Consider the following 70,166-nt stretch of genomic DNA (forward strand, 5'->3'; position numbering starts at 1 on the left):
TACAACTCTCTGTGAACTTATAACTGACTTTTGGAACCTAGAAATGGTACCTGCCTTCCCGAGTGGCTGTGTGCCCAAGTCTTCTGGGTAGCTGAGGCCCAACACAGTTGGCCTGGGGCTACCCACTCTGTGTTGACTGTGCCAATGCCTAATACAGCCCGTGAGAGGTGAGCCTTGTTGCTCAAGGGCACAGTGCCCATTTGCTTTGCGTGCAGGTTCCTTCTCTTCTTTTGGGCAGGAGTACTTCCTGGAGGAAGAGTGATTTGCTCTCAGTCAAGCACCAAGGAGAGCATCTTCCCAGCTGTCTGCACAGAGGCGGGGAAGCCGGGGTAGGGGGGGCTTGGATAACCTAACCTGAAGTCATCATGTGCCTTGAATGTCAGTCTTAAAAGTAATGAGCCATTGCAGGAAGAAGGAAAGAAGCCCCAGTCCCCGGTGGCAAGTTACAATAAAGGGGACAGTGAGGCCACATACCCACAGGAGAAGCTTGACACTCCCCAGGTAGCCTGATCTCTACCAGGGTGCTATGGACTGAATGGGTCCCCCTCAATTCATATGTTAAAGCTCTACCGCCAATAGGACGGTATTTGGAGGTGGGGCCTTTGGGAGGTGATTAGCTTTAGATGAGGTCGTGGGGGTGGTGCCCTTATAGTGGAATTAGTACCCTTAGAAGAAGAGACACAGAGAGCTTGCTCCCTCTCTCACCTTGTATGCACAAAGAGGCAGTCATATCAGCTCACAGCAAGATGGTGGCTACCTACAAGCCAATAGAAGAGGTCTCAGAATAAAACCTACCTTGCTATCACCTTGATCTTGGTCACCCTGACAGCCTCTAGAACTGTGAGAAATAAAAATCTGTTGTTGAAGCCACCCCCACCCCCCAGCTGTAGTATTTTGTTATGGCAGCCTAAGCTGAGCAAGACACGGGGGCTATTTGATTTCAGGTACCACCCTTCGCAGCCATTGGGAAGAAGCAGCTGCAGGCCCAGTCACTTGTCAGAGTGCCTCCTTGGTAGGTTCAGGTACAACTCCCATTGTGTCAGCATGTGCAGAGCATTTCCAAGAACCAGTTCTCTTGGGCTGCCCCACAGAGATGGAAGCAGAGGTCAGGGTCATTCTTGGTACCCTCTTTGACTTTGGATGGGTAGAGTTGGAAGTGGCTGGTGTTCTGGGATGTTGGCAGGGACTCTGTTGCCTCCTTGTCTCGGGAGGCCATGGGACCACCGTACCCCCTCCTGCCCAACACTACAGGAAGGACCACATATGTACACGACCACGCCACACTCATTAAAGAGAGTGATAAGAGATCACAAGGGAGCAAGAGGCACTGCTTTGCTGGCATGCAGAGTGGCCCAGGCTCGGGGTCAAGAACTACCTCTAGACCGTGGGGGGGCGGGGCGGGGCATTCGGGCAGGCAGGCTCCTTCCAGCTACTCAGCTGGTAGCATTCCAACCTTGGGGACAGCTCGGGGGCAGCTCACAGGCTGACTGTGCAGCATCAGTAGTCTCCATAGCCAGATCTGGTATTTCTAACAGAAGGATTTGGTCCTGCTCTGTTTTTCCCTTTACATGGAAAGGAGAGGTGGTCAGACAGGCCCTAGAGTAGCACACTCCCGAGACACGCAGCTGAGGCCACTTTCTACCGTGGACAAGTCACTGAAGCTCTCTGGCCTCTGTTTCTCCATCAGAAAAAAAGGAGAGAGGAGGAGACAGTGCCTTTCCTACGTAGCTCCCAGAGGAGATGATGATCAATGGCCTTGTAGAGCCTTCAGGAGAGGCACTATAAAAGCTGACTCGGCTGGATGCATTCAGTTGGGGTTATTGTTTGAATTCCATGTTTACGATTTGTCCGATCTGGCCCAGCTTACTCTGGCTTCACCACCCTCTGGATTTCAGACAAGGATCCTGAGCTGAGGCAGTCTGTGGTCCCCTCAGGCTCTGCCTCAATCATCAGCTTAACTCCTGGCTCAGCCCCCAAGCCAGGTTGCCAGAGGGTCAGAGGGGCCAGCTGCCCAGCTCTGCTTTTTTCCAAGGGTCCCCACAGGAGTAACTACAAGGCTGCCCCACCTCAGGATGGGGAAAGTTGAGGGCACAGGGGCTAAAAGCCCAGAACCAGTGCTCACATGCGGCAAGTCCCATCGTGAGTTTGGATACGACTGAAGTCAAAGCGTGGTGTGTTCTCTTAGTCAGTTCTGATCCCAGCCCCTGCTCCGAGGCATTCTTGGTACTCCTGGCCGAGACCTTAGACTTGGCTGCCTGGGCAGACCAGTGGCTTTAACTGGAATCAGTTGGTACTTTCTTTTCGCTTATCTTCCCAGGCACGAGCCCTCATTCCCCCAGCCCTAGAGTGTCTCCTGATGATTGTAGCCCGGGAGAAAGTTGTCCGCTCTCAGGCTCTGGGAGAGACAGGGCTGACCAGGCCAAGAGATGCCAGTGTCCTCAAGAGGGTCAGGGATGGCTTTAGCAACAAAGAAATGAGAAACTGGTGACACTTGCACGCACTCCAGATCGTGAACTGAGTGAGGGGTGGGTTCTGTCCCAGCCTTGCACAGGGCAGGAGAGAAGTCTGGGCATGACTTGTGTCAAGAAGACTGGTCATGGGACAAGCTTCCAAGGCCACAGTTCCACCTGGAAATAGCTGTGGCTGTCCCCATGGTCTGTGCTAAACCGCTCCAGGAGGTTCTGGGGACTCTGCAGCCCATACCGCAAATGGACACTACACGGGGAGCTACTCAGGACAAAGGTTTTCTGTCCATCACGCTCCCTCCTGGTCCCACGGGCCACACACACACAGTGCACAACTCACACAGCCACCTCGCCTTTACTCTCAGACTCTTTTCAGATGACAGAAGACTCTTCCAGCAGCCGGAGAGCATAGCAGATTCCCAGGAAGGGGACGCCCACTCCTAGCACCCCAGCCTCGGCCACCTGGCTCCCCTTCCTGGGTGGCCTCAGAGAGGCAGCAGCGTTCAGCCTCAGGCCCTGAGCACCGTGACCCACATAGGACTCGATGGCTGGGCACGTGGCTTGGGACACAAGGGCTGCTATCCCCAGAGTTTCCTGGCCTTGCTGCATGCATCTGCTGGACAGCCTTGCCCTCACCCCAGCTGCCTGCCCCGCACCAGCTTCGTCCTTGGGAGAGGGAGGGGCGGAGAGACAGAGTGCCCAGAGCATCACGATCTTGTGGGCACCGGGCTCCTACAGCAGAAGTGGGCCCAGACACAGTCCAGGACCCCAGACCTTAGCCTTCCTTCCCTCGACACTGGCACCAGCAGCCCCAAGATGCAAAGCGGGCAGCCCCTCGCAAGGAGGTCAGCAAGGTGGACCCTGACCCAGAACATCATCGCCTTACCGTTACCCCACAGGACCTCAAGGTGGCTTGGTGAGGATTTCTTTACCCCTCTAGCATGAAGCCAAATTGGCATCCCCTGTCTGGAAAATTATGGGAGCTGCATTTCTCCGGGGGTTGATAGGGTGGAGGAAGTTGGAGGAACACGACAGAGCTGCCCCTGCTGCCACACGTGGCAGACCTTCCAGACACAGCCGCCGTGACCCCCGCCCCCATCAGCTCACCCCCAGGTGGGCAGCACAGCCTCCTCACTGAGCAAGACTCAGTCAGGACGTAATAGAATATTCCAAGCACAGACTTTAACGGCTGAATATTCATGTGGGTTTTATGTCATCAAATACTTATAAATGTTCTTATTCCCAAACGGCTTTGATAATAAAGAAGGAAGAGTCATTAAAACCCCAGCCCTGATCCATGCTCTTCCTTGCCTGCATCGGCAGGACACAGCACAGCACCGGCCAAGGCCCTCCATGGTGTCTCGAGTGTCCCAAGTACTTTGAAGGCAATGAAAGTGAAGGCGGCCTCTGAACGTTCTGGGCTGTGAGTGTTGTCCACTTCCGCCAAAATCCCTGGGAAGGAAAGGTTGAGGGAGAAAGGTCGGGCAGAAGAGAAGGGGCTGAGGTGGGCCTGGGGGCTTAGAGCTGCCGCAAATTCCATCCCCATCTCTCAAAACGGGTCCCAACAAACATAACGAAGACTCCAGTTTGTAGCTAGGACCCAATTAAATGTTCCATAGGGCATGGGAAATCATTGGAGTGTTCTTCTGTTTTCACGGCTAAGCAAGACAATGTTGAATGGCTCTCCGTTGCTTATCAAATAAAACCCGAGTTCTCAGCCTGGCGTGGCCCAGCCTCACCCTTCCTCCACAACTGCACGGCCCTCTGCTCGTCACACACTGCCCCTGGCCTCGTGGAACCGCAGGGGTGGACACAAGCCAGGGCTTTCCTGCCCTCATGGATTCGTCTCTCTTCTCTACACCTGGAATGTCCTCCCCTCCCGTCTCTGCATTTCCGATCTTTGCCCATGAGGCAGAGCCTGGCCAGAAGGCTCTCTCTGCTCCCTGCCTGGGCTTCACCCGGAGCACGTGTGTCCCTGCTCAGCCCCTGCTGCACGTGTGCCATTGCCTCTTCTCGGCTGAGCTTCAGCGGGCAGAGAAGCTGGGGCCCCCAGAACACATTACCTGGCAGACCGAGCCTTCTCTCTACACACGTTCCAATGAGTATCTTCAACCAAGGTCCTTCCAGCTACCTGGAGAACGTTTCACAAAGAAAAACAGCTGCTTGAGGCAGGATCTTCAAGGGACAAGCCAAGCTGGTGAGGCCCTCGAGCCTTCTTGGGCAAACGCCCAGCAGGCCGTCCCTGGGGCCAAAAGGCAGCCCACCTTCTACTGAGCTCAGGTGTAAGTTTTCTTAAGCTCCTGAACATTAGCCTGCCATCTTGCCGCCCTTCCTCAGGCAGGGACTCAGAGATGAGGGCGGGCAGAACCTGCCATGGGGCCACAGTCTTGGCCCCTGAATCACCACTTTCCAATGGGACTCAGTGGAGGGTTTGGTGGATGAGAGAGCCGGGGGGAAGTCGTGAAGCACGAAGCATTGCCCTCGAGTTGGCACGTCCCTTTGTGGCCCAGGCGAGGCAGGAATACTGCAGGGAGGTGGGGGGGAGGAGCGCAGGGTGGGGTGGCAGTGACAACTAAATGCCAAGAAACTCCCGGAGCCGTGGATGTTTCCTGCCCAGATGGAGGCCCTGACCCCAAAGGTCAAAGGGTAATTAACCACACGGCCACCTTGTTGATGAAACAAAACCCACAACCCTGGAGAATCAAAACATGTCAAAGGCATGGAGGCAAAGGTCAACAGACAGGACAGACAAATTGTAGTATTTAGTACTGCACATGCAAGTGTTTGTGCAATCTATTTAGAGGTTAGCCTGCCAGCCTGGGGAGAGGGTAGGTGGGAGAGGGGCTGGAAGTTCAGCTGAACTGGGGTGTGATTTCATCTGACAACAGGGTGCAGGTCTCTGGGAAAGAGCTGGGCTCACGGGGAGATTTACACCCAGAACCTTGGAGCACGTGGTCCACCAGAAAAGCCAGACTTCATGCATAGAGGGGCGTCTATGGACAGCAGGGCTCCCGGGAAGGACAGCAGCCCCCTGGCAGCCACCCTTGAGACCCACCTCCACCTTGACTACTGCACTTCCCCCTCCCCAGCCCCTAGACCCCACTTGGGAAATGACCATGACTCCCAAACCCCAATACCCCACCCTGCTTTCCCCGCTGGCCACCGAACCCTTCGATCCAACTGCATACGGGACGTCTCCCTGTGGATGTCTCCTGGGCACCTCAAGGTCAATGCAGCCAAAAACCGGCTCTTCAGCATCTCCGGAAACCAGCTCCCCTCTCAGGGACAGGCACATTCATCCTCTCAGTTACCCATGCCAGGAGTCAGACATTGGTGCCACTAACACACAGTAGGGGGCAGGGAAAGTGTGAATGAATGAGGGAGTGAATGGATGAACAGATGACTGGATAGTTGACGTTGTCTTGTGTTCCCAACATGAGCTGGGCACACAGGAGGTATCAGGGAAGATGTGTTGAGCAATGGGCTTCTCCTCTCCTCCAGAAACTTCCCAGGCCCCTGCTTCAGCAAAACACGTTTCCAGGTTCTGGATACGTAGCTCTAGGGTCCTTCTAGGGTCCCTCTAGGTCAGGGCCAGCATGTGAGGCTATATCCCATGGTACTAGTCTCAGAGGGAAGGTGGGATGGCTCCACAGGGCCAACACATAGGTTGGGCTTCTTGGTACCAGTTTTCTGTACCTTAGGGTGCCCAAGAACACTTAGCGTGTAATTGCTCAGGGCTGGGGCATTCCCCAGAGCCCAGACATGGACCAGGAGCGCAGGACAGGAACGCACGAAGGAGGTTCCTTTATCTCTGTCTTAAGGCTCATGGTTTCTTCAGTTCCTGCCCCACACACTCCACCACCAGCCACCTGGTGGTGCCTACAGTAGACTCCAGCTTGGGTAGGCGGCATCATTTACCCCGGAGGCCTGAGGAGGCATAGAGCAGGCAGGAGGGCCTCTGGCCACACAGCCCCCAAACTTTAGGCGGGGCTTGGTCAGACTCATTTCTTGTCGTCTCTTGCCCCCTGGCGTATGGTCACAGTATTGCCGCTCCCCAGTGGGCTCCCTTGTGACCAATTCAATTAATATTTCCTGAGCACCTACATTGGGCCAGGCTCTACGCCGGACAGAATGCTATTCTCAAGATCTCAGTCCAGCCCTTGGTCAGCTCCCTGGCCAAGAGAACTGGTTCTTGGAAATGCTCTGCACGTGCTGACACAATGGGAGATGTACCTGAACGTACCAAGGAGGCACTCTGACGAGTGACTGGGCCTGCAGCTGCTTCTTCCCAACGGCTGCGAAGGGTGGTACCTGAACCCAACTATTTGTACTCTGTGCGCCTGCACTTAAGCATCTCTGTGTTGCTAGAGAGAATCACACAAGCTGGCAGATTGTACAGCCCTATAGATTTATGATCTCCAGCCTCACCCTGGCACACCTCACTGTGCAGAAGGACTTCTGTGTTTTGTGTTTTTCCAGTCCATTCTCAGAATGGTGATTTGCTCTCTCCTCCAAGTCCCCATGTCTTCCCACTTCCCTGCTGCTTGCCTTGTCCATATTCAATTTAGAAATGAGAACATATGGAATGGAAATTCCCTCACCATACCGTCACCAAGCATATTAACCTGCCTTCCTCTATAACCAACATTTCCTCCTCTCCTCAAGCTGAAACAGTGGACATCTCCCTTCTCTTTTCTAAGGCTGATGCCTTCTCTGTACTCTAGATCCCATCCCCTCCCACTTGCCACTCTGTCCAGCCTCACTGGATTCCCTCTCTCTACTTAACTAGTCCCCTCACCATGCAAACGTGCTGTCATCGTTCCCGTCTTAAGAAAAAAGAAAAATCATCTCTTGACTCCCACCTCCTTCCCCAGACAGTGCCACATTTTTTTCCTTCCTTTCAAGGCACTTGTCTGCAGGTACTGTCTTCAATTCCTCTCTCTTCCCAGTGTAGTCATCAACACACTTGAATTCAGCCTCAGCTGCCACCCCTCCACTGAAATTTCTCTTACCACGGTCGCCTATGAACTCCATGTTGCCAAGTTCACCCTTCATTTCTCTGCCCTAGTGTTACTCTGGCTCTCAGCAGTGTTGATTCACTGGACAACATTTCCTGTGAAGCACTCCCTTCTCTAAGATTCTAGGACACCTCACTTCTGTTTACCCCACCTACTACCTCACTGGCTGCTCCTTCTCACTCTCCTTTGCTGGTTCTTCCTCCCGACTCCTAAACTTGGGTCTTGGATTTTTCTCTACCTCCTTTCACACACTACGTGATCACATCCAGTCCCATAACTTTAAATCACACACACACACACACACACACACACACACACACACACACAAACAAACACACACACACACACACACACCACACCACACCACATTTCTTCACCGAACCAGACTCATATATGCAACTGCCCCATAGTCTTCCCTCTTTCAGTAGATGGAACCCTTCGTTTCCCCAGTTCTATAAGGCAGCAATCTGATGTTATGGGCTGAGCTGTGTCCTCCAAATATTCATATGTTGAAGCTCTGACCCCCAGGACCTCAGAATGTGACCTTATTTGGAAATAGGGTCATTGCAGATGTAATTAGTTAAGACTAGGTCATACTGGGGTAGGGTGGGTCCTTCATCCACTATGACTGTGTCCTTATACAAAGGGGAAATTAGAGCACAGACATACAGAGAGAGAACACCATGTGAAGATGAAGACAGAGATCAGGGTGATGCTTCTACAAGCCAAGGAACACTCAAGATGGCCAATAAACCATCAGAAGCTGGGAGAGAGGCCTGGAACACGTTCTCCCTCACGGCCCTTAGAAGGAACCAATCCTGCCCACACCTTGATCTTGGATTCCAGCTCCCAGAACTGGGAGACAATACATTTCTTATTTAAACCACTGTTATGTACCCCCCTCTAAATTCATATGTTGAAGCCCTAACCCCCAATGGGACTCTTTTTGGAGAGGAGGTCTTTAGGGAAGTAATTAAGGTTAAATGAGGTTGTAAGGGTGGGGAACTGATCCAATAAGACTGGTATCCTTAGAGGAAGAGGAAAGGACACCAGAGATTCCTCTCTCACTGCGCTCACACAGAGGAAAGGCCATGTGAGGACACAGCGAAAAGGTTACCATCTGCAAGTAAGGAAGAGGGCTCTCAGCAAGAATCAAATTTGCCAGCACCCTGATCTTGGACTTCCCAACCTCCAGAACCGTGAGAAAATAGATGTCTATTGTTTAAGCCCCGCAAGCCTGTGGTATTTCATAATGGCGGCCCCAGGTGACTAAGACAGTCACCCAGTTTATGGTACTAATGCTCTTGGGATCAGCCTTAACTACTTTCGTTTTCTAAACTCTCCATATCCACTCAATAGCCACGTCTTGTTGGCTCGACTGCCAAAATCCATCTGGAATCCATCTGCTGCTCTTCACCTGCCAACTTCCCACCACCGTCTCTCCCGTGTCTCACTGCGAGGACTTCCTCACTGGTCTCCTTACTTCCATTCTTGCTCCTTACCGTCCATTCGCTACACCACTTCCAGAGTGGTCTTTATAGAATGTAAAACTGATCACATCACTTGCTTGCTTCAAACCCTCCAATGCATTCCATTGTACTTAGAGAGATTGTGAGCCCCTTGCAAAGTCCTCTAGGGCCCCTGCCCTCTCTTTGAACTCCTCTCCTGTCTCTGCCCCACCCTTGCTTTCCAGGCCCCAACCACGCCAGCCTCCCTTATGGCCTTGAACATCAAGCACTCTTCTGCCTTGGGACTGTGTACTTGTTAGTGCTTCTGCCAGAAATGCTTATCAACTAATACCCCCTTACGTGGCTCACTCCACCTCTCCCTTTAGGTCTCAGTTTAAATATCTCCTCCTCAAAGCAGAAGTTGCTACTGTGAGTGGGATCTGTTTCCATTATATTTTCTAGCTGGTTATTGCTGATTAATAAAACAGTTGGGTTTTTTGGGTAAAACTGTCTTGTATCCATCCGCCTTGCTAAAAAGATTTCTTAGTTAATCATCATAGAATTTGCTATTAATGATACAACTTTGCCATGTATCATTTTCCATATGTATGCCTCTTGTTTCTTGTTCTAATGTTACTATATTATTTTAACTATAATCCTCTCCCCTCTCATAAATGCTCCTAACGACACTAATTATAGCCATGTGTACTTATATATTATTTTGTTGAATAAATAAGTGAATTAATGGACTTAAACATATTGAATAAATAACTATTTGCCTTCTGCCCCTGCTTCTGAACAGCAAGTATCATAGAGTGGGCTCAAGGCTGATTTCCCACTCTCTCCAGAGCCCAGGAAACAGGGTGGACAAGCATTAGATGTATATTGAAAAAAAAAGTGGAAGACGTGGAGACACTGTAATGGAAGCATGTAGTAGTTTGCTGAGTGGAGGTAAAGACGATGACAAGACCCTTTCTAGCTAGAAGGGGAGTCCAGGTGCAGGCCTCTACTGGATCTCAGCTCCAAATGAATGTCACCAGTTGGAGAAGGGGGGCTGGTGGACATTACAGGGAGAAGAAACCTCCACAGCAAAGGCCTGGGAAATTTATTTTTTTCCTGAAACTATAAAGCCATAAAAAAAAAAAACCTAAGAAAAAAATGTATGAAATATCTTTCTGATCCCTGGATGGATGAGGTTTTCTATGTTTAAAAGAAATGGAGGGCTTCCCTGGTGGCGCAGTGGTTGAGAATCTGCCTGCCAATGCAGGGGACACGGGTTCGAGCCCTGGTCTGGGAAGATCCCACATGCCGCGGAGCAACTGGGCCCGTGAGCCACAACTACTGAGCCTGCGCGTCTGGAGCCTGTGCTCCGCAACAAGAGAGGCCGCGATAGTGAGAGGCCCGCGCACCGCCATGAAGAGTGACCCCTGCTTGCCGCAACTAGAGAAAGCCCTTGCATGAAACGAAGACCCAACACAGCCAAAAATAAATAAATGAATAAAGTAGCTATTAATTAAAAAAAAAAAGAAATGGAAAGAATCACAAAGGAACAAGAAAAAGATATGCAACAAGAAAAGGCAAGCGAGAGTGTAAATATGTACAAAGGGCATATGTGCATCAACGAGAAAAAAAAGAAGATTGCAGCAAAAAAATGAGAACATACAGATAATTCATGGAAAAGAAAAGGAGAATGGTGAAAGAACGTGTGAAAAATTGAGCATGATAGAAATGTAAAATAAAACTATGAAATATTTTAATAAACTTTGCAAAGAAAATTAAACTACCATATTTTTTTTGCCGGCAAAAGCAAGGTGAAATGAATACTTTTACATACTGGGATTTGGACCAACCTTGTTGTATAGCAGCTCAGCTCTTCAGGATCAGACCCTGTAAAGGTTTATATTTTTAACCAATAATTTTACTGCTAGGGACCCATAATTCTACTTTTTTTTTTGGTCATGCCTCGCGGCTTGTGGGATCTCAGTTCCCCAAGCAGAGACTGAACCCGGGCCACAGCAGTGAAAGCCCGGAATCCTAACCTCTAGGCCACCAGGGAACTCCCCATAATTCTACTTTTAAGAAACAGATGCATATTCTCATTTACATGAGGACATGGTGACCAAGAGACCCTTAAAGGCAGAGGCTGGGTAGAATCTGCCTTTAATCCACACCTTCCCTGATTCACAAGAAGCACTCAGTGGTTATTTATTGAGCTAAATTAAGCTGAAAAATGAATAGAAGTCTAAAAAAATAGACTCCTCGTTCTGTGTTAGCTACCTCCTACTCATTTGAAAATTCACCGAAACTTAACTGCTAGAAGTGTCCCCCAACTAATTTGAGCATGGATGAATCAGAAAGACCAGCAGACTTGACACACCATTCCAAATACCAGATCCATAGGCGATGCTTGACAATCTAGGTCACTCACTTTTCTTCCTCCTCATGTAAAAAAAAAAAAAAAAGATGCATATCCATATTTTTAAAGAAAGATATTCATTTGCAGCATCATTTACAATAATGAAAACTAGAAACAACCTAAGCCTCCAATTCCCTGAGGAATGGTTAGGTACATTTTGAAATCTCCATGCAATGAAATTGTATTCGTTAAAAAATATGGCAAATCAACAAAAGTTATTTAATAAAATTCAACTTCTATTTCTGATTAAAATCACAAATACTAGTGAACTAGGACTAAAAGGATTCTTCCTCAACATGATATATTAAATGTATCTGAACCAATGGTAAATGAAACATTGGTATGCATAGTGAATCCCCAGAGGGGTTGCCATGAAGGCCAAGGGCAGGACATTGCAGTGGGATCAGAACAAGAAACAAATGGGAGGCATATTGGAAAGAAAGAGATACATTTATCATCATTTGCAAATTCTATGATCACCTACTTGGAAGACTACACCTGATTAAGAAACGTTTTTAGCCAGACAGATGGATACAAGAGAATTTTACAAAAATCAGCACCTTTCTCATAAACCAGTAATAACTAGCCAGAAAAAAGATTCCATTCACTATTGCAACAAATATATATACATTACGTATTATATAATATATGCTAATATATCATATGTTATGTAAAATGTATAATATATACAATAGACTAGATATAACATTATATAACATATGTTAACATATACGTTATGTATTTATACACACACACTCTACATAAAATATTAAAACATATGTAGGGCATATAAGAACAGAACTCGAAAACCTTACTGAGGAACGTGACATAAGATTTAGGAAAATAAAGAGAAATACCATGAGCTTGATTGAAAAGATTTATATTGTAAAGTTATCAGTTTTCTCCAAATTTAATGCATAAATTTAATGCAGTTACAACCATGATATCAATGCTACTATTTTTCTTTTGTAACTTTATGAAACTATTCCAGAGTTTTGATAGAAGAGTAAGTAAGCGATAATGAAATTATGGGGGGAGAGAAGTACATATGATTGGGCACAGAGGGTAAGAGGGTACTTGTCCCAGCCTATATTACAGGCGTGTTAGAGCTACACTGGTCTTAACAGTGTGTGGCTGACATAGGAGGAGATGGGCTAGACCAGAAACGGAGCCAAGGATATATAAGAAGGTCATGGCAGGACTGGCACCTCAATCAGTGTGGCTTCAGACTTGCTTTAGAGATGAATCTTCAGGGCGGCTCTCTGGTCAGTAGTGGCGGGTGATTCTTGAAGGCTGAGGGAATATTAACTGTCTATATCAAATATATGCTGGGGAGGGGAGGTTAATTAACATAGCTATTATAGGGGCTCAAGTCCCCTAAGCCACCCTTTCTCTCCAACCCGGATGGAGAAATGACGATGTTTTACAAACAGATTAAACAATTAGAAAAAATACAGCTAATCCCTAGCTTAAGTATTAAACCAAATTCAATTCTGGACAGATTAAAAACTGACATGTTAAGTAATGAAAACATAAAAATGGTGACATGAGTCATTTTTAAAAAAAATGTTGAGGGTGGAGAAGGCCTTTGCAAGCATGAAAGCAAAAGGAGAACATGGTCAAATGCCAAGGATGAGTGTACCAGTGAGGCCACAACAGCGTTGTTTACAATGGAAAGAGAGCAATGGGAACTGGAATCAGAAAGAAGTGGGAAATCAGGAAGCTTTGGTTCAGTCATACGCTTTGTCAATGCAAGGGATGCCCACAAAGTCATAAGATCTTGTCAAGGGGAAAAAGCAGTGGAAGAAAGCATACAGAGGGATAAATCCCAAATACTAAAATGATTCTCACCAGGCGGTGGGATTATGGGTGATTTTTAACTTTCTATTTTACATACGTATGTTTGCCTTAACGTTTTTATAATGTGCATACTATGACTTGTATAATCAGATAAAAACCAAAGTAAATTAACAAAAATCTTTACATTGCATAAACTAAATGATGTAAATTTGGATTTATAGAGTGAAAAACAGGATGGCAATATATACAAAGTTTAATAATGGCTTTCTCTGTGAGTGGTTCTTTCTAAAATTGCCACAATGGGAGCATATTATTTTTATAATCAGAACTGAGAAAAATATGTACATTTCCTGGGCTAGATGGTAGGAAACGAGATGAGAAAGGCAAGAAACCAGGGGTTGGGAAGGAACCCAGAGTGGGGAGAGGTGGCCTCATCTGAACTTATCTTCTCCCACTGCTCCACACTGAGCTCCTGTCACCTCCTCGTGGCCTCAGTTCCACGAGGATCAGGTGACCGGCAGCGCAAGACATGGAGTGCTGTGTCTGGAGGAGACAATTCCATACTGCAGCCAAGCGGTCGAATGGCTTGAAGCTGCGCCCTGAGGTGGGGAGGGGCATGGTGGAAGGTCCTATCCCTCATCACAACCTGGAAAGTGGATGAGAGACTCCTTTCATTTCCAGGAACCAACGGCCATGGGGACCCGGTGGGGAGGTGGTGCCGAGGTAGTTAATCAAATGTGATCAGCTAGATGAACTACATTTCCCGAGCGGCAGTCCAAAGTGGGCTAGCCTCTGGAAATCACAAAGCCTGCTTTAGGGCTTGCAGGCTTTTTTTTTTTTTTAAACCAAAACATTATTTAAAGAAAGGCCACCTCCCCATTATTCCTGATGACTCAGAGGACGATGGTGTGTGGGAAAACAGTGCTGTCAGCAAGTCTCAGTCAAAAAGTGATTCAGGAGAGTTGGCCTCAGAAGCAAGTTGACTTTAATTAATTAACTTTACTTAGATTTTCCTTTTTCTGTAAACACCAGAGAGATCTATGATAAAAATCAATGTCTGATGACGTCTAAAATAGCTCTTTCAGTAAGTACAAAATAAAAATTGTGTGTGCTAAGAAAGCATTGTATCGTGTCCTAATAGGCGGCATGGCTTAATTGCTAGTTCGTGCAATTGGTGTCATCTTAGATTTGATGGAATATGGTCTATATCGTGCTTATTTACTAATGCGCTGTCTGTCTTCCCTCGCTGTAACGTCTGTGAAGATGAGGCCTTTAGTTGACTTGGGTCACTGCTGTGCCCTCAGCCTCCAGAACATACCTGTGCGTAGTGAGTGCCCAATAAACGTTTTCTGTAAACTTTGAACAGAGAATTCCAGGCAGAGTGAACAAGAGGTGCAAACATCCTGAGGCAGGAACATGCTACTGGTGCTCCTAGAACAGCAAAGAGGCCACTGTGGCTTGAGCAGGGTGTGGTCTGACCACCACAGTTGTCATTCGACCTCTCAGATCCTTCATCGGCGTCCTCTTCCCTAAAGTGTCTACTGAAGACCAGAGGCTGGTGGCTCGTGGCACCTCTGATTCCTGGTGAACATTCCTGTCAAGGCAGTGGCTCCAGGAGGCTCATTCCCTTCTGAAAACATGATTCTGGTGCCCCAGCCCCAATCATCAGAGTCAGGGACAAGGAATGTATTTGGACTTGAATTTGGAGCCCTCAAGCGTGGTCGTCGCAACTTGTGTGATCATGGTATCCAGAGAGGAAAGGAGTGTGCTTGCCGGGGACCACGGTTGCAGCCATCATGCCCACAGTGTCCAGGAGAGGGCAGCAGGGGAAGTGAAGTGCACGGGGGCTGATCGCCTTGGGAGCTTATCTGCTTAAGCATCTTTTCCTGACTTAGGCTGTGTGCGTGTGTATGTTGGGACAAAAGGGGCGTGTGGGTGTGATGAGCTATATAATGGCCACCCAGCCCTGGCTTTGGTTCCTCAGCCCTAGACAACCTGGCTAGCCCAGGTAACCCTGCTCAGACCCCTCAGGAGCCCTGTCCCAGGTCTTGAGATGCTCTTGCTGGCTCCTAGGCTTTCTGAGGACCTCATGTGCTGGCTCACTTGACATCCCAAGTCTGAGGTGGGGCTGCTTCCCGTTACAGTCTATCCTCTGGGAGTCCTCTGCTGGGGGGGAGGGTGTGTGTGAGAAAGGGGGAGGGCACTTCCCGAGCCGAAAGTCAAGATCAGAGCAGTGTTTCTGGAAGTGTGGCTCACCCGGGCCCCACATGCACATCACAGAGCCACCAGCACGCTGGATATTGGGTAAGCACGCAGACCTCAGGCTCCCCGTCAGGCCTATTGTTTCTGTATGGGATACAGAGCAAGCCATGAGAATTGCCATGATTAAAAAGCATCCCAGAGGATTCTTGTGCATCATAGTCTTTGAGAAATACCGGTCTGGGGTTCTTCTACCCCTAGTCAGGGCAGATGGCCAAAGGGAAAATGATTGGTCAGTGAAAGGGAGGAAATTCCACTGCCAGGGCAGGGGTGCCAGGGACCTTTCAGCCACTGAGGGATCTTTTCTTCCTCTTTACAGAAGGACCGACCTCTAATCTCAGGCAGTTCCTCAGCTGTCCTCAAACCCCCAGGACCCTGGGCCCACAGACCCTGGCTCCCCAAGGAACACTCTGGGCCACATGGCAGGGGATTCTCAGATTTCCAGGCTGGATGAAAGAAATCAACCCAGAAGCATCCACTGTGCCAGACCATTTGCCCAAGACTAGTGTAATTTTGTAGTTAGCATTGACTGAGACCCCTTGAACCAGGTGCTGTGCTAAAGTCTTGGCTTGCCTTGTCTCGTTCAGTCTCCACACGGATTTTTGAAACTGAGATCTATTATTATTCCCATTTTTCATATGAGAAACCTGAGGCCTGGAGAGGTAAAGTCACTTGCCCAAGGCACCCAGTTAGCAAATAGAAAGGCTGACTTTGAACCTAGATGGTCTGACTCCAGAGCTTGTGCTCCTAGCCAGAAATGGTGGAAGACATGGGGATGCAGGAAGCGTAGAGATGTGGTGTGTGATCAAGGATGGGGTTGTGAGAAGATGCAAGATGAAGTGAGGGGCAGGAAGGGGTATTGAGGGGGATGTAAGTAGTGGAGAATAGGAGCTAGAGTAGGAGCTGGGAGAGGAGGAAGGGAGAGACAACAGATGGAGTCCAGTCTGAGTGGGAGGATGGGTAGTATTGGAGTGGGGCTCAGGAATAGATCATGAACCAGCTGACGGTTGAGGAATAGATGAGGGATGTCATTGGGGGCTGTTCTGAGGTCAAGGCCAGGAAGAAGGTGAAGGTCAGTGCTGGGGTTGGAGTGGGGAGACTCTGGGGGAGTGATTGAAGCTCTCTATTGCCACCATGAACTGGCCTGGGGTGAGAACCCCACCAGGCTGGGCTTAGAATCAGTATGAGGTAACAGTCGGTGTTCCTGTCCCCCTTCCCAGCTTTGCACCTCTACCAACTGCCTTGTTAGGTCTTCTCCATGTTTGCTAGTTTATTGTCTCTCTCCTCCAACCAGAAAGGAAGCAGGGCAGAAACTTGGTCCATTTGATTCACCTTTATGTCACCAGCAGGAGGCAGAGTGCCTGGAACATAACAGGTACTCAATAAATGCTCAGGGGCAAGGCTCAGGGAAGGGATGATGGATTAGCACATGGGGTGTGGCTCTCGCTAGGGTGTAGGCTCAGGAGAGGTGACCTCCAGGACAAGTGAGTTTGAAGGAGGGGGGAGGTTCTGGGAAGAGGTGAAGCTCACAGTGAGGTGCCCCTCAGGTTCACAAAGAGTCCAAGGAACAGAGTGAGGGGTCGGGGAGGAGGTAAGGCTTCAAAGGGTCTGGTACAAGAGCTGCTTAAATATGTGCCTTCTCGGTGACTTCAACATCCACGTAGGTGATTCAACTCCTTGGTCTCTCAGTCCATTGACCTATTCTCCACCAATGCTCTTTCCCTTCTCCCTACCCACCACAGCCACTTACTCCTCTGGTCATATCCTAATACCTTGCCTTATCTGTCACCACCCCCCCTCCATAATCACCATTACATCCTGCTTTCCGAAAGCCAGCTCATTCCTTTTAGTACTACAAGAACTCCAACAATCCTCCAACTCCAACCACCCCCAGGACCCTTCAACCAGTCCCACTGTGTTTTGCTTTTTTTCACTGTCTTTCACCAGACCTTGACTCTATCCTTACCTTCCCTCCTTACACAGCCCCAAATCCACAATCAATCATCATCATTTCTCTCTAGAATCCACATGAAACTCCTATGTCCCACTGCCATTTCTTTGTACTCAACTAGCAAAACTCAGCCCTGATAAAATCCAACTTTCCACCTACTCTGGGTCTGCATCCATGAGGTTGAACGTGGCTGGAGAAAACCATGCAGACATGCTGAGTAATTTCACTTTAAATTAATGGCCGTTAAACCTCAAGTGAGCCCTTAGCGCAGCCCAGCAATCACGTTATATTTCCATAGAACATCCAGCCTCTCTGTCTCCCAGAAGACCATTTCAAGCCTCCTCTCCTCAAACTGCTGACACCCCTCTCCCACCCTCACTCCCAGCTGGTAGCCTGGCTTCCTGTTTCACTGAGAAAATAGGAGCCATCAGAAGAGAGCTGCTCCGAGCTCCACCATCACCTCTCCCACCTACCTGCATCTGGGCATCTCTCTCCTGCATCATCAATTTTTCCCTCTCTACTGGTTCGTTAGCACACACACGTTACTATGGCATAGTCTCTCCCATATTAAAAAAACCACTTTCATCTTGTCCCCACGTATCCCTACAACCACCACTCTCCCACTTCTCTGCTCCCCTTTACAGCACAACTCTTCAAGAGAACTGCCAGTCGCTACTCACTGGCATTTCTCTTTTCCCATTACGGCTTGAAAACATTCTCATCTGCCTTTGTGCCCCCATGTCTCCCTGGAAATTGCTCTTAAACATCACCAATAACCTCCATATTGCTAAATACAATTCTTTGTCCTCCTCTTACTTGTCCAGACAATAGGACTTGAGGAATTGATGACTCTCTCCTTCTTGATACACCTTCTTCAGTTGGCTCCACATTCTTCTGGTTTGCCCCTACCTCACTGTTCACTCTTTCCCGGTCTCATTTGCTGGTTCCTTCTCAGCTACCACCCCTCTAAATGTTGGCCTGCCCAGGGTTTGGTTCTTGGGTTGCTTTTCTTTTTCTACACTCACTCGCTTGTTGATCTCATCCAGTCTCATGACTTTTAATACGGATTAGACTCTAATTATTCTCCTATTATATCTCCAGCCCTGACCTTGCCCTTGAACTCCAGAGTCCTCTGTCCAACCTACTCCACTGCTGTCTTCCTTAATTCAGTCCATGTACCTCCATCCTTCTCGTTCCTCTGACCAAAGTCCTGAGAGCTGTCCTTGACTCCTGTCTTTCTGTCATAGCCCAATACCAATCTGTCATCAAATTCTAGTGACTCTACCATCAAAATTGACCCAGAATCTGCCTCTCACCACCTCCACTGCATCACCATTGTCTCTCACCTGGATTATTTCAATAGTCCCTAAATAGTCTCCCTGCTTCCGTACTTGTCTGTTCACCTCACTCGAACAGTCGAAGTCATTACAAAGGCTTTTAAGGCCCTGCATGATAGTTCACCACCCCCATCGTGGCCTCTCTGGCTTCATCCCCTACCATCTTCCTCTCTCACTTGCCCCACTTCAGCACATTGGCCTCTTGGTTGACACTAGGACATGCAAAAGCCGTGGCATCAGGGCGGAGAGTGTTTACATGCAGTGGGCAGGGAAGACCTCACAGAGAAGATGGCCTTTGAGCCAAGACCCTTCTCTATTTCATTTTTATCATCACCCAACATCCTGTATCTTTGACTTCTTTGCTTTTTTGTCTAACCTCCATGAGGGTAGGAATTGTTTGTTTTGTCGGCTTCCGTAATCCCAGGTCCTAGAACAGTACCTGGCACATAGTAGCACTGTGTAAATACCTGATGTCTTAGTGTGCTGTGGCTGCCACAACGGAGTCCCACAGGCTGGGTGGCTTAAAGAAGAGACATTTATTTTCTCACAGATCTGAAGGCTGGAAGTCTGAGATCAAGGTGTCAGCAGGGTTGGTTTATTCAGAGGCCTCCCTTCTTGGCTTGTTGATGGCTGCCTTCTCCCTGTGTCCTCACGTGGTCTCCCTCTGTGTATGTCTGTGTCCTAGTCATCTCTTCTTATAAGGGCACCAGTCAGATTGGAGTAGGACCCACACTAATGACATCACTTTACCTTAATTACCTCCGTAAGGTTCCTGTCTCCAAATATGGTCACATTCTGAGGGGATTAGGACTTCAACATATGAATTTGGGGGGATGCAGTTCAGTCCAGGATACTTGCTTGATTTGTTGATCAGTGTACAGAGATGGATTGAGACTCCTCTGGAGTAAGGACAAGTGTTTAGACTCAGGAATGGGGCAAAGGTCAGTGAGGACATAAGAGGATGGGGGTCAACAGGGCTCATAGGAGGGTTCAGTCCTGGGCTGGATAACGGTGGGGTAGAGAGTGAGGTGCCAGGATTGAATGAGGCTGGAAGAGGGTACTTCTCTCAGTCAAAGGGAGAGGCCACGTGGAGGAAGTTGATGGAGTCAGTGCACTTGAGGGGTGAGGAAAGGAGAGACTGGCCAATGTTGGCAGAAAGGAGGAGGGGAGGAGTCAAAGAGTGGTGGGGTGGTTGAGACCCTGGGATGGGACCATCAAGGATGCTGGGAATGCCCTCGATGGGCAGGGTCAACTATATACTTTGAGGGGCCCAGTGAAAAATGAAAATGCAGGTCTCTTGCTCAAAAAAGTATTAATAATTTCAAGATGGTGACAGCAGAGCCTTGAACCAAGCATAGGGAACCCTTCTAGGCATCGAACCGTGTCCAACTCCATAGGTCCAACAGCCATGAAGCTGGTCCTGCCAGATGGGATCTGGATCGAAAACGGAGACAGGTTAGAAGTTCGGATCAGGTTGGGGTGGAAGGTCTATCCTCTTGCACTGTATTGGGAATTTTCATTGAAATATGATCTGCCTTTTGCCATCTTTTTGTCTTATTAGCAACTGTACCGTACACTTATTTTTGGAGCTAGGTCTTCCCACGATGTGCTCTACACATGTGAATTTGATGTGTGCCAAGGTGTGTTTGTTGAGATCACCAACGTAGTGAGTAAAGAGAGGCTGCACGTTGGATGTAATGAAGATGGAGGAGAGGGAGTGAAGGTTCACAGGAAGACCAGAACATCTCTCTAGGGTCCAGATTATGAAGATCTGAACTGTGCAAGTAGCCTGGGGGAGATTATAAAGGAATTGTGATTTGATTGGAAAAAGAAAACGCCTCGAAGTGCACCAAACTGCCCAGTGCCTGGCCAAGGTAGAGAAACCAGTGGCCAAGCCCTTCCCATCCTGGTGCAGAGGGGGCTGTTCAGACCACAATCTAAAAGCAGAGGCGGAGGCGGGAGGGGGGAAGCTTGCAGCCTTCCCCAGCCAGTCCTTGGGAGTGCCTGTAGCCATCTTGAGGGGTGGCAGAAAGCCCTCTAAGGGAGCCAAAATCTGGAGGAAGCCAAGACTCAGGCTCCCCACAGGGAGGATGCAGGGGCCAGAGCTGCTGGTGGTGTTGGGGACAATATCTTGGTGGTAAGTTGAAGGCTGACCCCCACTCCAGCTTCTCACAGCAGCCCAGCCTCTCCTGCCTCCGCTCTGCAAGCATCTACTAAGCCTGCTGTGGATGAGGCTCTCTGTTGGGTGCTAGGGACACTCGAAGAGGCAAGGTCCCTGGCCTCGAGGTAGAAGAGGCAAGTGTGCAACACAAGTGAGCAACCAAATGAACACAACGCAGCTGGATGCAGGCAAAACCCAGCATGTGTCACACTCATACTTAAGCACCAGGAACACTTGACATGACTATCCCATTTGCCCTCTTCCTCACCGTTTGAGGCAGGTACTATTATCATCACTCCTATTTGACAGATGAGGAAACTGAGATGCAGACAGGTTAAGTCACTTGCTGAGTATCAGAGAGCTGATCTGGGGTACCGCCAAGAGTCGAAGCAGGCAGTGTGCTGCAGAGGCACTGCTCTTGTTCCTTCCTGCCCTTGGCATCCACAGAAGCCTGCACGTTTACAGTCTCTGCAGACAGAGAGCTGAGAATAGAACATTCAACACAGGTGGGGGTGGAGAATCCCACAAGACCTCAAGAGTAGAGATGTCATCTGAGCTATTTGGGAAGAATGAATACAAATGCACAGAGGCTGACGGTGGGAGGAAAGGCATCCTGGGCAGAGAGGGAAGTAGAATTAGACTGGCTTTGCTGGAGCCAGAAGCTTAGCTGGGGATGCCAGAAGGCGGTGGAAACCATGGACCCTCACCTCACCCTGAAAGCTACATAAAGTCATCTGTGAACACAGTGGTTGTTAAGATCAGGATGGGACATGGTGGTGGACTAGGAGACCCAGGAAGTCAGTTCCTGAAGAGCCTCAGACCATTTCCCCCACCAATCAGGGCCCAGGATCTCGCCCTCTGATCTGAGGGTGCTTTGAAAAGATACATAGCCCTTTGGGCCCCAAAGGAGCTCCATTCTCAATCCTAGGTGAACTTGATTTTTTCTGTGGAAGCCCACCCCACAGGCCAGGGGGCCGGCCCTGCTGCCTTCTTCACTGGGGAGGGTTCAGATGGTCTGTGCTGGGCAAAGAAGGCTCCTGCCGCCTTGGAAGAGCAAGCAAGCCAGGGGAGGACTCTGCGAACAGGAGGCAGGGATGGAGAGGAAAGCACCACTGGGAGTGGGGAAAGGGGAGGAAGATGGGGAGCTGGGCCCTGGCCAAGGCTGCTTTCTGCCAGCCCAGAGCTGAACTGGAAGCCGCTGGGGTGATGGAAGCTTTGCCTCCCTATTTTCACCAAACCGAGGGTGGTGGGCAAGTTGGTATTTCTCTGCCTGGGATGGGGGGCAGAGGTAGTTCAGGTGACGCCTTCCAGGCTCATTCTGCCCCAAAACACCAAATTGGGGGGAGGGGCGCGTCAACTCCCGTGCTGGGCTGGGCTCCAGAAGCGCAGAACAAAAAGAGCCCCAAAAACCCAGCAGGCCGCACAGGGCCCCTCGTGGGAGGCTTTGGCAGACCCAGACCCTGAGCTCCCCTGGAACCGTCCTGCCTTCTCTTAGCAGCCCCCCTCTTCCCGCGGTCCTCCCAGGACTAGTGTGATCCCTCCGCTACCAGCGTCTCGTCCTGTCATGCTGAACCTCCCACAGCGCGGCCTCCTGAGGGCCCCACCCCCACCCAGCGCTCCCCTTGCAGGCCCAGAAGATTCCATCCTCTCCCATTTCTGCGCGTCAAGAGTTTCCCAAGCCCATTTCTTCCACTACTTCGCTGCAGCCCCGCGAGGGCGTCAGGATGCTCCCCATTTCCCAGATTTGACCAGAGAGAAGACTGCCGTCCTGGGGCAGGGTCGGGGGGAGGTAAGTGACGAAGCCAAGGTCACCCAGTCATTGGCTGAACGCGGCCTCGACCCGGCCCTTCTTCTGCAGGCCCGCTGGCACCCTGACGAGGAAGGCCCGGGCTGCGGGCCCCCGCCCCTCTTTTCTCGGCTGGTAGTCGGGGGCGGGCCCGCCGGAATGACAGGTGAGCCGGGGTGGGGGACAGTTGGGGGGTTGGGCTGCGCGGGGACGCCTGGCGCGCGGGCTTTGGGTGCGGATGCCCGAGCCCGCTGCGGCGCCGGGCTTCCGAGGGCCCGCGCCCGGGGGCACGACGGGGGCCGCGCCTTCGGCCGAGGGTCCCGGGATCGCCCCGGGCCCGCCGGCCAGGCCCCGCCCCCCGGCGGCAAGGGCGGGGGCAGGGGCGGCGCCGGCGGAGTGGGGCGCGGGCGCGCGGTGCTCGGTGCGCGCCACCGCCCCTCCGGCCCAGCTCGCCGGCCCGCCCTCCCTACCCCCTCGGCCCGCTCTCGTCGCCCCCAACTCCTTCTCCTCTCCTCGGCCCGGCGGCCCGGCGCGCGGTGCGGCGCGACGATCGCGGCCTGGCGACCGGGGCGCGGTGGTCGTGGCGCTCGAGGGTGGCGCGCAAGGCGCGGGGCGCGAGGCCAGACCTGGCGCGGCGGGGTTTGGGGGGCGGGCAGCGGCGGAGCCCCCAGAGGAGAGCAGGGCCAGGGGGGTACCGAGGTAATGGGTAGGGCCTGGGCGTCCGGCTGCGAGGGGCGGGAGCTCCAGGCGCACTTCGGCCCCGGCCGGGCCGAGCCACGGGGCGCCCGGGGCGGTGGGAGGGCAGCGGGGCGGGGAGGGAGGGTGGGAGGAGACGGCTGGGCCGGGCCGGGCCGGGGGGCTTGGCCGACGGGGAGCAGGTGGGCGGGGACAGGGGCCCTGCTGGAAGAGGCGCAGCAGCGAGGTGGCGGGCTGCGTGCGCAAACAGGGCTGCCGCCTCCTGGGCCCGGAGAACGGTGAGGCCGCTGGGGTTGGGCGCCCCAGCCCCGCGGGCCCGGTGCCGCGTCCAGGGCCACTGAGTTGGGCGCTGGGCCCTGTTGGGGGAGGATCTGGAGGCCCGGCCGGGCCAGGGCGCTGGGGGTTCACCAGCAGACCCAGTTGCTGGGCCAGAAGCAGGAGTTCTTGGGCAGGGCTCTGGTGGCGGGCACTGGTGGTGGGCACCGGTGGCGGGCGACGGTGGGCGAGGACGGGCACTTTCAGGGCTGGCATGAGTGGAAGGGGGACGAGGACGGCCCAGAGTTTGAGTTGGAGCGGAATTTGGGAGTTCCGTGTCATCGGGTGGGTTGATGAGTCATGAGATGTGGAGATCACAGAAGCCTTTCCTGGTGATCAGTTCTGAGTGAGGGAAATGCAAAGGGCTGGGATTTGGAGAAACGTTTTTGAGGCCACGTCTTGGGACACTAGATGCTCAGATGGCTGCCAGTGCCCATGCGAGGGACTTCGGGAGTGACGTCCCAGAGTGCTGGGACGGAGCAGCTGCAGCCTGGCGGGGGTGGGGGGCGGTTAAGGAAGGTCTTTGTGGTGGCCAGTCCCTGCCTTCCTTCCTTTCCAGGCCGTCAGGATTCAGCTGTGTTCCTGCGGGGAGTGGGTTAAAATTTCCTTCGGCCTCCACTCAGCCTTACAGTATCCACCAGGGGCAGGAGGGACATATACATGCGTGACTGCAGCAGTATTCTCTGTCGTGGAGCCCTCGCGCTTCCTCACTGTTGCCATAGTAACGGCCTATTGATGCTGTATTTATAGGGGAGGAAGCAGGCGCTAAATTTTGGGGGAAGGAGGGGGAGAAGGCCTCAGGGCAGCAGCAGTAGTGAGGGTGGCCACAGAATTGTTAATGGAGAGGGCCATGCCTGGGAGCTGTTTGGAGGAGTTCCTGGCATGTCTGAAGCTTAAACATGAACTAATGACTTATGCAGGTGTCAGGATAACACAGTCTGGCCTATGATACGTGTGGATGTGCATGCATCACAGTCGGGTGTGTTTGGGATAAGACATAGCTCTATGGAAGCTGTTACGTAATTTCTCCACAGGAAAAATTTAAATGCAGTTCTCATTGATAAGCAATGAAACATGTATTTTCCTGTCGTCACTTATTATTAAAGCCTTTGCTCATTGTTTTCAAACCACTTTTCTTCAATCAAAAACCTTGCTGTTAGGCATGCCACGCCCACACCTTAGACACGTGACTGGCACTGGCCTTAGGGGAACCTCAGAGATCTATAACAGAAGCAGGATTTTGAGAAAATATTACATCTTCTCTCTTATAAACAAACACTTGGGGTCAACTTTTCTCACAATGGCAGGCCCATCTGTTGACAAATTCCCATGCTGATAGTTTTGGGTGGGATTGTTGTAGGGTGCAAGAGAGAAAGGCGCCCTTAACACAGTGTTTCCATAGACGGATGTTACATTTGCTATTTTTCCTTGAGTTTTAATTTTATTTATGATTAATATTCTACCTGTTTGCCGAAAGGATTAGAGGGTATATTTTAAATATACATAAGATTGAAAACATAAGTAGAAAAGTGGGTACCATGTCACAGGGGAGAACGCATAAGTGTTTAACAGCTGGGCTTCCAGGGCGCCTGTCCTTCACGGTTAATGTTAGTACTGAACTTCCTGGCAGCCTAGGCAAAAAGGGTTACACCGTTCCTGTGTCTTACATCCAGTTAGTCATAAAACCAGAGCTTCTGCTTGGGAGGGGAGCAGTGGGGTGATTGCTCCCAGATGTGGACGGCTTGGCCAGTGCTCTGGAATATGTGCATGAGTGGGAGTGTACGTTGCGGGGGAGGGCAGTGTGCTGCGGCCATGGTTTACATACTGGCCGGATAATTCCTGAGCTTTCAGATGATAGTTCCCATTAGAGGCAACAGTCTTGTCTAGCTAGCGGCTCAGTTTTGAGCACGTCAGTTAACGTCTAGGTCCTCTGCTGCCGTGTTATTTAATGCAAAGGGAAGAGAGATTAGTCTGTTTCAGGAGATCCTTGCCACCCTGTCTGTGGAAGATGAACATGAGCTCGAACACGAGCAGGTCATCTGGGCTTGGGCCATGACTTTGGAGATGGCTCTTGTTGCCCCTTGTCTCTGAGGTCTTTTCCAGCTCAAAAGTGCAGAGATTCATCGAGGAGAGTGAGGAAGGCGGAACCTCAGCCTGTAGGAGTTTTTCTTTTTTGAAAGAAAACACTCAACCCTTAGGTCTAGACTCTCTGAGTGTATTCTTGGGAAAGGATGAGAGCGGCAGGGCTGTAAGTGGCTGCGCAGAGGATGATGTGCCCCATGGGGTGCTGCTTTGCCCTTTGACCCGGCCAGTGTGGGTGGGAGTCACATCCCAGGACCAAGAGGGTGCCCTGTAGGTTTTGGGGTGTGATTTCACCATGACTCTGCTTTTCTCCTTTGTCAGGGAAGTGAGACACTGGACCTGAGGGAGCGCCATGGCAGGTGAGTTCTTCCGGGCCCAGGCTGAGGGGGAGAAGAGCCATGCCTAGGGGCTCATGGGAAAGGGGCAAGTCTGACTATCAAGTCCTTTCCAGCTTTCCTCTCCCTGGGGGTTTTCCTGTGGCCCCTGTCCAATTGGCTGGCTCACATCTTTACCCTCTCAACTCTTTGGCTCCCTTCTGGAGCACGTGCTCCCGTGGAGATGCGCAGCTCCCCAGGCCACTCTGAGAGAAACTAATGTGGCAGGCCATGGGGCCTGGGGAGGGGTGCCTGCCTGGGCACCAAGAGGGGCTGCTTGACATGAGGACTAGGAAGTCCCACCTCGAGGGGAATACCAGGAGCAGATGTCACCTCTTCTTTCATCCTCTAAAGTCTCAGCTCAGGCTTATGGGGGTGCCAATCGGCTCAGCTGGAGCTGGGGTTCCCCTTGAGAATAAGTAGATACGGCTCCCACTCCATGACATTTTTGACGGATGCATCTGTGCCCAGTCTCCAAAAGCCTAGATTCTCCATCTAGACCCCGCTACCCCTCTTCCCAGAGGCATTCTCCGGTTCACGTGCATCCAGTCTCCCGATCTACTGCAGCCTGGGTTTGTACCAGACTGTCTGGGGCAAGACTATCGATGCCAGGCCACCTGACGGCACAGGTGTCCATTCAGGTGGAGGGACACCACCCTGGCAGCGTCTTCTGGGGCTCTTTAGTGTTGGTTACAGCGTCAGCCTCAAAGGGAAATACATTCTTATGATAAGGGCCCTGATTTTCTCTTTTTGAGGTGAGGCAGAAGATACTGCATACTTTTTCACTAAAACACTCAAAATCTGTCATGTCCATGGTTCCCATGCCACATGCACTTCACTCTCAGAGAGCCCCATTTTCCTCCAGAGTCTCGTCGGGTCCATGACATTCTAGGCAGACACACCGTGGCATCACAGAAAGTCAGCCCTTCCATCCCTTCTACGTGTCTGGGGTGGTGTCCTGCCTGCTGGCTCTGTCTTGCTTCCCTCCATAGTTGTGCCTCTGTGCCTGGGCTGGGTCTGGTTGGCAGGAGCCTCTGGGCCCCTCCCCATTGCAGACCTTGGTGTGACTCTCTCCTCAGTGTTTCTGGAGGCCAAGAATGCCCATTCGGTCCTGAAACGGTTCCCTCGTGCCAATGAATTCCTGGAGGAGCTGCGCCAGGGGACCATCGAGCGGGAGTGCATGGAGGAGATCTGCAGCTACGAGGAGGTCAAGGAGGTGTTTGAGGACAAGGAGAAAACGGCATGTACCGCCCTGGGGCTGGGTGCTGGGAGCACAGCTGGCCTCGGGAATAAGCAGAGTGGGCCCTGGGGACCTCAGACGAATTGGAAGCAATGAAGGGAAGCCAGCCGAGTCCAGGCCAGGGCCACTGGGACCGCAGAAGAACAGATCACCTGTCCTTAGAGTCCCATCTGCCTGACTCTGGGGGCCTCCTGACTTGTGAGTGTTGTCCTTTGTCCTCGGGGCATTCCACGGCCTCTTTGATGGCGCTCAGAGGCTAGTCAGACAGGGCAGGGCGGGGGCAGCCGCAGACCCCGCTGAACGTAAAACCAGACCTGCTGAAGGGCTCTGAGCTCCATCTGGGATACGAGAGCTTCCGTGTAAGTGTCAGCCGCCTTCCTCCTCCTTTTGCAGATGGAGTTCTGGAAAGGGTACCCGAATGCAGTCTATTCAGTTCGAGACCCTGCGCAGAGCTCAGACGCCATGTACGTGGTGGTGCCCCTTCTGGGGGTGGCGTTGCTGATTGTCATCGCCTTGTTCATCATCTGGAGGTGCCAGCTGCAGAAGGCCACCCGTCATCACCCCTCATATGCTCAGAACCGGTACCTAGCGAGTCGCGCGGGGCACAGCCTGCCCCGGGTCATGGTGTACCGGGGCACCGTGCACAGCCAGGGGGAGACCTCTGGGCACCGGGAGACAGGGAGCCCCCCGCAGGTGGTGCTGGGGCCTAGTCGCGGGGGTAGAACCACGGTCCGCCTCGAGAGCGCCCTCTACCTTCCTGAGCTGTCTCTCTCCAGGCTGTCCAGTGCCACCCCTCCGCCGTCCTACGAGGAGGTGACAGGTCCCCAGGAGAGCAGCGGTGAGGAGGCGAGCGTCTCTTACAGCGACCCGCCCCCGAAGTATGAGGAGATAGTGGCCGCCAACCCCGACTCAGACAAGTAGCAGGACTCGGGTCCTGTCCAGTGTGAAAGCCTCGTTCAGGGGCCTCCTGTTTTCTTTTTAACTTTTTTAAGACTGTGCCACCACAAAACAGCCTTAGCCTCCTTGTTGCCAAATAATTTCCTATCCGTGGATTTGTAGGAAGTCTGTTGTCAGAGACAGGTGGAGGGGGTAGGGATCACGCATGCATCAACACCTCTGGGGAGAGCCACAGGCCAGAGAGCCTAGCTCTGCCGGAAGCCCTCACGCCCCTGCCATCCTGTCTTCCTGTCAGGGACTGGCTTCTCTTATGCCAAAGGAATCACCCCATTGAATTGATTGTGGCCAGAATGTCCATAGGCTCGGGCCCGGGGGCCACGCAGCTGGCCGAAGACCGGTTTGTCTGAAGCCTCGCCACAGAGATGAGGGAGAGAAGCCAGCCCTTCAGCGCCCTTTTCCCTCACTAGCCCTGTGCTTTCTGTCCTTGCTCACGTTTGACAAGGACAAGGACAGAACAGAAACGAAAAGAGTAATAACACAACGAACACAATAAAACAGAACGATATCACCTGGGCCACTCATAGGGGTTCAAGGGAAATCAGTCACGCAGATCATCTGTGACACTCCCCTCCCCCGACACTCACCCCACACTCCCGACCAGGTTCAAGGGAATGTCTGGAGTCACCTGGAAGGAGGACGGGGGTGTGTGAAGGATGAGGGGCGGGGCCTGGCCGACAGAGCTACCTCCTTCAGACTGGGGACGTTGCCATCTGGAGGGTAGCTCTGATCCTACTGTGCTTGGCCTCCCCCAGACCCTGGCTCTCCAGGCACGTGTACCTTTAGCTGTGCTAAAGCCGCTACCCATTGGCACGAGCCCTATCATAGCCTCGGGAAAACGGACGCTGCTGACCCTGCCTGTGGAGCCCATGGCCTTTGAACGGGCGGGGTCTGGGCTGGGGCAGAGAGCTGAAGTTTTCTGCTTGTGAGGTTGGCCCGTAGGATGATTAAACCCACGAACTGGGCTTCCTCAGCACTGTGCTCTCTGGCTGTGAACTTTTAGGCTACTGCCCTTTTCGTGAGTAGGTGTGTTGAGATGAACTTGAATTTCAGATGGCTGATTTCTTCTTAATGATGGTGCCCACCAGGGGAGAAGATCCAAAAGTGTCCCTTTTTAGAAATTTCTCTGTGGGGGAGATGGGGAAGCTCATGACCTGGGGTTGACGGCCCATCAGTGATTTGCTCTGTCATTAGCAGATGCTGGTCCACTGTTAGTAACCCCTTTCTGTGGCCCAGGAGCTGCCCACCTCTCCATTTCAGTGAGGCTTCGGGCTGCAGCGGGGCAGAGGTGACCCGCCCTTTAAATGTCAGCGACCGCGCAAAAGACACTGTCAATACTGCCTCCCCACCCCTCCATCTTCATCCTCCTGGCCTCAGCACCAAACCATTTTTCCTCTGTGGTGCTTTAAAAAATGTAGCAAATTTTTGTGGGGCCCCAAAGAGTGCACAGCCAGGGTCTATTGGCAACCACAGCAGTTTAAAACCCACTGAGAAGACAAGCTTCTCTCTGTCTAAACAGCTCTCCAAGGCAGGCCTCAGGCCTCGTTCTTTGAATGCGGCCCTGCCTAGAGGCCACAGATGACTTCTGGAGGCCCCTCCAGTCCTGGGCACTCACCCAGGAACATGCTTCAAACGAGGAGGCTTTGTGTTCTTACCCCAGCGAGGCCACCAGCTTGGACAGCACAACCCTGTGGCCGGGGTTTTCCATCCTTACCCCTACCTCACAGGTCTCCTGGAGGCTGGCTGAGCTAACGCCTGTGCAGTGCTTGAGACACCGGGAAGCCAGTGCAGTTTGCCCTTAGGAAGATTCTTCTAGAAATATGTAGGTTATAAGGGACCAGTTTTAGCGGAGGCCTTTGTAGGACTCTGAAGTCGAGTCTCAACCTGGGGAGTCAGTCTCCCGCGAGTTGGACCGTTCCGCACCCCTGCTCCCCTTCCCCGAGAGCTCCCTGATGCCAGAGGTGCTGACCAGGTGGCATTCCACCTTTCCTTCCTCCCTCTTTTCCTCCCTCTGGGCCTCCAGCACCGCACTCCTGCCCTTTTTCACAAAGGCATTTTGGGCCTAGAAAGCCCCTGCTTTGTCCATGAGGGATGCTGGGGTCCATCCTATTCAGCCATGTTGGAGGACCCGGGGCAGCCTGAGGCTCCGGGGCTGGTCCCTGCCATCCCAGCCTTTCCTCGGGGGCCGTGCCTGCGTGTGACCCTGGAGCACGGGAGAGAGCCAGCCGTGGGCCCCACTCACCAGAGCCAGAGGGAGGTTGCCCGGGACTGCCTGCTCCCTTTGGCCCCCGTCGAGCCCCTCTCTGCTGAGCTGCTTGCTGTTTGCAGCCGGCTGGAGGTGGGAGCGGGTGGGATGCAGGAGCCCGGCCCGTTGGAGGGCGGCCTGCATCCTGCAGGCGCCGAGCTCTCCGGTTCAGGTGCTTCGCAGCGTTCTTCCACGTGGGGTTGCCACCGTGGTCTCTGGGACGTTTTTCGCAGTATATCATAGAAAAAAAGATTGTACAGTACACCATGGTCATAACTCCTCGTGGTGCACATTTGGCTTTTACGAATGCCCTGTACATATCTTTTCAAACTCTGTCTTTGTATGGATGTTGATTTGATACAGCGCTTAATCTGCAGTAGCCACATTTTCATTGTTTTTGGACTTGTGTGTGTGTGTGTGTGTGTGTGTGTGTGTGTATACACGTGTGCACGTTGCCTTTTCTCACATGCTTATTTGAAACAATAGCCGGTGTGTGGCTATATTTGTACCAGGAGGGTTCCGGTCTGAAGGGAGGAATGTCACCTCCCAGGGCTAGGCAGCCTGAGGACAGGACCCTGAGTCAGGAAAGCCGAGATTAGCTGTTGGAGCGAGCCCGCCAGAGTTGCCGCCTTCCGCCCTCCTTCACAAAAGGTTTTGGATGAAGATGAAGCAACTCCATCCTGTGGGCCTCCCCACTGTGGGACCCCCCCCCCTCACATGCCCTTTTGGAGCAGTGCCCCCAGCCTTGGCTCCTGTTCCGTGGGTATCAGCAGCTGAAGGAAATCTGAGCACTCCTGGGCCTTTTTGGTTTTTATTTTTATTTCTGGTGGAAAGATGTGTGACTGTTGACTTTGGGAACGGCAGGGCTGGTTATTTAGATAATTTTCACTTAAAAAAAAATAGAAAAGGCTTTGACAAATTCCTTGGAATGTGACTGTCACATGTTTTCAACCAAAATCTTTCAAAGACTTTTTCAAACAAGCATCACAATCTTGCCCCTCCCCTGCTACTCCCCATCACTTGGGGGTTTACAAAACGAAAGCACAACAGGAAGTGGAGTGTGCAGGTGCCCAGCGTGTGCAGCCCTGCACAGCTGTGACGCGCCCTGGCTGACGGACACACAACACTGCGCCGTCTGACCCGGAGGCCAGGGCCCTCCTCTTCTACTTGCGAATCCCACTGCCACTAGTGTGAATTCCTTAGGGTGCTTCGGAAAATAAGAATCTGCCCAATTTGTTGGACTTTGTGTTTTCGGTAGCTTGAAGATGACGGATCCGGGTCAGGAAAGCATCTTTTTGCTAAGGAGTTGGAGCCAGATGGTTCTTCTCTGGCTGGAGGTTGATCTTTTCACAACCAAATGGCATCCCACAAGAAGAACTAAAAACTACGCTGCCTCTAGATTGTTCCTTTGTCCGAGAGAGAGAGAGAGAGAGAGAGAGAGAGAGAGAGAGAGAGGGAGAGGGAGAGAGAGAGAGAGAGATTATTAAGAGAAACTCTCTTACCTACACTCTCTGTTTCTAGGAGTGTGCGTGTGTGTGCTACGTGTCATGTGTGTGCCCTCACGTTCAAGGCCGAGATGGAGAGCTGGGCAGACAAGCTGCTGTCTAGGCCGCTTTTCAGCTTGACAAGAACGCAGCTGCATGTCAGGATTGCACTGATTCAGAAACAAGCACACCCTCCCCACCGAACGCTACTCATGCTAATCAGTATAATTAGCTAATTTAAAAGTACTTTAATCAGACTGCCTGCAACTATGGTAAAAGCCCATTAATTCGAAGCCCACTAATTCAAAACTTAGAGAAAATCACAACTTAAGATAATTCACGGTATCTGCGATTCTCACTCCGTAGAAATATTCAAGGTATTCTTCCCTTCAGTTAGTTTTCAGGGGCATATGTGTAAGAGGGATCTAGTTTAATATGAGTACCTTTTTCAAATAAAAGGCTCAAGATATTATGGATCCCTTCACCGTGCCTTCGGCAGCTCTCATTTTTCGGGCTCTTCGTGTACAGGATGATCTCTGGTTCTCTCTCTACCGTGGGAATGTTGGGTATGGCAGCTTTTCATTCTCCTCCTTTATTTGCTCTATGAATAAAATAGTTTGTGAACTAAACTGCAATTTAAAGTAATATAACTGTATATCTTGCTAAATCGTCTGTAAAGCAGATGTTTCGCTATCAGACTGGCCGCTCCCATCATTCGCCCCCAAATATTCAAACGCATCGAGCTTTTCCTTTCACAGGCTGTGGGCGGTGAGTCTTTCTGGAGCAAGAATTTTCCTGACAAAGATATCCTAACAGCGCAGCACACCCCCTCGGGCTCAGTGCCTCAACAGTTGTCCCACTGTACTGAGCTATGTGACCGTTGCCCGGTGCCTGCCCTTCGCCCGCCCCCAGCCCAAGTATTAACACAGATATTCGAGATTGGGACAAATCCCACAGCTGCTTATGCCTCCCAATCTGTCTCCCCTTACGGATGCCACTTTCCCAGGCCTGAACACACCTGCTCTTTCACTCTGTGGTCGTGAATTTGTGACAGTGGAAACCCTGATATGTGCAACTGAGCTTATAGACAAGATTACTGTGAAATGGATTAATTTTGGTACCACTTTAAACTGTGCTCGTAATTCATGTGTTGACCCATGTCAGCTGGGAAATCTGTACATTCAGTAATATGTCAGGATTTCACTGGAGCCTGGGGGCAACAAACAAACGTACTTCTGATTTCTTTCTCTCTCTCTCTCTTTTTGTAATTGTTGGGTTTAGCTGTTAAGTTTGTCTCTTTCTGTACCAGAAGATAATGAATAATAATAAAGAGCAAATGGTATTCATTTGTGTTCTGTCCTCACCCGTCTTGGATCCCTGCTGACTCTCAAACTTCCACGGGGCATGGATGGTTGTGGGCCAAACTTGTTTTTCCAAAAGTCAGGCTGTAGATAAGGAAACAGCCCAAACCAGTTTAGAAGCAGGAAGCAGAGATGTCCTGGGTCCTAAAGTTTGCCCCATACGTGTAAGATGATCTGCTGACCCATCCCGCTGGGATGAGGTTAGTAGGGTCTGTCACAAATCATGTTAACAAGTTCCCTGTCACCTGATCCCTGGTTACTAATAGAGGTGTCCTTTACTAGAAAAGATGTCCTGCTTGGTTTCAGCTCTGGGGGAGGGGTGGGAGGGAGAAACTTCTCTGTGCCCTACATAGGTGGGACATAATACTCAGGTTTTGCCCTGGCTCGGCTTCCTGGCTTCTGAGGATGGCAGGAGTCCAAGACTGTCCAGAGGGCAATGATGCCTTAGCCTCCCCTCGGAGGAAGTGTGGTCTTAGCCCCGAGCACTCCCAGCTGTTGGTGTGGAGTGAGGTATGGCCATGGGAAGTTGCTGGTGAAAGTTGTGCCCATCCCCAGTAATGAAAGTAATCCACCCTTTAATAGGAAAAGTCATGGCAGTGATGAGACGATGGCAGTGAAATTCAGGGCCTCTTTCAAGGATTGAATGTGGAGGCTCAATGCCAAGGATGACAGCCAGAGGCCTTAGGTTCCATTCTTATCCCAAGCTGGCTTATTGAGTGATGCCAAGCTTCTGGAGATGCCGGCAAGTCAAATGAAGACTCTTCAAGCAGACTCCAGCACACAGATGGGATCATGTTATGAACATAGGTTTTGAACTTCAGGCTCTTTTTGTTAGAAACTAGCACTCCAGGCAGCCACTTAGGGTCCCAGCCTAGTCCGTGCAAGGAAGCTAATACATGAGGTCTTGGGAAGGTGGGACCCCTCTTTTCACCCTTTCCCCAGACCCCATCCTGTACCACGGCCACACCCTTACAGCAGCTGGCTTGAGATCTCACAGAATGAAGGGACTGAAGGACAGTGGAGAGGAGCCACGAGCTGTGCTTGGAAATGATCAAAGCCAGCATTTATTGAGCACTTAGTGTACGCCAGGCCCTGTAGATGCATTAACTGAGATGATCCTCCCAATAAACCCGTGACATCTGAGGGAAGCAAGGCCCGAAAGGCATGCCATTTGACCAAGGCCTCCCAGGGAAGAAGTGCCGGCCTTATCATGTGAACCCCAGTCTGTCCAGATTGTCCCACCGCAGGCCACTCACATGGCATTGCTGGTCTCCTTTGGAGATCACTTTGCTTTTGTTTTCTTGTTGACTGTTCATCCTCCCAGCACACCCCCCGCCGCTTCCTGCCCAACTGTTAATTCCACAAGGGCAGGGACCATGTATAACTTTTTTTTTTCTCACCACTTCTTCCCCAGAACTCAGCACAGTGCCTGGCTCACACTCAGTGTTCAATTAAATAAAATGTGTTGACTGATTTTATTCTCCAGTCATAACCCAAGCTCCTTGTATTAGTTTGCTCGGGGTGCCATAACAAAGGCCTGCAGACTGGATGGCTTAAATGACAGAAATGTATTGTTTCCCATTTCTAGAGGCTGGAAGTCTGAGATCAAGGTGTCGGCAGTGTTGGTTTCTCCTGAGGCCTCTCTCCTTGGCTTGTAGACAGCCATCTTCTCCCTGTGTCTTCATGTGGTCTTCCCTGTGTACATGTCTCTATCTTAATCTCCTCTTCTTATAAGGACACCACTCATATTGGATCAGGGACCACCGTATTGACCTCATTTAACCTTAATTACCTCTTTAAAGATCCTACCTCTCAATATAATTGCGTTCTGAGGTACTGGAGGTCAGTACTTCAACGTATGAACTTGTGGAGGGGGGGACACAGTTCAGCCCATAACACTCTATTCATGGCAGGGGGAGTTTTTGTTGCCCCTTCTCCCAACCCTGAGCACATCATACACACTCTGGAAAAGCTTGTGGGTGGACATCATGACTTCTCTGAGATGCCGACAAAGACAGGGGCGCCTTGCCACTCTCAAACCGTGCGCCAGAGCAGATTCTTACTTGCCACAGATGGATGGGCCTGGGACAGCTGCTGAAGGTCCCCACAGGGCAGGTGGGGTTGGGAGAGGCAAAGTGGGCTTCAGAATGGTTTTCCCAGGGTCCCTCTGTGGAGAGTGATGGGAGAACCCAAAGCCTGAAGAACAGACAAAATATTTGTGCCCTCTCAAATTTTTTTAATAGACAAAACATGTTGTTTTCATGAATCACAAGCCTAGCAGCTCCAGTAACAGTGGCTTTCAACAATTTCTCTGAAGCGCTCAAACTGTGTGATGGATTCAGTTCCACCGGGCTTTATGTGCTATAAAAATAGAGGCTATAGAGGCTGGGTAACATTCATATCAGGCTGGTTACACTTAATCACAGAAGCACAGTGGGTTGGCTGGTTGATGCCAGCATCCCAGAGTCCTAGAGTCCTGGGGCTGACCGGGCATAGAGGGAGGGGTGCTGGCAGAGCACTGTGTCCCCCAACCTGGGGGTGTCCCTGCTTCCACCCAGGCCATGGGGCTCTGGAAGGGCCCTACCTGTTTGGAGCTCTGGGCCTAGCTTGGTCGGGGAGGCATGAGACAAGCCATAGCCACAGAGCATGTGGAACTTTCTGCTAGGCTGGAGCGGGGGGCTGCCAGAGAAAGCCTTCCTGAAGAAACCATAGCCAATCTAAAGCTTGAAGGATGAGTAGAAATCAGTCAGGCAAAAAGAACAGAAGACAATTAAACCAGGCAGAGGGAGAACATGTGAAGAGGCCTGGAGACCAGCAAGGCCATCATGTTTTTAAGGCAACAGAAGAAGCCAGGGTAGCAGAAGGGGAAAGACTTGTGCAAGATGAGACTGGAAAAGGTAGAGGGAAGTCAGTCCATGTAGGGCTCCCTAGGCCACACTCAGTATTGTAGTCTTTATTGGTAGTGGGAGCAAGAGGCCATGACCACGCCTATTATATTGGCAACAATCTCTCTGCCTGCTGTATGGAGAACGGGCTCAACAGGATCAAAGAGATAAGGTAGGAGGCTATGGCAGTCATCCAGGCAAGAGATGGTGATGGGATTGGCCAGGTTGGTGAGAGAGGAGACAGACAGAAGTAAACCACGGAGAAGATGTTTCCTCAAACACCGAATTACATGTTTAAGAGGTTGTATGAGGGTTCTCCAGACACAGAACCCATATAAGATATATTGATAGATATCGAGATATAAATATATATCTCTATAGATATCTATCTCTATATAGATATAGAGATAGAGATAGAAAGAGATTGATGTATTGTAAGGAATCGCCTCAGGCAATTGCAGTTATGGAGCCTCTGCTGGCTGGAGTCCCAGGAAAGCCAGTGGCGTGAGTTACAGTTCAAAGGCAGGGGAAGATCAATGTACCAGCTGAAGTAGTCAGAGACAGGGGCAGAGGAAGCAAATTTCCCCTTCTTCTGCCTTTTGGTTCTATTCATAGCCCTTAATGGATTGTATGATGCCCACTTACGTTGGGGAAGGCCATGTGCATTACTCAGTTCACCAATTCAGATGTTGATATCACCCAGAGCACCAGCACAGACACATCCAGAAATCATGTTTAGCTAAATATCGGGGCACCCTGTAGCCCAGTCAAGTTGACACAAAAAATTAACCATCACAGAAGGAACAGAACCATGCATAGTCACTGACTGGGTTGGGAGGGGGCTGGGAGGAGTCCCACATGACTCTCAGCTCTGGGGGCTCAGACAGTGAGTTAGATGGTGGGACCATTCTCCACGAAGGTAGGATAGGTTCACTTCCACTGGAGGAAGAGTAGGCTGCGGGGAGGACGTTGAGTGTGTGGTGTGGAGTGTGTCTGAGGGGAGCTAAGAGGGAGGACTAGGCTGAAGCAGCAGGTAGCAGAGTCATTTGTGTTACCACGGAGATGCTAAATGAAGTCTGGGTACGGGCCCAGCAGGCCACGACAGACGTCAGACAGGCAGGGGGAAACCACTGGAGAATAGAGTCCTGGAAAGCGGGGGAGGAGAGGGTTTCTAGCAGAAGAGACAGGACAATGATACGAAATGCATCCAGGAAATCAAGTAAGATGAGTGAGGTGGGTCCATTGGATCGGGATGCCAGGAGGTCATTGGTGACCTTGGCCTGGGGCACTTTCAGTTGAGTAGTGAGCCAGAGTCGAGTGAGGAGAGGAATATCTGGGAGGTAAAAGAGTGGAGACAGAGTCTGTGGTGGGGGCAACACTTTCCAGGAGTTGAGAAAGGACAGTAGCATGAGTGAGACCAAACACCATGGGAGGACAGTTGGGGTTTTTTATGTTTGTTTGTTAGTTTACCATTCAGGTCATTTTTATTCAACAATTGATGAGTTCCTACCACGAGTCAGGCAGTGCACTAAGTGCAGGGGCGACAGAGAGAGGTGAGCAAAGCCCACAAGGTCTCTGCCCTCATGGAACTGCTATCCTAGTGCTGAGAAAGATGTGGCAATGTTTCTGGGCTGAAGAGAGTCACCCTGGTGAGGGGAGTAGCCGAAGGCCCAGGAGGATGCAGAGATAGGTCACTGATAGAACTGAAGCCGGGGCCCAAGCTCGAGGGCCACCAGCTCTGCCAGCAGCGGACAGTTCATCCTTTGAAAAGAACAAGCAGTACGGTCTTGAGGACGGTGTGCAAATCCCGCAGCAGCAGCTTCAAGCTCGAACTCTGCTAGGAGCTGAGTGCCTCACATTCCGTGGCCCCTTCCCCACGGTATTCAGGTGGGATCACAAGCCACATTGCCTAGGGCCACACAGCCAGTAGATGAGGAGCCACGTGGGAGGGGTGGAGGAGAGCAGCCAAGAGTGAAGGGCAGGGCAGAGTGGGTCAGGGGCTAGAGGATGTTTGCTGGAACTCTCTTGAGCCATTTCCTCCCTCAGACCTCCTCCTGTTCCCACAAAGACCCTGGGTGGCCAGTCTGAAGACATGGGTTTGCATCTAAGCCCCGCCACGGAACTGCTAAGTGAACTGGTTCACATCCCGGCCCTCCATGGGCTCCAAATTGTCGATCTGTAAAATGCGGAGTACTGGGAAGAGGATCGGCTTCGTGGATGGGAGAGCTTGTCGTTAGTTTACCGGGACTGTTTCTCACTCACCCAGGGCCCTCCTCTCTGTGCCTTCCTCCAGATCAGAGGGGCTGCGGCTGCGTGTGCTTTTGAGCAGCTCAGCGTCTGCACCTGTACAACACTTTTCCCACCTCTTCGTTACTGTTGGACATTTTCCTTTGGCCCCCGACTCTCTTGAATTTTTTTTTTTTTTGACTCTCTTGAATTTTACATACACGTCACATTTCAGTCATTGCTTATGGAGACAATTGAAAGCAGATGCAGTGCTCTATGAGGAATCACCTGGCAGGCAAAGCCGAGGACTCTGCAAGGTCACCTTATCCAATCCCATTCCTGGGGAATCAGGAGAGAGGTCCTAAACTAGGTGGTTGCAGCTCCCCCTGCCTTGTCCAGGCAGCTGCTCGTCACAGGGGGAACCTTTAATAGCTGATCTGAAGGGACCCAGAGCATCTCAGCAGCACGGTTCTGCCGGTAGGCTTGCCAGCCAGATCTGGGGCTGTGTCAATGTCTTTAACTCACTTCTGCTGGAGCTGCTCCCTCCCAGACCGGACCAGGGTTCAGGAGGCGTGACCAGCATTTCCACTCAAAGCACGGAAGACTTTTCTATCAACCTGAGCCCCCTGGGAAGGCAAAGCTCTAGGGAGCACCCACCACACTCCCAGGGAAGCAGAATGTGGCGGGATTAAGGGCAGGACCGCCACAAAACAATCCCCTGCTACTGTCGCCACAGACCCATGGACTTCTGGCCCATCTGTTTCTATCTGCCCTGGAGAGCAGGAACTCCGCGAGGATGGGGACCTCGTCCCTAGCCCCAGCGCCTGGCACCCAGCAGTCTTGAGTCAAGGTGGTCATTCTGGATGAGAGAAGCCCACATGTGGAAAGCGAGGAGCTTCCTGTAGCCTCCTGCTGATGGCCCTGTCCTCAGGAGGGGTGGGTTCCAAGGGCTCCCCAGGTGGCCCTGCCGCTTATTTCCCTCTCTCTGCTCATGATGTGGCCCTCTTTCCCTGGGCCAGCTATAGTCCCTGGCGTTTGCTTTCTGTCCTTCCTGTCTTTTTAAGGAATGAAAGGACAGCTGCCAGGCTCTGTGAGTCCCCCTTCCCTTTCCCCTCTGTCTTGGGGAGGGCCCTGGGGCTCCAGGGATGACCTCAGTACCAGCTGCTTCCAGAAGCAGGAAGCAGAATTGTTTACAGGTTCCTAAGTTTCATTAGCAAGTAGAGAGGAAGCTCCCAGATGCTTGGAAGATCTGGGTTTGCAGCCAAACTCAGGCTCACTTACTGGGGCTTGAGACTAGCTGCCTGAGACTGTGCTGTGAACAGAGCTGGGGGGCAGCAGACCATCGCGCCCACTAGCTTTGAAAGGCCTCTTCCATAGAACCCCAACATAAGAAAGTGATAAAAACAGCACTGCACTGGGTGAAGAGAGGCTGGAATAGCCCTAACACACTTCCCTGAAACCATGAAACAGTTGGAAACTAGATTTTAGCCCAATCTTCCATGTGAGATGGGAAACAGCCTCAGAGCAGAGGAAGCAATTTGCCTAAGATGCCCCAGTGTCAGAGGTAGGAGACACTCCCAGGTGTACTGCCCCCGGGCCTGGGTTCCCTCTACCTCCCTCTTGTGCTTGCAAGGGAAGTGGGAGCAGGTAGCAGACATGGCTATGAGACCTCAAGCCGGTCAGGAGTCTGAGTAGAGTGTGTGGCTGGCTGAACAGCTGGGAGAGGCCAGTGGTTGGAAGGTATTGGTGGAGGCAAGTGGTCAGGCAGGCGGACAGACAGACAGACAGACACAAGACGAGGGCAGACAGGCAGACAGGCAGGCAACAGCCCGAGGTGAACACTTGCTCTGTGGGGAGGAGGGGGCTGGATGCCCTCTAGATTTCAGCACAAACTTGCATGCAATTAACTGGGTTTGTTTGGTCCCCAGTGAAGGCTCTAAGCTCACGATCACCTTTAGGGAAAAAGATGATATGTTTTCTTTGGAGACGCTTAGCTTGAAGGGAGGGAGAGCTTTCGCCTCCATCCCTTTCTGTTAATAAAACAGCTCTTATTTTAATAAAGATTCAAGCCCTCCAGCAGACAGTTCAGAGGAAAGAAATACAGAAGATCAATAAACATATGAAAAAATGCTCAGGTTTATTCATAATTAAAGCAATATAAATTAAAACAACAATGAGATAGAGATCATTTTTCACCCATCACAATGATGCCTTTTAGAAAGTTTCATAATACCTTCTATTGACAAGCCTGTGAAGAAACCAGCACTTTCTTCCCCTTGGTGAGGTCCCCCTTGGTGCAGCCTCTTAAGAGGGGACAATGTCAATATTGGTCAAAATTGTCAGCACACGTACTCTAGAACCCCACAATTCCACCTCTAGGCACCAGCTCTACAAAAACATGTAGACACATGTGCAAAGAGGCATGTCCAGGAATGTTCCCCGCTACATTGTTTATAAAAGCAAAAGGCTCTAGACACCCCAGATGTCCACGAGCATGTGAATAAACAGGGGTGCAGCCGTGCAGCAAAATACCGTACTGTGTTCAAATGACGTGAGGTAGATTTGTTCTGACAAGGGAGATCCCCAAGGCACATTGTTCACTTCAAAAAGTAAGTTTCAGAACAGCACGTACCTCAAATGTATGATCTCATTTATGTAAAACACTGCAAACATATACACACACACATCTAAGCCAGATGGTCTCTGCACCACTCCCCCCCACTCCCAGAGTCATCTGTCTAACCTCCATGTGGGGAAGACCTTCGGGCTCCCTGGCTCTCTTCTCTGGGAGCCTTCCACTGGGGTTTAGGTCTGTTCAGCCCACCACTCACACTTGGCCATGGACCATCCTCCTGGCCCCCGCAAGACTTGGAAGATCACTCTGCACCCACGGTGCTCTAGCTCTTCGAACCCCTGAGGTTGTCACACCAGACAGTGGGGGATTTGGGGAGTGTTTGGAGTAAGAGTTTGGGGCAATTTCAGAAAGAAATTATGGTGTTGGAGAGAAAAGTTTAGCATGCTAGAGAGACATGGCAAGGGGCAAGTTCAAAGTCACACAGCGAATTTAGTCTCCCACAGCCCAGCCATCCTTGGTGCCCAATTCAAGAGAGGCAGACAGGCTAAGGTGGTGAAGTACCAGGGTTTCTGGGTGGCATTGGGGGCCCTAGGGATTGGGAAGGAAGTGTCCCCACCCTCTCTGCTTGGCTTTAGGTGGTGGGGTCCTTTGCCACCAGGGGTCAGTTCTGCATACACCTGGACCCAGTGACCCAGGGCCCAGGAAGCCCCAACTGGTCAAGGCCAGTTGGTAGTCAGAGGGGAATCTGATCTGAGGTCAGTAGCGCAAGGTCATGCCCATATCTATCCAGCTGACTTGACTGCTCTCACAATCAGCCACCCTGTAGGGAGGGGACTATAAGTTCCATCCATCGTCCAATGGGGAGACTGAGGCCCAAAGACTTGTTCAAGGTCAAATCTTGAACTCATGTGGAGGATGGGCAGGGCATAGGGTTGTCAGCTAAAATACAGGGTACCCAGTTAAATGTGAATGTCGGATAAACCATGGATAAATTTTTAGTGTAGGTAAGTCCCAAATACTGCATACTTATACTAAAAAGTTATTTGCTGTTTATTTGAAATTGAAATTCAGTTGGCATCCTATATTTTTATCTGTTCAGTCTGGCAACCCTGGCCTGCCTGAGACCCACGGCTCCTGCTTCCCGGGCTCCTGAGTCCCACAGAGCACACTTCTCTGCTCCTGAGGTGGCCCTCCAGAAAGCTCGGATTTCATTGCAGCTGCTCTCCTGGAGCTGGAAAGGGCTTCTCCCAGGGTCCTCAGGAATGCAGGCAGGGCCTTTGTCAGCTCTGCTCCGGACAGCTTGTTCCCAGAGCTGGACAGGTGGGGCCAGGGAGGGGGTCGGGCAGCCCACATCGTGCCACCCTCTCTAAGCGAGCCCCGCCCCTCCCCTTCCTCTCCTTCGCCCCTTTCCTTCCTCCCTTCCTCTTCCCCTCCCCCCTTTCCTCCTCTCCCTCCCACCTGGTCCCAGCTGTGCTTGCTTTCTTTTGCAAATAGCCTCCTCTTCCCCAGGGGCGCTGGGGCTGTTCCCAAGAGCTGAGGGTTCACCTTTGGTGCGTGTATGAGTCGGGGTTGTCCAGAGAAATGGAACCAATAGGATGTATGTGTATGTATATAAATGTGCATATATATGTGCGTGTGTAGAGAAAAATTTATTTTAAGAAATTGGCTCATGCCACTGTGGGGCTAGCAAGGCCAAAATTTGCAGGGCAGTTCAGCAGGTTGGAATGTTAGGGAGGGGTTGATGCTGCAGTCTTGAGCAGAATTTGTTCTCTGGGAAACCTCAGTCTTTGCTCTTAATGCCTTCAACTGATTGGAAGAGGCCCACCCACATTATCAAGGATTCATAATGTCCTTTACTTAAAGTCCACCGATTGTAGATATTAACAACAGCTACAAAATGCCTTGATAACAACACCTAGACTAGTGCTTGATGGAATAACTGGGGGCCTTAGGCTAGCCAAGTGGACACATAAGCCTGACCCTCACAGAGGTTTAATCAGTAGGGAAGCTGAGGGAGAATTTGAACTTAGGCCGGGGGGTGCAGGGCTGGGGACACTTGGGGCTTCAGTGGCTGTAGGCAGGTCCCTCTTCTCCTGCCCGTCCCTCCTTTGGTTCTCATGGCTCTTGTCCAGGCTGACCCTGCTTTGGCCACTGACTGACTCTGGAGTCCTGTGCCAGTCTGCCTCTATCTAGAAATGACGCCAGGTGGAGCCTACTTGCCCCCCAGTGGGGTCAAATCAGATGACCCGAGAGCCAGGGCAGTTCTCACAGGCAAAGGTTCCAAGCCTTATCACTTCTCCTAAGTTGCTTACAGAGTAGCGGGGGAGAAAACCTCGAACCCAGCCAGCAAGATACAGCAGGAACAGAAGGTGCTGGGTCCAAGGCTTGAGCCCAGAGAGGGAGTCTGGCTCCACCCCCACGTCCAGGTGTATCTTCGTTGAGCTCCTACCCCTCAAAGAGCTGATTTGCCAAGTGTCTCCTCTGTGCCCTGCTCCCTGTGCATTCTTGGCCACAGCTTACAAGCGAACAACTGGTTATGATGGCAGGAGGACCCCCGAACATCAAAGAAGACATAGAAATGTCCACGGCTGAAGAGCTGGTTCCTGGAAGCCAAGGGCAAAGCTAAGAGCACGTGATCCCAGCAGGTTAGGATCCCCTGTAATGTCCCTTTCCTTGGGTGTCTGCACCTGTGCATGTGTGTTGGAAAACGTGTGGGTGTGGCTAGGCAGACACTCATATATGCATGTATGTGTGTTTGCATGTATGTGTGATACATGTGTGTGTCTGTGCCTTGGTGTGCCTACACATATATTTGTGGTTTGAGTGACAGGGGAGTTGGGGAGAAAGGGATTGATGATGTGAGCATTTTGTAGTCTGTGAGGGAGGAGGTTGTGACCAACATCCCGCCCCCCGCCCCCCCCCCCGCATCCAAGCCACCAGTGTGTCTATTGGAAAACATTCAGAAAGCTCAATTTATAAGATCAATCAAATCAACTCTCTCTCCTAACCCTCCAAAGCCTTCTTCTGCCCTTTAGAGTAAAATCCAAACTCCTTATGATGATCTACAATATCCAAACAAGATCATCTCTTCAATAGACTTCCTGCTGTGGCATGCTGACCCACTCCACTGTGCCTTTAAGCCTGTCCTTATAACACCCCAAGAGTGTTTCTTCTTCACAGCCTTTGTGCAATGTGTTCCCTCTGCCTGGAATGCTCTTTCCCCAGATTTTCCATGGCTGGACTCTTTTTCTCTTTCAGGTCTCTGCCTCAATATTGTTTCTGACTTTTCTAGAAGTAATCCCTTCCTTCTGTCTTGTTATCCTGTTTTTATCGTTTTGGGAGCATGTATGTCTTGATCTGAATCTACACTGGTGGACTATTTTCTGCCCCCTCCCCCATTCTCTCTACCCAGAGATGGTCAGTTTCTTGATTGTTGCGATCTTGTCTCTTGGGCATTGCTGGCTTTTTAATAAGCTAGCCCAGATATTGACACTCAGTCAATACTTGCTACATTTTGAATAGACGAAGAAACTGAGACCTGGGATTAGCCAGTAGACATCAGTGAACGGGTGTTGAGTGATTCCTAAGAAGTTGGGAGACCCTATCCTTTTTCTGGTGTGTTCTGTGCCCATGAAGCCTTGGTATAGCCTCTGTGGGTGTTCCTGGGTCCTCTGTTCTTCACCCTAGAAATGAAGGAGCATGGATCCCAGTCCCTGGGTGTTTCTCAGCGGCAACAGAAGTTGGATCTAAAGGCTGCTGGCTCTGCTGCGGTTTGGAATATGGCTGCAACCTGGTCCAAGAAAGTGGTACTGTGTGGGGCCCTTGGAACTTGGTGGCTGGGCTGGGTTTGGGAGTACCAGCTCTAGTCTGAAGATGGTAGGTCGAGCAGGGCCAGATGTTGACTTTGGGGGAAGGACGAAGCTCCTGTGTACTAGGCAGGCAAACGAGGACAGCGAGGTCCAGCAAGAGGTCAGGGCCATGATTTATTTGGCTGGCAGTTCAACCTAGAGTCCAGAATGCCTGAAGCACACATTGCTTGGGGAGTGCATATATACTTTACTGTACAAAAGTCCAGGGTGTGTGAAATGACACTTTCTTTTATTAATAAATGAATAAATATATCTATGTTTATATATGTACATCTGTATATGTATATTTTCTCTATATATCTATATTTTATATCTATTTCTATATATAATTATTTATTTCTACATAAAATATATAAAAATAATTTTATATAACTATATATAAATATGTAAATATAGATATACATATAAATATATCTATATTTATATCTTAGGGCTGGGACAAGGGTAAGGCAAGTGAAATTCATATGCTCCCTGGTTATTAGGAAATCCAGTCAATTGAATCTGAGTATATTGTGGCCAGTCCTTTAAGCTACATTCAATTTGAGTGAGGGAATGTTCTAGAAAAAATGGTGGCTATACTGTTGCAAAGGTTACCAGGGAAAGGCAACCGGGCTGGAAAGGAGTGAGAACTGATGTTCTAGAAAATCACCTGACTTCCATTGTTCTGTAATGAATCTTTTAAGCTACACTCACCATCTGAAGGAATGTTCTAGAGAAAATGGTGGCCACGTTGTTGCATAAAATACTGTGGAAAGGCAGCCATCTTGGGGAGGAGGGAGACCTGACTGTTCTAGGAAACCACTTGAGTCTGGTAGTTCTGTGGCTGATTCTGCTAGCTACATTCACCTTGGATGAGGGCAAGTTGCAGAAACATGGTTGTTTTACTGTTGCAAAGGTTACTGGGGAAAGGCAACCCCTCCTGAGAGGAGGGAGACCTGACTGTTCTAGGGGATGTTACAATAAATGCTGATATGGTTCCACCCCCAGTGAATAAAGAGAAAGAGAGCTCTCAGGTCACAGACCTCCTGGGAATGAAAATAAGCCAGAAATATTGAACTGGATTCATGTGTCCTAAGGCTGAACTCAAATCAAGATGCTCCAGCGGGTCAGGTTCATGCCCTGACACTGACATGGGAGGTGGAGATACTAGGGGGATTTAATTAACCTCTGAATTAATTAAAGTTACCTCTTAGGACCAGAGGAGTCCACCTTTAAAAACTAGAGTCCTTATATTGAATTTAGAAATTAAGTTTAGACATTTAGAATTAAATTTCTCAATTCTACTTATTCACTCATTATTTGTTTTTGAGTAAAAAAGTTGATGGAACTCTTATTGCCTCTGAGAGAACCGCAACCTGAAAGAACAAAAAATTCATAATACTGTTCTGTTCATTGGGGGAAAAAAATGTAGTGTGCCTTAAAAAGTGCATGAAGATAAAAATAACAGTTTTGGAAATAATTAACAGAGGGAAGCTGGGACTTGCTGCAGTTCATAGATTTTCCTAATCTCCATCAAATGTAAATAAAAATCTGATGTTTTACAGTGTATATAATTCTAAGTAGAGGGTTTCTAAAATTAAAAGCAAAAGAGTAAAAACACAACTCTTTTTGGACAGTTAGACCTGTCATCTGATGGATGATCATAAGTTATCATTGAACTTACAGGTGTTGTTAAATTAATTCTTATGATATTGACGTGTTAAAATATATTATCTCAAACAAACAAACGAGCAAGCACAGCCCAGTCACTGATCCTTATTTTGCCTTCAACTCTCGCAAAAAGCTTTTTCTCCTTTTGATCCCAAGATATAGGAAAATCAAGGGGATAGTGTGGAAATTGTTCTAGGAGAAAACTCTCCATCTAATTCCCCATTATAGTCCTGGAGTCTTGTTGACATGCACTGTCCTTTTAATGCTATTTCTGAGATGTCTTAGGAAGAAGAAGAAGAAGAGGGAGAAGAAGGAGGAGGAGGGGGAGGAGGAGGAGGAGGAGGAGGGGGAGGGGGAGGAGGGGGAGGAGGAGAAGAAGAAGGAGGTGAAGAAGAGGAGGGGGAAGAAGAAAATAAAATAGTGTGGCTCTGAAGTACTACTGTTCACACACACACATAAAAAATCATACAAATATCTGTGTGCACTTTTGAGAAAAAGAAATGTTGTCCTATCACAACAAATGGAGCATGGTGGCAAAGTTCCTATGAAAATCCTTTAGAATCCTTTAGACAGAAAATGTTCACCTTGCACTTTAACATTTTCTAAGGAACAGAGGAGGACTGCAGGTCTTTCTCAGGTGACAGGTGAGCCTTACTTGTCTATTGCCTTCTAAGAATGAGGCAAATAGAAGAGGCAGCCCAGAACGCTGAGTCTGGGTGAGGCCTGTCAGATGGCAGGTTCTGCTTTGGCTGTCCTGCCCGGTATCCTTAAGCACTGCAATTCATAGGGTCCTACTTTGAGGCACCATCACCTCCGCTTTCCCACTCATTTAGTTCAGGTTTGGGCTTGAGGGTAGGTGCCCGGCTGCCTACCGGATGGGATGAGAGCCGTGGGTGACTGTTCCACGTCCAGACCTTCAGTTAGTGCCGCTGTTTTCCACCTCAGTCCTCCTCCACCCTAGTGGCCCTGCAGACTCCAGGTCTGGGTCCCCTCGGAGGGCTGCCGGGAAGGGAGCTTCCTGCTCAGCTCTCCCCATTTGCTTCCAAGAGCCACGAGCCAAGCAGAGGCCTGCTTTGCTGGGTTTCTTTATCGGCACTTTCTGAATTCCACAATCTTGTTGAGCGCTTTCATTCTTCATTGCCTCTCCCGTTATCTTGTTTCTTACGGGTTTATACTATTTTCCTGTCTTTGCTGTCACTTTAATGGAGTCTTAGGTGGAAGCAGTGTCAAAAAGGAGAGGCATGATAGTGTCATGGTTAAGAGCACAGCCTCTGGAGTGAAACGTCCTGGGTTCAATGACTGCTCTGCTACTTACCAGCTGCATGACTTGGGCAAGTTATTTGCCCTCTGCGTCTCAGTTTTCCTATCTTTCAAAATGAAGTGATAGTGATACCCCTTTCGAAGGGTCATGATGACGATTTAATGACTTGGTATTGGCAAGTGCTTAGAGGATGGTCCCTGGCATGTGGTAAGTGTGTGTTAAACAAGCAGCTGGTGAAATAGTTCCTCCTGCACTGGAATCCTAGAGCTGAGATTTGACCCCAGGCAGGTCAGACATATTCTGTTCCTCTGGCCCACACTGGCTCTTCAAGGCATGAGACCCCTCTGACCCCAGAGCTCTGGGCCAGAGACCCCCAGTCCCAGGAGTCATTAGCAGATGGATCAAAACGAAGGCTGCGGGGATTACTGGGCTCACCCTGGTTTCCCAGTAGCCAGGGTTCTCTCCTGAGCTCTGGCGCTTCCTGTGTGCCCTTGGGAACTGTGGTCACCTCGCTGGGCCTCAATTCACTTGGTTCTGAAAGTGAGGTTTTCCTCCCCCCTTCAGTGCTTGCTCAGGCTCTGCCGATGTGTGCGTGTCACAGTGCTGGCAGAGGACAGCTACCCGGGAAGGGGAGGACTGCAGGCCGACAGACTCTCTGTCCAGAGAAGCTGGACACTGTCCCCACCTTACCCTCCTGCCTTCATGGCCCTCCTGTGCATCCTGGCAGGCCCGGCCTGGGACCACCAGAAGCTCTGAGTCTCTGTCTTTTCTTCCTTCCCAGCAACCCGGAGGCAGATATGGTCGCTGAGATCGGCCTGGAAGAGCTAAATGGACTGGAGATGGAGGTCATGAGAAGACAGGTGAGTGTCCAGGACCCACTTGGAGGGTGGAGGCAGAATCATGGTGTCTTGGGGTGGCCTTGAGGATGTGCAGGCTCTCCAATCATCTTACCGTCTAGCACTGGAGGCGAAGTCGGGCTCGCCTCCCCTTCCTTGCAGCCGTCTTGGCTCGTGTCCCATTTTGACGCCCGGCCTCAACCCTGTCTCTCTCCCTGAGATGCGGGAAGGGAGAAGGGGAGGAGAAAAGGAGGAGGAAGAGGGGACGTCGGAGGATAGGAGAAGTCTATGCAGAGAGAGCAGGCCAAGAGGTCTGAGCGAGGGGTTGCCTTCATTCAGACAAAGGCCAGGTCTCCTCAGGTAGAGACCCCAGCAGGCCCCTGCGTGTCACCCCATCCTGGGGCCCTCCCTCTGGTGCTGCTGTCCCCACACCTTTCCCGGCTCCCCCCGGCACAGCTGGGACGGGCTGTCTTCTTCTGGACAACGGGAAGGACACCAAGGTCGGGGCGAGGCGGCCGGGCCTGAGAGCACAGGCAGCCCAGCCCCGGGGTCCCTCTGGGCCCACCCCAAGCCCCTGGTCTCAGCTGCTCTGCTTTCTTCTTGCCCAGAGACACTTTGGCCTCCCAAAGGGCAGCGGAGGCCCTTCCTGTGCTAACGTCCTACTTCTCCCCCCACCGGTGTGCCGTGGGGTTCCCCGGAAGAGACTTGCTCACTGCCAGCTCCGGTCCCTCTGCAGCTGCATGTGATCACCGGGTGCCACCTGGCACCACAGGGAAGCCGTTTTCTTCACCATGCTGTTGTTCACCGGCATCGCCAACCTCTGGCTGTGCAGCTGGAGCCCTTCCCTCCTCCCCGTCTTCCCTCCTCCCCCTCGGCCACCCTTGCCCAACCTCCTTCCAACTCTCAGCAGCCATCAGCAGCATCAGGGCCATTTCCCAACTCTGCCGGAGGGAAGCCCTAGCTGCTGGAAGGGGGAGGAAGTGTGGAATTCCAAAGGTCTGAATGGGCTGAGATGCAGCCCCTTTGGAGCGCGAGGAGGGTGGCTTCCTGTCCCCACAGTAACACCAGTGGGAGGTGCTTCCTGCTTGCCTGTCAGGGCTCCATGGTGACCACCTTAGAGCTAGACCTTGCCTCCGGGCCCTCAGTGTCCCTTCTGTTCCATCCTATGCAGGGGCTTGGCTGCGTCTTCCCCGTTTTCTTCAATGTTGTGCGCAGGGCTCTGCGCAGAGAATGTTCTCAATAAAAGTTCAGTGATAGCAGCAAACACTGGTGGCTGAGCTTCTTGCACCCGGGACTCACGTGGGGACAGCCCCTCTAGACAATGACCTTGGTTCCCTCTTCCCAGCCCCTCCTCCCTCCCCGTCGCCAGCCCAGCCGGGGGCCTCCTGAGGGGCAGGGTTTGGCAAGGTCCTTCCTGTGCAGCTCCCACCAGCGACAGCTTACGGTGAAGCGGTTCCGCAGCAGTAGCTTGTCCTGGTCGGGTGTTACGGGAACTCAATCAGAGGAATCTCCTGGACAGGAACAGAAACTTTTCCATTTGTTCGGGAGGAAATTGAGTCCCAGAGAGGGGAAACATGGCCCCGGGGTCATCTAGCAAGACCGAGACAGGGTTGGGTCTAGGATGGGGTCTCCTGAACCCATCTAGGGTCTAGGGCTCAGCCTGCCTCCTACAGACTGGTCGGGGCCCAGCCCTGACTCGGCTCTGGAGGCTGGATGGGAGGCCACACAGAGGGCCTTTGCACCCTTCTCCCCTGTGTCCACAGCCCTTTAACATTCACCTCATACAGGACAGATTGCTGGGTAGGGCAGTGGAACTTGGCCTAAGAGGGCACGAGTGTCACTGCTTGGGGCCTGGCCTCAGGGCAAATGTACTGGGCTGCAGGAGGCCTTCAGAAGAGCTACTGCTCTTTCCCTGGGACCAAAGGATAAACACACACTTCTTGGGGGCAAGGACCTAGATCATTACATTGTCATTGGCTTTAGTGGCTAAACGGACCTTACCCAAGCCCCCAAGTGTCTGTCAAGTCTTCTCCATCTATAAAGGTGAGAGAGTTAGTTACTAGATATAAACTAAACATGACCCTGTGTGTGTGAGAGAGAGAGAGAGAAAGAGAGCACAAGTGAGGAGGGATGGTGAGAGGGAGAGAGACTGAGTCCTTGAGCCTGCTCTGCCCCTGCCCCGCCCCTCTCTGGCCCTCAGTGGGACCCACACAATGAGGGAGTTCCTGAGCCTCCGGGGCCCGTGGTACTTCTGGGAGCAGGGTGTGGGTCTCCTGTCAGCCTTGTGCCATCCACGCACATGGCTGCTGGAGCTCGGGCTCTGCTGAGAGCAGAAGCAAGAACATTTGGTGAAGAAACAGTTGGAAGATTCCCTCTCTGGTCCCAGAGAAGAGAGGGTACTGGGGTGCCAGAGGAAGACCCCTGCAGAATGGGGAGAAGGCAGTGCCCGGACACAAGTGCTTCTAGTCAGGAGAGCCAAGAGGCCCAGGGAGGACCCTGCCAAGCGGGCCCTGGAGCCCCAGGAATCCCCTGAGGACCTGGAGGAAGGCCGGGCTGCCTCTTTGCAGGCCACCCGTCCACCGCCCGCCCTCAGGTGCCTCTCCTGAAGCTGCTCCTTTCTTCTGCTCCAACCGGGCCATGCAGGAGCGCTCAGAGGAAGGGAAGACCACTGCGGGGCTGGGCAAGGTCTGCCCTCTGGGACGTGGGAGTGCGTGTGTGTGAGCGGGCACAGACATGTTTGCAGGAAAAGTCTGCTTGAAAATATGTTGTGAAACAAAGGTTCACCCTTGGGAGCACTGTAGCTGAGGTGCAAACAAACAGTGTGGAGGCCCCTGGAGAAACGCCTCCCGGGCTGAGTGAGCAAAGGTGGAGCCCTGGCCTGGGCCCCCGGCTGCCCCTCCACCCCTGTGCTGCTCCTAGCCCTGCCTGCCTGCTCCAGCCCCAGAGGCCTCCGGAGGGCGGAGCCGGAGCTGCTCCAGGCTGGCTCCTCCGCGGGGCTCCACGTGTGCCTGGCCCCCCCCCCCACCCGCTACAGTCCACCTGGAGCATCTGTCCCTTTGATGCCATTTCCCTGCCAAGCTGCTCTGGCCTTGCCCAAGCGCTTCAGCATGAGCCCAACCCTTCTCCCAATAAGCCTTGAACTTCCTCACGGACAAGCTGGACCTGCGGGGGAGGGGAGGGACTCATTCATAGGTGGGGGAGGGGAGGGGCTTCTCGGCAGCATGTTGTTTAGCGCCCCTCTGTGAAACTTCCCATGGGTTGCCCAGGCTTGGTGTACACGGCCATTCCCCCTCTGGATCAGGAGCTGCTTGAGGGGCAGGGCAACCTTCCATTGCCTTCTGCACCTGACACCCAGCAGAAGTAAAGGGCTGGCGGGATGGGCTCTGCCCAGGGTCCCCAGGGAGCAATTGTGGCCTAATTGCCTCCTGAAGGGAGGGCTGGGTCTTGCCCCCTTTCCCTTCCCCAACCCTGGCCCCTCTTGGAGGCCAAGTCCAGGGAACCCTGGAGGGGAAGGAATGGATTCCCGCCAACCCTGCCCCACCTCAGGTACCTCTTGTCTCTCCCAGGTTTCCCCCGTGGTTTGCCCTCTGGCCAGGGAGGTAGGCTGGGACTGTGGACACGGCCCGGCGGCAGGTGCATGGCGGCGGTGAGCAGGTGACTCTGGGTCCCCAGACACAAAGCCCTGAGCAATATGTGCTCTATGTAAGGGAGGCCTCCTCGGGGAGCTTGGGAGGGGCTGGCTCTTGGGTCTGGGCAGACCAGCAGCTTCCCCAGCCAGGCAGCCTGGCATCCAACCCGCACCTGCTGGCAGCCTGGGGTGTGCAGGGCCCACAGTGAGAAGGTCAGGCGTCCAGCCAGCGGGCAGTACAACTTCTCCAGTGGGCAAGCGCCGCTCTGGGACTTGCCTCTCCACTTTGCCTCAGCTGTGGGCATGAGCTCCTCTGGGCCACTGCTGGCCTCGGGCAGGGTGGGCAGCTCTTTGACTGAGAGGCTGTGAGCTGCTTGGGGGTTCGGGGACCCCACTGGCCTGGGGACAGGAGCACCGGGAGGTCTCTGCTGGCCGCAGGTGCCGATGAGTCCCCGAGGGCTCGTCTCTGATTGGAAGCTTCTCAGACGGACCAACAGATGCTGACTGTGGCCAAGACATCTTGCCTCTGAAGCCGTCTGACTGGTGAGGAAGGGCCGGTGGCCTCCATAGGGTCGGGGTTAGAGCCCGTGAACGTGTGTAGGCCCTAGAGCTGGGCTTGACATGGGCCTTCGTGTGCCTGGTCTGCCAGGGAGCTGAGCGAAAGTGGCTGTGTGGGGAGACTTTGTCCCTTGTCAAAGTACACGAATGCAATCTTGGGGACTTTAGGAGCACGGAGGCACTGTGTGTGATGCTAGGCTTGCCTCAAGGCAGCTGAGCCTTTGCTCCAAGTCTTTTCCAGCCACCCTCCCTGCCACCCTTCTAGGGGACAACGGAGGGGCCAAGAGCCTGCCTGGCCAGGAGGGGTGGGGTGGGAGAGAGGGAGGAGTCTGTGGGCCTCACCACCTGCATCCGCCCCCACTGCCTGCCTGGTCCAGGACATTTCTGGGCATCCGAGCCTCAGAGCATGGGGACCGTGCCACTTGGAGCCCCTTGGCTCCCTGCCTATGAGGAGTAACGGATGTAGGAGTTGGGTTATATATATGGTGCTTCTCCCATAAACCCTGTCGGGATTGTAGCCTTTGCTTTCAGCCCTTCGAGCTGCAGCCTGGCCTCCTCAGGACAGCCTCAAAGGAGAGCGCCTGCTGCACGCCTCTCAGGCTTTGGGGGCCAGCACCTTTGCCATTTCTTTTTTGAATTTTATTTTATTTATTTTTTGCCATTTTGACAAATGCATCTGCAGTGAAGCCATTAGAGCTTCTGTCTGAGGGAAGATTCCGGAGCCAGCCAGCAGGCCTGGGGCAGGGATAGGCTTCCCATTTTGGCTGTCCAGCTGAGCTTGCCACGCATCTCAGCTTGAGCCCAGACCAGCAAGTAGCAGCTCCATCCACGTCAGACTGTGGCCAAGGGGAGGCAGCTAGTGTTGGGGCACCAACTCTGTATATCTCCTGCCAAGGTCTGGGCCCTGCTGTTGGCGGAGCATGGGCAGAGCACTTAGTACCACTTGTCAAATGGAGGCTTCCAGAGTGCGGGCTGCCTTCTCCAGAGGGAGGGTCACTGGGTGCTTGGACTGGGCACGTGTGCTTGGAGTTGAGTCCCAACTGTGACTGACAGGGTGTGTACCTGGTGGGCGCTTGGGTGCCATGGTGGCCTCAGAACTGCCAGGACTAGCCCTGCCCACCCCCCACCAGGCTCCAACATGAGATGCTCCCACTGGAGATGAAGCTGCAGATATGGGTCTGCTCAGATCCGGAAGGGGTTTGAATGCCCACATACAGAGTTTGGAATTTATTATATAGATGAACTTTCAATCCATTCAACGAGTACCTGACACTATCCTTAGTCCTGGGACCCAGCAGGGAACAAGGCACTCCTGGTGCCTGCTCACATAGATGTAATCATCTTGCGGGGGACAGAAAATAAGCAAATAAATCATTGTGAAGACACGATAAGTCTATGATACAAATGAAGAATGAAAAGGTGAACATGAAACAAGGTGTGGATTTGGGAATGTGCAGAGCAAGTTTAGGGAATTCATTCATTCATTCACACATCTAAAATATGTATGTGCTTGCCATGGGGCTAGGCTCTGGGGATTAATGAGAAAATGAAACATACAAGTCCCTGTCCTGATGAAGTTTATTTCTAGGGTGAGGGCATCTGTCCACGGGTTTTAGAAGCAGGAGTGACATATAGATCCAGGTGTGGACTGACTGAACTCACCCTGGTGGTGTGGAAGGTAGAGGAGAGGGTGGGCTGGGGCCAGGCCTAGGGCAGCAGCAGTCAGGATAGACAGAGAAGAAAGTACCGGAGAGAGATTTCAGCAGTAGAACCAACAGGATTGGAGAATGGGGAGGGGGTGTCAAGGATTACTCCTACCTAGGTTTCTGGGTTGAGCGCAGGTGGGGAGAGATGTGCCTTTCTCAAGATAAGGCACTGGGGAGATAGGAGCTGGGGCTGGGGTCAGAGGGTCAGGTCAGTTTGGGACATGTTGAGTCCAGGAGTGGCTTCTCAGTGAGGACAGCAGGGGCTGGGGGGATGGGCTGCTGTCTCTAGGGTGCCGTCTGTCCTAGGAGGAGCCTCCCCTGGGGTGCGGGCTGACTGTGGCTAATGTCAGATACCCTGCCCCAGTCCTATCTTTATCTGTAAAGAAATAAAGCCTCTGGTGGCAAAAGCAGCCCAACCTTGGAAAGTTTCTGATGTAATGGTGTCCACACTAGAGACTCCAGCCCCTTGTCAAAGGAGTGACGAAGCACGCTGGTCCGCCAGAACTCTTGGGCAGAGTCCTGTTTCCCGTATGTCCCACTGGAGATTTCATTCGTTCAAAAAATAGTGGTCAAGCATCTTTTTCATGGAGGTGCTGGCCTCGAGTCTGACCTCAAGGTGGCTGATGATAGCCAGAGGCGAATTGGCATCAAGGAGCCACGCCTGCCCAGTGAGTGCCAGGCCCTCACTCCACCTGCAGCTTGGGGCTGCCTATCCTCAGCTCCTGCAAGTCCCCTTCTGCACAGCTGAGCCCCTTCCCACTGTCCCTCCAGGCCTGGGGCACAAGGGGTCACTGCAGCTTCAGCTCCACACTCAGAGTCAGCCCTGAGAGCCTGCTGTGCCTGGTGCAGAGCTGACCTAGTTCTCCTCTTGGTACTCATGCCCAAGTCCCTGGCTCTGTTCACCTTCCAGGCTGGCCCTGTGGTTGAATGTGCTTTGGGAGCCAGATTGCTTAGGTGTGAATCTGTAAAATGGGGCTAGTAATAGCATCAGCCTTGCCAGATGTTTGTGAGAATTAAATGAGTTAACTTAGGTCAAGTGCTAGCAGCAGTGGTAGCTGCTCAATGAACGAGAAGTTGCCCCCTACATCCCCACCCCCCATTCCAGCTTCCTCTTGGCTCTCCTTGTCTGTGTCTGCCTGCCTGCCCACCTCCCTGCCACCCATGACGTGCACGACCCTCCCCTTGGCACGGTTCTCTGCCTGCTGCCCAGGACTTTTTCTACTGCAATGGCCAGAATTGCTACTAGCACATGATTTGCAATATGTGGCAGCATGAAAGAAAGGGAGGAGTTAAGGATGACCCTAAGGTTTTTTTTTTTTAATTTTATTGGATTATCGTTGATGTACAATGTTGTGTTAGTTCCGGGTATACAGCAAAGTGATTCAGGTATACATATACATATATTAATTCTTTTCCAGATTCTTTTCCCATGTAGGTTATCACAGAATATTGAGTAGAGTTCCCTGTGCTATATAGTAGGTCCTTGTTGGTTTTTGACTTGACTAACTGGGAGAACAGCATTGCCTTTGTTGAGTTGCTGACGAGTACTGGCGGATAAGGTTTTGAGGGGAAGATCAAGTACTCGGTTTTCGACATATTCAGCCTGAGATTCGACATCCAAGTGGTAACGTCAGGGAGACAAGCTGGAGTTCAGGAGAGAGGCTGGGCAGGTGTTATAATTTGCAAGTCATCAGTATACAGATGTGTTTAAAGCCAGAAGCCTGGATGAAGAAGTGACAAAGAGAGAAAAGATAAGGAATCTACTCAATCACTGAGTTCAGGACACTCCCAAGTTTAGAATTAGGAAAGAGGAGGAGGTTTCTTCAGAGGACACTGAGAAGAAGTGGTCACTGAGGCAGGAGCAGAGCCGGGAGCATGGAACCCATTATGTCAAGAAGGAGAGAGTGCCTGACTTGTGTCAAATGCTGCTGAGAAACAGAATAGATGTGGGCAGAGAATTGACTCTGAGGGTGAATTGTGTTCCTGGTTTTCTCTTTTATTTTGGGAGCAACACTGAGGTCAGAGACTCTGCCAGACTCACCTTTCTCAGCTCAGCACCTTGCGGAGACCTGGTGCACACCAGGTGCCTTGACCATATGCGTGGAATAGATGAATGACTAAAAGAGGACTGGGCAGCAGTGAGATTTGAATGAGCCACAGACCGGAAGGTAGTAGCTCTGGCTTCGAGCCTTGGTTGTATTTCCAGCTTGCTCCTTCTCTTCCTGGCCTTAACATCTCTGAAGGATTCATCATCAGAATGCTTTTAACCAGCGTCCAAGAGACTCCCTGGACCAGGCTGGTGTTTCTATAAAACTCTTGGGCTGGTTGTTCAACTAGTGAATGACGAGAAGGGAGGCCCAGAAGTGCACTACGATTGATGTTGGGTTTTTTACAGAATTATGGTGCCTTACCCTTGGTTTGTAAGCTTCCCTCCTATCTGGGTCCCCTGCCCATCTCTCTTCTCTTTGCCAACTACACATCTGCTCTCTTCCTCACGCAGCCTAGCCCTGCCCTCACACTTGCTTGGTTTCTCCAGTGCATTCCTGCAGCAGCTATTGCAAACTTTCTGGCCTCCTGCAAGGTCCGCATCTACCACTGCCTGATGCCTCTGAAGATGAAACCCCCTCCCATTTTGCTGAGAATGCTGGGGATTGGCATGAGTGAGCTTCTTGACCTGTCTCTCACTGTTCCCCTACCCCCATCTAACATGTCTGCCTATCACCTCCTTCCCCTCCTGGCCTGTTCATTAGGTACCCCTCCCCTCTGCATTCTTCATAAGTCACCTCTCACTTCCTCCGGTACCTGGACCCACCCATTCTATCCATCTTTCATGAGCTCCAGCCCTAACTGGGGTTGGTCACAAGCACAGATATTTTCACCATCCCTCCTCAAAAACCTTTCCACTTGCTTTACTATCTCCTTTGTGTAAAAGGAGTCTGAAACCCTACAAACAGCCCTCTCTACCAGCACTCCTTGAGGCTGCTCGTGATGAGCTCACCAGCGAGGTCCCTAGTGTTCGATGCAGGGCCGCTCCAGCTCTCATCTCAGGGGGAAGACGGGTCAGGCTCTGCCGGCAGCCCTGCTCTCCTGATGTGGCCCTGCAGGCTCTTCGCTCCCTGAGACTCCGTCTCCTGGGGCCTGTCCTCCGCAATCTCCTCAGGACCCTCCCCCCAGCCTTGCTCTCATGCTATGGTGGGGCGAGGGGTGACGCTCATCCCCTCTCAGAGCTTTAACTGCCAGCATCCCAGGTGGTGTCCACGTCTCCCCTCCAGTCCAGACCCCAGTGAGTGCTGGGCTGGTCAGAGTCTGCTGCAGCAGGCCTGGAGAGCGACTCTGAAAGCTCGAGACTAGGCCGGGGCCCTGGGGACAGAGGGCAGTGAATGGGAAGATTTTTGACACTTTGTAGGGGGGACAATCAACTGAGAACGGAGGCTGCTTGGAGGGGATGATTGAAGGTTTTTGGCTTGGGTGACTGCGTAGAGGACAAGCCCCTTTCTGAGTTGGGAAATTGGAGGAGAAGCTGATTTGTAGATGAAAAATGTCAAGTTCAGTTTTAGGTAGGTTGGGTTTGAGGCACCTCAAAGAAGAAGATGTCCAGCAGGCAGCTGGAGATATGGGTGGGCAGCTTGGAAGAGACGCCTGGGTGGGGACATAATGGTAACCGAAGTCTGGGACTGGATGAAGTTTCCAGAGCAAACGCGCGGATGGGAAGCACTGGCCTAGCGGCCTGCGGGCTGGGGATAGCTGCCCTTGTTCCCTGGTGAGGGGTCTGAGGGGGCATTTCACATGTTGTCATGTGCCCCCAGGGCTGTCCCGCTTGTGGGCTCAGTGCCACTGCTATTGGGGATGATCAGTAAGGAGGGGAGGGATCCAAGCGGTGGCAGGCAGGGCCAACGCTGGCTCTCTATCAGCAAGGGGCTGTCCCAAGTCCTCGGCCTGGTGTTTGCAGCCTCCCTGAGTGGCCTTGGACTCCTCTGCCCTATTGCTGTAAGCATAGCTCACTCTGTACTCCGGGTCCACCCTCCCACACCAGTGTCCCCTCCATCCCGGCCGTGAACTTGACCTTCGCTGCCCCTCTTCTACCCCTGCCGTTCATCCCCTGAACAGTGCTCTAATGTGTTCCACTCTGGGCCTGAGTTCCAGCCCCTCTTCATCTTCAGGCTTCCAGGAGGCCAGCACCGAAACCTGATCAGCGCAAGGGGCCCCAGCTTTGTTTGCATTGCCTGGAACTTTCTGTCTCCATGGTCAGCCGCCTCTAGGGTCCAAGCAGGGACTCAGGGATCCAGGTTCCTCTCCCTCGGGTTCCCTCATTAGCATCCTGGTGCCACAGTCCCACAGCAGGCGAGTGGCTCTGAGGCTGCTTGTTATTACCGCTCACCGCAGAGCGTGACGTGCCTGCCATCGCCATGGTGATGGCTTCAGAAGCCAGAACAAGCTTTGGGGGGGGGTTGGGGGGATGAGCTCCAGCAGTAGGGAATCCGCGGGGTGGGCTCATCATTTCTGCCCAAATCTGGTGGGGCACATGCCTCAGCAGGGGAGAGCAATCCTATCCTCCCTGACCCCATGCAGAACACACGGTGGAACACCATCTCCTGTCTCTCTTCTGGATTTTTCCCTCTCAGGATGCTTCTTCTCAGTCCATTTTGTGGCTAACTCTTCCTCTGCTCAATTCTTAAATGTTGGGGTTCTCAGGATTCTGCCTGCGTGGCCTCACCCACTTGTTCTCCCTCACTCCACGCACCCAATCCCCTCCCCCTTGTCTCGGGCTTCATCGGCACCGTCTTCTCCAGACTTCTCCACCCTTGCTCCCCGTCTAATCCAGTGTCCACCTAGCAGCCAGAAGGATCTTTCTCGAATATAATGCCGTCCTTGTCATGCTCCTGCTCAGCCCTTACAAGACTCCCCATAGCCCAGAGGAGAGAGTCCTGACTTGGACCACTGCCTATAGAGCCCATGGGACCTCTCCCTTCTCTCCTCCTCACTCCTTGCCCCATCCACCGGGCTACCGTGTGTTCCTCAGCTTGGAGGTGATGGAGATAATGTGATCAGAGCTGAAAAGAAGGACCCCCCCCCAGAGTCACTGCCCCGGTGAAAAAGTCAGTGAGAGATAGGACTCCCACCTGAGGAGAACCAGAGAGCTGGGGGTGGGGGCAGGTGGCAGCCTCTTTGGGCCAAGGAGATACATCTCCTCCCACAGGGCAGGAATTTGGGGGCAGTGGCTAGTTTGGAGGTGCTCAGCAGCTTAAGCCTGTGCCAGACAACAGAAGATGGCTTAAACAGTTTCTTGTTTTGTTTTGTTTTAGCCTTGTTAGTTCACACGTCAAAAAGTTCACTGAGGTAAAAGAAAAAGAAACACATCATGCAGTTTAGCACTGTTTGCCTTTGCAATTACCTATGGGGGTGGGAAGGGCACCATCATCTCCTGGGTGCTTGGAGCCTGCCACGGTGGCGATGCAGGTGCCCTTGCCCTGCACTGCCACAGCAATACCCAGGGGAGCTGGGGTTTGCCATGTGGGCCCTGGCTCTGTTCTCAGTGCTCACCTGAGGCCCTCCTGCCTTATATGGGCACCAGGGTGTTCTGTGACCTTCCTCTTGGGCCTCTGCCTGGCAGGTGAGGGTCCTGGTGGTACATGGAGGATGACAGAAAAAGCCAGTGGAGTGAAGAGCTCCCCAGCCGATAACCACAGCCATCATGCACCTCCTGCCATCAGCGTCAGTGGCGAAGATGACCACACGACCAGCAACAGGTGAGTCTGCTGAGGCTGGATCATTGCAGAGGTGGCCTTGAGGCTGCGACTTTCTCCCAACTGTGCCTCACTGTCACAGAGTAAATAACCTTTGGCTCAAGGACAGCCTCTAAAAGGACGACGGGGTTTCTAGGCATCTCCCAGGAGGGGAGAGTGCTAATAGGAGACAAGGCATGCCCAGAAAAAAAACCAAACAAACAAACCCTTGGTCACTTCTGCTCCTTCCTCTGCAGGCCACAGTCCGCGGCCGACGATGACACCTCCTCAGAACTACAGAGGCTGGCAGCGATGGATGCCCCCCTGCAGAGGAGGGGTGGCTTCCGCAGGTGGGTTTCACCACTGCCCTGCTGCTACCCCTCCACCCCATGGGGCCTGTCGGATCATGGGGTCCTCTCGGTCCCACGGGGCCTCTCTAGCAAGACCTCTGGGAAGCGCTGCCAATGCTGTCCTAGCTCAACTTTTTCTCCAGAGGAGGCTCCTGTGAGCAGGCTCGGGGTGGCAGTGCAGGTTTCTCTTCAGACTTGCCTGTGGCAGTGTTGGGAGGAGAGATGCTTCCCAGCGGAGGGGTATAGGTAGAGGGCTCCCAGGTCTCCAGCCCAGAGTTGTAGGCCCCATGAGGAAATCAGGAAGCTTGAGCCAACCTTCCTCCTGACCTGTCCTCCCTTAGCATCATCTCCATCTTGCCCCAGAGACCCCCTGTTTGTTCTTCACAATCGACAGAGATGGCACCTCCTACAGGAAGTCTTCCCAGACTAGCCCCTTACCCCTCAAGCTGCTGTGTTGGGAGTCACACCCAAGCCCCATCCCCCTGTCCTCGGCGCAGGTCCTCTCTCCACAGCGCGGTTCTCTTCTCTCCCCTCTAGGATTGCCTGCCTGGTGGGGGTCATCAGAGAGTGGGCCAACAAGAATTTCCGCGAGGAGGAGCCCAGACCTGACTCATTCCTTGAGCGTTTCTGTGGGCCTGAGCTCCAGACCGTGACGACACAGCAAGGAGATGGCAAAGGCGACAAGGACAGCGAGGGCAAGGGCACCAAGTATAGCTGTCCGGCCTGTGGGATTGGAAGGGCTCCCGAGCACGCGATCGGAGGGTGTGGTGGGGTTTCTCATACCACAGTCAGGGGCTGACCAGGGCCTATGCCCTCTCTAACAGCCAGTGGCCCCCCTGCCATGGGAGCCCCTGCTGGCTTTTCTCACCTTAGCTGCCTCTTGCCGATGTCCTCTTGCCGCTCACCTGAATGTGGGCAGGGAGAGGGCTCAGCCAATGGTGCGCCAGCCCCAGCCTGGGTTCTAGCGGTCAGTAAACGCAGAGGAGGGTGCAAATAAGGAATGCTGTTGAGGGGATGCCAGTACCGGCGCCCATGTGAGCACAGAGGTGGGTGTTTGAAGAGGACATGCTGGGGGCTGCCTGGTGGTAGAAGGCCCAGAAACAACTGAGCAAGACAGAACAAGCGGGGAGGCCAGAGAAAGCAGAGCTGGAGGGTCTGTTCTTTGAGGAATGAGTAGGCGACTGTGGATGTCTGGCCAGTAGGGGAAAAGAGCTCTTGCCAAGGCAGGACACAGCATCTGGGAAAGTGATTTGGGAGCTGGAGGCCGGGGACCAAACAGGGAGCGGGGGTGGGGGCGGGGGCGGGGACAGGAAGCACGTGGCGCTCGCTTGCTTGGAGCTCCTCTCTCTTCCCCGGGGAGATGCGGGAACCGGCCCTGAGCCCTCATTACCATGCTGTGGACGTCCCTCCCCAGGGCCTGGAGCCCGCCTCAGTGAAAGCAGTAGCCCTCATGCGCCCTCTGGGCAAGAGACCTCCAGAGGACAGAAGAGCCAGTGGGCCCATGTGGGGTCTCTTCACCCACCAAGCTCTACTCAGATGCACAGTGCCAGGTTGTGGCTTCCTGAAAAATGAGGCCCTAAGACAAGGCGTCCCTCACCCCACATATACCCTTAGGTGTTGCTTTTCAGGGTCCCCTGGCTACTGGAAGCTGGGCTGGGGCCACACTGGGGAGCCAGTTCCCAAGCCTGGGCTCTGTCTCCTCAGGAAGAAATGGGAACTATTTGTCTTGGACCCAGCTGGTGACTGGTACTACCACTGGCTATTTGTCATTGCCATGCCTGTCTTCTACAACTGGTGCCTACTGGTGGCCAGGTGAGCAGGGGGTTGTCCCAGTTGTGGACACAGAGCTCACCCCAACCCAGCCCTCTTTCTGGATTCCCTGCTTGCCAGTGGCCCCTCCCTCTTCCCTATTGACCCCCAGCTCTTTCTACCCCAACCCGATTTAATATGCTGCCAAAAGCTTCATGTCTATCCTTTTCCTGGTGTCTGTAATCTCTTCCTACTTCCTCATCCACACCGATGCTGTCTTAGGTGAGGCCGCCCCCGTCTCTCCCTGGGACAAGTACAACAGCCCTGCAGCCATTCCTTACAGACACTCTTGCCCTCTCTAATGCGTCTTCCACACTTGCAACTAGCATGGTTGATAGAAACTGGGATTTGATGATGTCAGGCCTTCCTCACAAACCTTTCAATGGTCCCTCATTGCCCACAAGATGAAGTTCAAGTGTTCAGCGTGGCCTTCAAGGCCCTCTGGACCTGGCCCTTCTCTCTAGCTCCACCTTCTGGACATACCCCAGCCCCAGCACTCACTACTCTTGGATCAGAACATCTGTTTCCTCAAGAGAAAATTCCCTTTCCTCATTTTCAACCTATGGAGATTCTTCTTGCAGTCTCAGTTCCGAAGTCATTCTCCACATATAGCTTATATACCTCTCCACATATACCTCAGTCATTCATTCAGCAAGGATTTGACTGAGCACCTACTGGGTGCTAGGCTCAGTGCTCAGGGCTGGGGACAATGTGGTGAAAAAGACACACGTGGCCTCTGCGCTCCTGGAGCTCTCAGGCTAGTGGGGGGTCACTGACAGTGAACATGAACAATCCAATGCCCGAGATGAGTCCAAGGACCAGAGGCAGGGAGCTACTAGAGAAAGGGCACTCAGGGTGGACCTCTCTGAGGAGGTGGTACCTTGGCTGAGACCTGAGTGATGAGAGGAAGTCGGCTATTTAGATGCTTGAGGTTGGTGGAGGGAACATTCTGGGAGGAGAGAACAACAAGGTGCCAAGGCGCTGTTTCAGGATGGCCTAGTGTGGCTGGAGGACTGCAGTGAAGCATCAGACAGGCTTTGTGTGCCAGGGGAGGGGGCTGGGTTTTATTCTAAGTGTAACCAAGTAGTCAGAGCTCAGGGCTCCTCCCTTGACTTGTATGCTCACTGAGTCATCATCCAGGGTTCTGTCCCTTCTTCTGCCCTCTCCCGAGGCCCCTACCCATCCAGTCACCAAGTCTCGTCAATTCCTCCTAAAACTCTCCTGCCGTCTCCAACCTCTCTTCATTCCCACTGCTTCGAGTCTAAGCCCAGCTACTGCTCTCTCTCATCTGGGTTGGCCAGTACTCTGCGTTGGGTTCTCAATAGGTGTGTGTTGAAGAGCCGAGCATGGAAGCTATTCAGCTGTGTATTGTGTGCATTCTTCCAACAGCTCATTTTTCATTCAACTCACTCTTGTTGAGCACTTGAATCCTGGGCTAAGATGTGCTCTGGGCTAAGATATGGGGCATGCAGTAATGGCTAAGAGGTGGTCTCTGTCTTTTTGGAGCTCATAGTCCAGTGGGTGAGACAGACAAGTAATCGTCAGTAGTGATGTCTACATAATAATAAGGGTTGGAGTAGTACTTGCTTGTGAATACATGTCTTCTTGGCAGCGGACTGATTGTGATTCATCAGTGCGTCTGGTCGCCATTCCAAGCCCTGCTCACAGTGGGCAATCAGTTTGGGGGCTTCAGGGGGCCTTGGCTAGCTTTATGGTGAAGCCCAGCCCTGTCTTCCTGCAGAGCCTGCTTCAGTGACCTACAGAAAGATTACTATGTAGTGTGGCTGGTGCTGGACTACTTCTCAGATGTGGTCTACATCGCAGACCTCTTCATCCGATTGCGCACAGGTAAGTGGATAACTGGGATATGCAGGCAGGACCATGGCCCATAAGACCAAAGGCTTGGATCCAAATTCTCAGGAAGCCCTGTTGGCATGGTGTTAGCCTCAAATGTTTGTCTGGGACACAGGTTGGTGGTGATTTGGGGGTGATCTCTTAGAGTACTTACGGCCAGCCATGCTCTGTGAGTTTCCTATACCCCTCCTTGGGAAAGAGAGTTGAGTGATCACTTTGTTCCTTGCTGAGCATTAGTCTACCAGGAGGGACAGGCCTGAAGGCAGAGGTGATACATTGGCTGTTTCTCCACCAGGTTTCCTGGAGCAGGGGCTGCTGGTAAAAGATAACAAGAAGTTGCGGGACAACTACATCCACACCCTGCAGTTCAAGCTGGATGTGGCTTCCATCATCCCTACAGACCTGATCTATTTTGCTGTGGGCATCCACAACCCTGAGCTGCGCTTCAACCGCCTGCTACACTTTGCCCGCATGTTTGAGTTCTTTGACCGCACTGAGACACGCACCAGCTACCCCAACATCTTCCGCATCAGCAACCTGGTCCTCTACATCTTGGTCATCATCCACTGGAATGCCTGCATCTACTACGCCATCTCCAAGTCCATTGGTTTTGGGGTCGACACCTGGGTTTACCCCAACATCACTGACCCTGAGTACGGCTACCTGTCTAGGGAATACATCTATTGCCTTTACTGGTCTACACTGACCCTCACCACCATTGGGGAGACACCACCCCCTGTAAAAGATGAGGAGTACCTATTTGTCATCTTTGATTTCTTGATTGGTGTCCTCATCTTTGCCACCATCGTGGGAAACGTGGGCTCCATGATCTCCAACATGAACGCCACCCAGGCTGAGTTCCAGGCCAAGATCGATGCCGTCAAACACTATATGCAGTTCCGAAAGGTCAGCAAGGAGATGGAAGCCAAGGTCATTAGGTGGTTTGACTACCTCTGGACCAATAAGAAGAGTGTGGATGAGCGGGAAGTTCTCAAGAAACTGCCAGCCAAGCTGAGGGCTGAGATAGCCATCAACGTCCACCTGTCCACACTCAAGAAAGTGCACATCTTTCAGGACTGTGAGGCTGGCCTGCTGGTGGAGCTGGTATTAAAGCTCCGTCCTCAGGTCTTCAGTCCTGGGGATTACATTTGCCGCAAGGGGGATATTGGGAAGGAGATGTACATAATCAAGGAAGGAAAATTGGCAGTGGTGGCTGATGATGGTGTCACTCAGCATGCCCTGCTCTCGGCTGGGAGTTGCTTTGGAGAGATCAGTATCCTTAACATTAAAGGCAGCAAAATGGGCAATCGACGCACAGCCAATATCCGAAGCCTTGGCTACTCAGATCTCTTCTGCTTGTCCAAGGATGATCTTATGGAAGCTGTGACGGAGTACCCTGAGGCCAAGAGGGTCTTGGAGGAGAGAGGCCGGGAGATCCTGATGAAGGAAGGATTGCTGGATGAGAATGAGGTGGCAGACAGCATCGAGGTGGATGTGCAGGAGAAGCTAGAACAGCTGGAAACCAACATGGAGACCTTGTACACTCGCTTTGCCTGCCTGCTGGCTGAGTACACAGGGGCCCAGCAGAAGCTCAAGCAGCGCATCGTGGTTTTGGAAACCAAGATGAAGCAGAATAATGAGGACGACTACCTGTCAGATGGGATGAATAGCCCCAAGCCAGCTGCTGCTGAGAAGCCATAATGGCTTGGGCCCAACTGCCTCTCCAGCCTTGGCCTTGACCCCAGGGGCTAGAAGAGTCGTGTAGGTCCCCACATATATATATGCATTACCCCCATGTCCCCTTGATTTCTCCCAGAAGCCTCTCTGTCAGCAGGTTTTTGACTCAATCATCCAGAAGCCCTTCTCCAAGTCCAACTAACAGCCAATCTTGTGCAGAGTGCAGACCGTGTTTGGCTCGGCTTCCAGAAGCTTCAGCCTGTCCAAGTTTAAGGAAGGAAGAGGAGAGCAGCATCTCTCTGGGCTCCTTTGTACCTAGTCACCTCCCACTTTGTTCTTTTCTTTTTTAAAAAATTTCTTTTTTAATTTTTATTGGAATATAGTTGATTTACAATGTTGTGTTAGTTTCAGGTGTCAGTTATCCATATACATATACCTATATCCACTCTTTTTTAGATTCTTTTCCCATATAGGCCATTACAGAGTACTGAGTAGAGTTCCTTGTGCTATACAGCAGGTTGTTGGTGGTTATCTGTTTTATATACAGTTCACTTGGTTCTTTTCTAATATGAGTTCTGAATATCTCCATTTCCCTGCATGAGTATGTAGTTCAAGCACTGGCGGCAGACACTTAGCACTGGTCTCAGTGTCTGTCTTCCAAGGCAGACAGAAGTATGGAGGGGGCAGGTAGGAGGTGCTCACTCCAAGTCCTGCTCTGTTGATCCGTCTGCCTGTCTGCCAACCAGGACTGCGACCCCTGAGGTCTTCTCTAGACCAGGCGGCTGGTGATGCTCCTGGTCTCGAGTCCATTCCAGAGCAGGGAGTGAGGAGCTAGCAGTGGGCCAGCAGGCAGTGCCGGAGAAGGTGGTGGACAGGAGCTCTGGCCATCACCTCTCTATGCAGAGCATTTCTGAAGAGGCCCTGAGGCTGGTGGTGGGTGGATGACTCTTCAAGTTAACATCTGCAGTAGAGACACTTACGAGTTAATAAATTCCTTTGAACTATTTGTGGTTATTGCTCCACGCTGCTAACATTCTCTCCCTTCCTACCTCAACCCCTCTCTTTTCCCCATATTTCTCTTTTCCCCTTACCCAGGACTCACTCCGCCTGGAATCCCCTCTGCTATCTTCTGCTGCCTGCCTAAGCCCTACTGGTCCTTCTGGACTCAGCTCAGGTAACAACTTGTTGGAGAAGGCTCCCTTGACTGAACCGGCTCCCACACTAGGCAGTCAATCACCCCCTCTCTACGCTGCTCGCACGTCTCTGTCCTGGCTCTTTATCACACTGGGTGGTCCATTTTGATGGATCCGGTTTCCAGACTGTGGGCTCTTTGAGGGCAGGGCCAAGACAGTCTCCTTCACTGCTCTGTCTGTAGCCTTGGAGACATGCCTGGCACAGAGGAGGAATTTGGAGAATGTTTATTCACTGGGGCAATAAGTGAACACACCAAAACTCCTGTTTCCATTTGCCAGAAGCCATGTCTTTACAGAAACACCGGCTATGTCTGCGGATTTGGGGAGGATCTCCTGAAGGCTTAGATACTTGAGTGGGTACGACCAGATGACCAGGAACCCCAAGGACAAGTGCTAATTAGTGGGCAGGAAGATCTAGGTGCAGACTCAGATGCCTTTGTGCATACCAGTTCTCTCTCTCTCTATCTCTCTACTAATTGTGGTTCAGTACACATAAAGTTTACTATCTTAAATACTTTTAAAATGCACGGTTTGGTAGTGTTAAGTACATTTACATTGTTGTGCAACCAATCTGCAGAACTCTTCAAACCGTGAAACTGAAATTCTGTCCCCATTAAGTACCAACTCGTCAGTCTCCCTCCCTCCAGCCCTGGCAATCACCATCCTACCTTTTGTCTCTATGAATTTGACTGTTCTAGATATGTTATATAAGTGGAATCATACAGTATTGGTCCTTTTGTGACTGGCTGATTTCACTTAGCATAATGTCCTCCAAGTTCATCGTGTTGTAAAAGGTGTCACAATTTTCTTCATTTTTAAGGCTGAATAATATTCCATTGTATGGATAGACCACATTTTGTTCATCCACTCATCTGACAATGGACACTTGGGTTGTTTCCATCATTTGGCTACTATGAATAATGCTGCTATGCACATGAGTGTACAAATGTCTGTTCAAGTTCCTGCTGTCACTTTTTTTGAGTATATACCTAGAAGTGGAATTGCTGCAGCATATAGCAATTCTATTTTTGATTTTTTGAGGAAATGCCGTACTGTTTTCCACAGTGACTACACCATTTTACATTCCCACTAACAGTGTACAAGGGTTCCATTTCTTCACATCCTCACCAACACTTGTTGTTTTCTGCTTTTTTTTTTGACAGTAGTCATCTTAATGGGCGTGAGGTGGTGTCTCTTTGCAGTTTTGAGATTCATTTCCCTGATGATTATTGATGTTGAGCATCTCTTTGTATGCTTGTTGGCCGTTTGTTTGCCTTCTTTAGAGAAATGTCTATTTAGTTCTTTGCTCAAATTTTAATTGGATTATTTGTTTTTTGTAGTTGTTGAGTTGTAGGAGTTCTTTATATATTCTAGAAATTAACCCAAAACAGCCATATTATTTGCAAATTTTCCCCATTCCATAGGTTGCATTTTCAGTCTGCTGATCGTGTCCTTTGATGCACAGAAAAATTCTAATTTTGTTGTAGTCCAATTTATTTTTTTCTTTTGTTGTCTGAATTTTGGTGTCACCATTCATTTTTATTGGGATTCATTCTTCTAGCCAGACTTCTTTTTAAATTTAATGTAATTTCTTGGCCTCTTCCCTAGCTGGTAGTAATAAATCTTAATCAGGGGAAGACTTACTTGGAGTGATCTGGAACATTACCCGTGCCTAGGCCCTGGTCCCTGAGAGTGGCAGAGGTAGGGAGGCAGCATTCGTGATAGGCCAGTGTTCTGTGTATGCCCTCCCTTTTGGTATGGGACTGGAAGAAAAAGCTTTAAGCCCCTTCACTTCCGGAGAGGCTAAGCCACTAGGAGGTAGAAGCCTTGGAGACCCAGCCAGCTGCTTGCCCAGACTCTCATGGCTAAGGCTGCGCTAAGGACGTCAGTTTCCACCATGTGCTAGAACCGCACGTAGATGTTAGTTTTGTAGCCCTAGGGTGGCACTGGGCCCAGAGGCAGGGGGATGACTGCACTGAAGAATGTTGCCTTGGTTTCAGCAAGAAATCTGCAGCATTTCTCCCTGGAGCCTGGTTCACCCTCAGTCCAGCACCAACGGGTACATGACTTCCTCCTTCTCTCAGCCCCACCACAGGCTTCTATGCGAGACTCCCTTGCACACTGGACTGCCAGTGTCTGTTTGGCAATTGGTCTCTTCTCATCTAAACACAGTTTGTTCATTGAGAAGAGGATGAAGGAGTAACAGCAAGGATATCCATGCAACTTGGGGCGTGTGAGTGTGTGAATGCGTGTGTACGTGCACCAATGTTAACCCCTGTGTGGATGCAGCGTGGACGCCTGAGTGGGCACATGGGAGTCAGCCTAGACAGACAGTGCTTATCTCTGCACCCTCCGTCAGCCTGTCCAGCCACCTCCTCAGTTGCTGTCTCTGCAAGAGCATGACTCTCTCCCGCTTGTCGCTGGTCGCCAACCCCGCTTCTCTCCCGTAACTGGCTGTAATAGAAGAAGTACATTTTCCATTATGTGTCGTATTTATTCAGCACAGTCTGATGTTCCCTGCTCTTAATTTAAAAATGGTTAAATTGGAATGTTTTTTCTTTTCCTCTGAAAGTACCCACCGAAGGTAAATTGCCCTATTTGTATATGGCCATCAAGTTGCATTTCTCTGCATTGGTGACCTTCTATAGGAAATAAAAGCCCTTTCTCCCGCCCACCACTTTCCCTCCCCATTCGGTCCGACCCTCAGTGGCCCCCGCCTGGCTTGCAGACTGCCGGCCCCACCTTGGCCCAGCCTGAGGCCCAGACTCAGCACCATCTATCTGTCCCTCAGTCTGGAGCCTAAAGCTAGTCTGACCTCTTGCCCCTTTCTCCAGGGAGAGGCCAAGGCAGAGGGTCCCCCTCTTCCAGAAACAGGAGCTGGGAAGCCCCCAGTGCACACAGACAGGGAACCCGGCCACCAGAGGGCGCTTGGACCTAAGGAAAGGGTGGTGGGCTCTGCTCTGTGAACCCCCCA

The 70,166-nt window shown here is 51.7% G+C and overlaps 2 protein-coding genes across 3 annotated transcripts; both read left to right on the forward strand.

Moving 5' to 3' along the window:
• The first annotated feature begins 23,292 nt into the window (after positions 1 to 23,292).
• Positions 23,293 to 33,356, forward strand: PRRG3 (proline rich and Gla domain 3). 2 transcript variants are annotated; one of them, XM_036840879.1, is made up of 4 exons: positions 23,293 to 23,340; positions 26,056 to 26,093; positions 27,188 to 27,348; positions 27,742 to 33,356. In XM_036840879.1, exons 2-4 carry the CDS (start codon positions 26,087 to 26,089, stop codon positions 28,267 to 28,269), a joined length of 696 nt encoding a protein of 231 aa, XP_036696774.1. In that variant the 5' UTR covers positions 23,293 to 23,340; positions 26,056 to 26,086; the 3' UTR covers positions 28,270 to 33,356. The 2 variants fall into 2 exon arrangements, with proteins under 2 accessions (XP_036696774.1, XP_036696773.1); XM_036840878.1 differs by lacking the exon at positions 23,293 to 23,340 and adding an exon at positions 23,531 to 23,615.
• Positions 33,357 to 52,816: 19,460 nt separating this feature from the next.
• CNGA2 (cyclic nucleotide gated channel subunit alpha 2) lies at positions 52,817 to 66,023 on the forward strand. The gene is made up of 7 exons (XM_036840877.1): positions 52,817 to 52,865; positions 60,198 to 60,333; positions 60,567 to 60,659; positions 61,197 to 61,367; positions 62,364 to 62,471; positions 64,210 to 64,316; positions 64,618 to 66,023. The coding sequence occupies exons 2-7, from the start codon at positions 60,224 to 60,226 to the stop codon at positions 66,021 to 66,023; spliced, it is 1,995 nt and encodes a 664-aa protein (XP_036696772.1). The 5' UTR covers positions 52,817 to 52,865; positions 60,198 to 60,223.
• Positions 66,024 to 70,166: the final 4,143 nt, after the last annotated feature.

Source organism: Balaenoptera musculus, chromosome X (assembly GCF_009873245.2).
Source record: "Balaenoptera musculus isolate JJ_BM4_2016_0621 chromosome X, mBalMus1.pri.v3, whole genome shotgun sequence".
NCBI classification, from domain to species: Eukaryota; Metazoa; Chordata; class Mammalia; order Artiodactyla; family Balaenopteridae; genus Balaenoptera; species Balaenoptera musculus.

Excerpts from the sequence above, each read along its gene's own strand:
- PRRG3 (XM_036840879.1), top strand. Across the intron at positions 27,349-27,741 it reads TTGAGGACAAGGAGAAAACG|ATGGAGTTCTGGAAAGGGTA; the intron begins GCATGTACCGCC and ends CTCCTTTTGCAG.
- CNGA2 (XM_036840877.1), top strand. The coding sequence starts at position 60,224 with ATGACAGAAAAAGCCAGTGGAGTGAAGAGCTCCCCAGCCGATAACCAC. Across the intron at positions 60,334-60,566 it reads GACCACACGACCAGCAACAG|GCCACAGTCCGCGGCCGACG; the intron begins GTGAGTCTGCTG and ends CTTCCTCTGCAG. Across the intron at positions 62,472-64,209 it reads TGGTGCCTACTGGTGGCCAG|AGCCTGCTTCAGTGACCTAC; the intron begins GTGAGCAGGGGG and ends GTCTTCCTGCAG.